Source organism: Vitis vinifera, chromosome 10, assembly GCF_030704535.1.
Source record: "Vitis vinifera cultivar Pinot Noir 40024 chromosome 10, ASM3070453v1".
NCBI classification, from domain to species: Eukaryota; Viridiplantae; Streptophyta; class Magnoliopsida; order Vitales; family Vitaceae; genus Vitis; species Vitis vinifera.
Genome location: NC_081814.1, coordinates 18897801 through 18955058, shown reverse-complemented (window position 1 = coordinate 18955058; position 57258 = coordinate 18897801). Strand labels below are relative to the sequence as shown.

The 57258-nt window shown below is 33.9% G+C and overlaps 2 protein-coding genes across 3 annotated transcripts in view; both read right to left on the bottom strand.

Moving 5' to 3' along the window:
* Positions 1-14896: 14896 nt before the first annotated feature.
* On the bottom strand, positions 14897-43511 carry LOC100251277 (vacuolar sorting protein 3). 2 transcript variants are annotated; one of them, XM_002270688.4, is made up of 14 exons: positions 42035-43511; positions 33510-33785; positions 31731-31927; positions 31355-31496; positions 30392-30664; positions 30219-30291; positions 26064-26112; positions 20205-20493; positions 19910-19965; positions 19234-19302; positions 19002-19113; positions 17838-17927; positions 15824-15994; positions 14897-15461 (listed from the first exon to the last, which is right to left on the bottom strand). In XM_002270688.4, the coding sequence occupies exons 1-14, from the start codon at positions 43178-43180 to the stop codon at positions 15369-15371; spliced, it is 3036 nt and encodes a 1011-aa protein (XP_002270724.1). In that variant the 5' UTR covers positions 43181-43511; the 3' UTR covers positions 14897-15368. The 2 variants fall into 2 exon arrangements, 1 of the variants encoding a protein (XP_002270724.1); XR_002029311.2 differs by lacking the exon at positions 14897-15461 and having other exon boundaries at positions 15953-15994; positions 19256-19302.
* A 12462-nt stretch (positions 43512-55973) lies between these two features.
* Positions 55974-57258, bottom strand: part of LOC100242688 (BRAP2 RING ZnF UBP domain-containing protein 2) — a 24534-nt gene continuing 23249 nt past the window's right edge. Inside the window, exons 11-12 of the mRNA XM_002273003.4 lie at positions 56550-56604; positions 55974-56436 (exon numbers count right to left, since the gene is read on the bottom strand). Of these exons, the coding sequence (XP_002273039.2) occupies positions 56374-56436; positions 56550-56604 (118 nt within the window). The 3' untranslated portion in view covers positions 55974-56373. The remainder of the gene's footprint in view (positions 56437-56549; positions 56605-57258) is intronic.

Sequence of the window (57258 nt, the reverse complement as noted above, 5' to 3'; positions counted from 1 at the left end):
ATTAATAAAAAGATGAAATAATTCTCATATTTATGAATTTAATATTTCTGTGTTTTTATTTTCAGAGTAACTTATTTTTAACATAAATGTCCTTAATTATTTTAAGTATTTATATGTAAATTTTAAAAGAAATTATTATTTTTATAAAAAAAGAATAAAGACATTTTTGTCAAAATATGACCAAAAAAAATTAAGGATTGGATTTCTAAAATTGGGTTTTTAATGGCTCTTTTAATTAAATAGCCCTATTATTTAAATAAAATGGTTAAATTCTTATTTATAGTATTATTTCATAAGTTATAAATGGTTAAAGCTATACAAAAAATTATTTTTATTTTTATTTTAAAAAATGTAATGACTATTTTTTAACTATAATTTATTTCTAAATATAAATATTTAAAAATTTTCTAGATATTTACCTTCTACTAAAAAAATTGGTATCAAATCTTCACCCTAATACTCTCTAGTAAGTTCAAATTTTAATTATAAAAATAAAATTAATTAAAGTGTATTTCATCATGTTCTATTTTTATTATAATTTTTATTTACTTTATCTCATAAGTGAAAATTTTTAAGATAATTTTTATTGACACTTGCCTCCTAACTAGAAGTCATAAAACATTTCTAATTTTATTGTGTAATTAGAAATGATATAGAACAAAATTATCCATTAACTATTCTATAACGGAAGCCATGCAAATAATTAATTTTATTTTATAACCAAAATTTTTACAAAACAAACTTCTCAAATTTTAATTTTGCACAACTTTATTTGAAACCATGGAAAATTTTCTTTTATTATTATAAAATTATTCATTAGGAAAAATAGGGGAAATTAGTAAAAAAAAAAAAAAATAGTGTAAATGTTACTAAAAATTGTATTTCACATGGGAAAATATTGGAATAGGAATCCATGAATAAATGCAATACTCTTTCTCAAAAATTATTTTTTGTCACTTAAAAAATAGGGAGATTAGTGTAAATATTTTAAAATTTGTATTTCACAAGGGAAAAATTTATGGAATATGAATTTAAGGATTTTATATATTATTATAACTAAAAGTTATGTAGAAAAAATAACTATGATATGATTTCTCATGAGTGATATAAAAATGTTAATTTTATAATTTCTCATGTTCATAAGTCATACAAACAATGTTTTTATATAGAAAATTTATAACCTAAGTCGTAAAGTGAAACATACATGCAAGGGAAATATAACTACTAAAACACTACAATCCTTCCCACAGCTCACTATAACTAAAAATATTTTAGAATGACAACTTTTATATGAAAGATCATAGTTTTAGTCAACTAGATCAAAGTCATTCTCGGAAGTAAATGTAATAAATTAGGAATGGTTTCATGGACCAAGATATAATATAATTATATAAATCATCATATAAATAAACTCTTGATTGTATAGCAGTCATCATTTTTATTTTTATTTTTATTTTTATTTAAAAAAAAAAACCACATCTTGCCAAGATAAGTTAAAATGATAAAGAAAGTTCGATTTGCAAAATAAACCCACAAAAAATCGTTAAAAAAAATGATTGTTAAAGGTGTCACATGTAATGACACTTGATGAGTATATATAGTACAATCAAACATTTGTTTGACTTTTATCGAGTGTTATTAAAAGAAAAGGATTGAAGATAGAGAAAGACCTTACCGATAGAGTTGAGATTGACATATCTCACTTAGATGATTCCAATTTTCTTTGAAAATCTTAATGATAAAATTGACTAATTGATCAATAATGTTTATTCTTAAATTATCACCTAGAATATTTACTTTCTTATATTATGTCATTTTATTTAACATAGTATATGTTGTATTTGCTAATATGTATCTTTGTTTTATCTATACATAACATCAATTACTTAATAAGTATATTCTAAGATGTTTGTCTAATAAGTTGTACAAGGTAAAATTTCTTGAAAATTTGTACATATAAGCAAATATCATAAATTGATGTCCTTGAAGGACAATTAACTAACATCAAGATAAAAATGTGTTCGAAGTGTGGTAGAATAGTTATAACAAAAGATAATATCATGATAGGACAAGTAGTTTCTATAATAACAAAGGGTGTTTTGGTTTTGGTAACTATGCAAGGTTGTATAAGAACTTGTGAATATTCTTTTTGGACTAAGTTAATTGATTAATTGAGTTCAATTGGGTTAATAAATCAATTAAGACCCAAGTGGATTAGTTTAAGTGATCTAAGCCCAAGAGGGGTTAAGCTTATTTAAACCCCCTTAGGGGTAAAGGCATCAATCTTACTTCCTATTTATTTTAAAGAGAGAGAAAAAACTCTAACCACCACTATTGTGAGATCTCTACCATCTTTGTGCTTGGATTCAAGAATGAGTCATCGTAGTATAAAATCGTTTGGTCTGTGAGATCTATACCATCTATAGCATTTTTTAATAACTTTTCACTAATAGGATCTAATTTGGAAACATCCATATTCAAGGTAAGCATTTCTCTTCTAGATCCAAAGTTTTTAATATGCATATATGATTTTATTACTAGGATCTAGAGGCTTAAAAAGAATAACATGCACTCTAACTAGTCTAAGGACAAGAATGGAGTAATCAAAATATTCCCTACAGGTGGTAATAAGTATACATAAGATATGCATGATGATATCTTATGGGTTTGAGGTTGTGTCCTATTGTGGGATTCTAAGGACATGTTGTAGGGATACCCGAATATCTTGGTTTCCTGTCTCAAAATCAAGTTAGGTGCATGCAAGACTTCATAGGCTTTTTTAAATCCTATGCATAGAAAAATAGCATTTCTAAAACAATAATAGGATTTAGAATGTGCAATAAAAAACATTACTTTACATTTGGATGTTCCCAAATCTATTTCATGCCGTGAAGATGAAGTTCGAAATTTTCAGAGGTCTCAAGTATCCAAGATCTTCCTTAACCTTAACACACAAGTAGTAGGAAAGGAATGTGGAGACTATGATTTTCTCTCTCTGTAGATGGTGGAAAACAACTCATTTCAAAAAGTGATGGAAACCCTAACCCCTAAGGGGTATTTATTGAATTTGGAAGAGAAATTGAATAATACTTTATTTAAAAAAAAAATGGCTTACATCCAAAACTTATATAAACAAAGCAATCCCTGAATTTAGCAACTAACCAACTTACAAAATATTATATGATATATTCTTTCTAATTCAAACTAGAGATAAAACCAAATTTAAACACATTAAGACTTATCTAAACTAAATAACCTAAAATAACAGGATTCAATCAAACCTTATCTTCTGGTTTTATTTTAAATTCAAACTCCTATAAATCTAGGACTTATCCAAACTAAAAAACCTAGCATAATAAGACTCAATCAAGCCTCATCTTCTAGTTTTATTTTAGATTTAAACTCCTAAAAATCATACGGTTTCAACACACCCTCTTCAAACTGAGGAATAGATATTGATGTTGTCATCTTAGATCTAAGTAATGGAAGCAATAACCATTTTTTTAAAATTGATTTTTTAGGGTTAAAGATCTAACCTTTAGGTTTGGATGTTCTCAAACCTTAAATTCCAATTGTTGAAGATGATTTTCAAGTTGTTGGAAGTCTTGTAGACCCATGATCTTCCGCTCAATGACTCAACCTTGTTCTTAACACACTTTTGGTGAGGAAGAAAGGAGGATGAAGACTATGACTCTCTTTCTCTCTGGATGGTGGAAGAGAAAAGTTATGAAAACCCTAACCCGTAGGGAATATTTATAGAGTTCCTAATTAGACTTAAGTGACTTGAGCCCACATGGGCTTGAGTCATTTAATTTAACCCAAAATGGGTTTTAATTTATTAATTAACCCAATATGGTCTACTAGTTAATCAATTAGCTCAATCCATAGACCTTGTTCACTTACCTCTGTGCAACCTTACATAATTATCAAAGCGCTTTTATGCACATAAGTGAACCTAGAGCTAAATTGACTCTCATAATGCACGCCAACAAGGTATATAAGCTCAAAATGGGGACTATTGGGACCAATAGGAGTATTGACTACCTCATAATCCAATTCTAAAGTTGATTCAACATCCTACTACAGAGAATCAACTAAACTTAGTATCCTATGTAAATAACAATAAGACACTACGTGCTCAGATTCGTGACCTGCTATTCATTGTGTTTATTCTCTTCATGAACTAGTGTCCATAATCTAATAAGGTGAAAGGTATCAGCCTTTCAAGACTACCTTTATTATCCTTGAGTTATAGATCCTCCTATTATATATTCAATTGACATGTCTTAACTCTTAAAAAGCCTATGTTGAGTTCCACTTATGGAACTATTATGACCATAATTTCCATAAATACACCTCCTTAGGATCACCCAAGATGATACAATGTCTCAATCCCATGAGATCATGGTGTCTCTATTGAGAATACCTATTGCTACCGACTGCCATCAATAGTGACCCAATCAATAGGGAATATATGATCAGCTTGCGATCTCACTCGTAGGTTAAAACCACTGCTAACTTTAAGACAAACTCAATATTCTCTCAAGGTTGAGAGACAACACAATAAAGCAGCTTGGTGAGGTCATGACTACTTGACAACCTTAAGTCATGACTCACCATAGGTTCTGTCCAATGTGTAACCATACACACTAGTGCACTCACCATGAGAAACATATCCCGATAGCCAAGACCAATCATCCCTCCAATTAGGAGATAGTACACTACAACCTCTAATGGGTTGCCTAAACCCATGAATTGGTTGTGAACAAGTCATCTATTTGCAAGAAACCCCTGACTTAGATCTTCTATGCAACTCCTAATGCACCTAAGTCACGTACAATGCAAAAGATGTAGACAAAAATGTTTATAAAGTATAATACATGGAATAAGGATGGATAAAAATGAAATTGGAACATCATTAAATAAATAACGAATTCCAAATTTATTACATCATGTTATGCTTTTAAAGGCTCTATCCTAACAATTGATCATTCCCAATTTGTTTATAAAAGATCGAAATGTTGTTTTGGTAAAGCTTTTGTAAGAATGTTTATAGTTTGAAGCTTGGTAGGCATGTACTACAGTAAAAACTCCCAATTCTCAACTTTCTCCTTAATGAAATGTCGATCTATTTCCACATTCTTGGTTCCATAATGATGAACCAAATTATAGGAGATGTTGATGGCTACTTGATTATCACAAATAATTTTCATCAAAAGCTCGGTTGAAATCTTCAACTCCTCCATCACACGTTTTAGCCATGGTCCTTCACATACACCAAGTGCAATAGCCTGGAACATAGCTTCCGCACTACTTCAAGCCACTATGGACTGCTTCTTACTTCTCCAAGTAACCAAATTACCCCATATGTAGGTATAATAGCCTAGGTGGATCTTGTATCATTCATGAAACCTAGCCAATTTGCATCAAAATATACTTTAATTCCTCATCTGATATTTTTGCAAAAAAAAAAAAAAAAAACCCTTTCTCGGTGTCATTTTCAAGTATAAGAGAATTTTGTGAACTACACTAAGATTTTTTCAGTGGGAGCGTGCATGAACTAACTAACCACACTAATAGGAAAGACCACATCTGGCCTACTATGGGATAAATGGATCAGCTTCTCAACAAGTATTTGGTATTGACCTTTGTTAACCGAAGGGTTTTCTTCTTTGTTGCTAAGCTTTCCATTCTACTCCATAAGTGTGTCTGTTGGTCTACATTCGGGCATACTAGTTTTCTCCAGAAGATCGAGGACATATTTCCATTGAGAAACTAATATTCCACTTGATGTTTGAGCCACCTCCATGCCAAGGAAATACCTAAGAGCTCTCTTCCAAGTCCTTGATTTTGAATTCCCGAGATAGAGTGTTTTTTAGATTTATCATTTCCATTTCATCATCAGAATTATGTCATCCACATAAATGATAAGAATATTTATCTTCTCATATAATGAATGTTTGAAAAACATCGTATGATTCGATTATCCTTGATTGTTCCCAACTTTCTTAATAATTGAAGTAAAATGGTCAAACTAGGCCCTAAGTGATTGCTTTAGGTCATACAAAGATTTATGTAACCTACACACTTGGTTTTTTTTTTTTTTCAACATCTTTGAATTCTTATGGAATATCCATGAAGACTTCTTCAATGAGATCACCATTTAGGAATGCATTTTTTATGTCTACCTTATGAAAAGGCTAATCATTGTTGATTGCAATTGAGAGTAGAACTCGAATAGTGTTGAATTTCGCAATTGAGCAAATTTTCCCTGATAATCTACTCCATATGTTTGCATAAATCCCTTAGCCACCAATCTTGCCTTATATCTGTCAATGTTCCCATCAACTTTATACTTCACATTGAAAATCCATTTGCATCTGATAGTAGATTTTCCTAAAGGCAATTCGATTAATTCCCAAGTTCCATTTGTTTCAAGAGCTTTAATCTTCTCATGCACAATTTCCTTCCAATTTGGATGTTGTAATGGCTCATGAATGTCCCTAGGTATATCAACTTTATAAATATTAGCAATAAATGCTCAAAACCATGGAGATAATCTTTAGTATGAAGCAAAATCAACAATGAGATGTGTAATACATGATCTAACCCCTTTTCGAAATGCGATAGGAACATCCAAATCATTTAATACAGTCAAATTAGTATCAGTTACCGTGTTACCAGAATTTTGGTCATGAGTATTTGGATTAGGTTCAGTTATCTAGTCATGAGCCGAGGGCATGAGAATTTGTATATCCCTGACAACTTTTCTTCTGGAATAAACCTGAAGCTTTAAGGTCAAATTTGCTTGAAGATTGCATGTAGAATACGATTTTAGGGTCGAATCTATTGGAAAATTGGGTGAAGAATCTAGTTTTGGGATTGAATATGTTGGAATATTGGGTGTAGAATCTAGTTTGAAGGGAACAACAATGGTTTTAGGGCTAGAATTACATGTTGTTGTAGGGACTATTGAGATGACAGATTTGAAAACTAGGGTTGGGAGAACAATATCAATATTAGCTAGAAGAGTAATATCCCAAAATTGATTTGAGTTGGAATTCCTTGAAATCTTCCTCTATAGTTGAGTTTTAGGAAAATGGGCTTGATGCTCAAGGAATGTTACATCCATGTAAACATAAAACTTTTTTTATGATTGGTGAGTAAAATTTATAAGCTTTTTAGGTTAAAGAATATCCCAAGAAAAGACATTTGAGGGCTCTTGGATCTAGTTTCGTTCTGCTTTGATCATGAGTGTTGACAAAAACGCTACAACAATTTTTTTTTTTTGGTGGAAATGATGACACTAGTCGAATGTTAAGGTAACAATTTTTTAGAACTTCAATGGGAGTTTGGTACTATAATACTCCAGTGGGCATTCGGTTTATCAAGTATGATGCAATGAGAATGACTTCCCCTAAAAAATATTTAAGAACATTTGTCGTGAACATAAGGAATCAAACAATTTCTACCAAATGACAATTTTTTCTTTCAAAAATTCCATTTTGTTGTAGTGTAGCAATGCATGAGCTTTGATGAATGATGTCATGTTCACGAAGATAGGGTCTAGGGATTGAATTAAAGTATTCAGTACCATTGTTAACGCAAAAATTTTGGATTTTGGTTTGAAATTGAGTGTTAATTATGACATTAAATTTTTTAAAATATTTTTTGCTTCAGATTTTTCTTTCAACAAATACACCCAACATATTCGTGTATGATTGTCAATAAATGAAATGGACCACTTAGAGTTTGTTACGTTGCTAATATTGGATGGTCCCCATAAATCACTATTTATGAGCAAAAATGATGAGATTTTTTATAAGGTTGTGAAACATAAGAATTTCAACAATGTTTAGACACTTGAAAAAACTCACGATGAAATGACTCTTAAGTTTTTATTTCTGAATAACGGTGGAAGCAACTTTTTCAAATATGGAAAGCTTGGGTGGCCTAGCCTAAAGTGTCAAACCATTATTTCATGATCAATGGAATTTGCAAGAGATGAAAGAACATTGCAACTTGCTTTTTGAGTGTGTCCTTTTGAAACGTTATTGCCAAAGATATATAAACTCTCATGTTCTAGGCACAACCAATTATCTTCCTTGTCTCAATTTCTTGAAATTCATAATGATTAGGAAAGAATTTAGTAACACAATTAAGATCTTTAGTGACTTTTCTTGTAGAGAGTAAGTTTACACATAAGCTTGGGAACATGAAGAATAAAGAGCAATCTAAAGCTATTCGGAAGAATGACACTCCCTTGATCGGCCACCACTGAGAAAGAGCCATCGACTATTTTAATTTTATAACTCTCAGAACATGGTTGATAAGAGTGAAAGAGAGTTATATCATTGATCATGTGATCGGATGCGCCAAAGTCAATAATCCATGGGTTTGACTTTGAAAAAACATTCAAGGCTCTGGAACATATACTTTTCTGGGCAATGGAACTTGATCCTATAGTGGAGGTACTCAAAGGATCATGTGTGAGGAGTTTCTGAAATAGCTTCATCTATTCTCTGTTGAAAGGTGTTTTGTTGGATGAGTTATTGGACTGTGGTGGTTCATCATTGGTGGCACGATAACCTTAAGGTTCATTTACCTATGTTATGTTACTTTTCCAATTGGGTAGTTTCCCATGAATTTTCCAATAGGTTTCTTGAGTGTGATCAACTCGATTATAGTGATCACACCACGACCTGTTGGATATCCTTGTGAATCAAAGTGTTGAGAATTCGGTCCTTTGGTAGCCAAGGCTGATTCGTTGTTACACGAAAATAAATGTGATGAGGTGTGATCCTTCATCATGACCTTGTTTCGAATCTCTTCTCACCATACTTCAAAACACGCATTTCGGAGTAATGGGAGTGGCTTGGTGCTAAGAATCCTTGCTCAAACTTCATCCTGCCAAGAATGTGAAGATTTTTTTTCCCCATAATTTTATGATATTTGATGTTGTCATTAGCGCAATCCCATTCCAATTCTTCTAACATGTCTAGTTTTTTACCAATATCGGGAGAGAACGCTAAAGTATTGGGTCACGCTGAGGTCCCCTTATCATAATTCTAGAAGTTGGATTTTGAGTTCAAACACCTCTGTTGTATTTTCACTATCTAAAAAAATCTCCTTAGCTATGTCCCCGATATTTTTTTTTGTCTTGTAGAATAGGAACTTCTATCCTACATCCATATCCATGGAATTAGTAAGCCAAGACATAATCGTATTGTTCTCAAAAGACCAGGCTTTGTAAAATGCATTGTTTTTCGTCAGGGTTGTCTTCACACCTACATATGTACATCATTACTTATCAAAACCCTTGGAGATAATTCTTGTCGTTTAATTTGTGGACAGTAATGTGGTGAATGAAAATTTTAGAACCACCATTACCACTAGAATTGACAAGAGAAGAATCGGAGATCACATCCAAAGAGCTTGCTAAACGTTCGCCAGTCATTGTAGGTTTTACCATGTTTAAGTTTAGATCGTGGGCTTTGATACCATATTCAATTTGGAAGAGAAACTAAATAATACTTTATTAAAAAAAAAATGGTTTACATCCAAAACTTAAATAAACGAAGCAATCCCTGAATTTAGCAACTAACCAACCTACAAAAAATTATTCGATATTCTCTCTAATTCAAACCAGAGATAAAACCAAATTTAAACACATTATGACTTATCTAAACTAAACAACCCAGAATAATAGGATTCAGTCAAGCCTTATCTTCTAGTTTTATTTTAAATTCAAACTCTTATAAATCTAAGACTTATCCAAACTAAACAACCCAACATAATAGGACTTAATTAAGCATTGTCTTTTGGTTTTATTTTAAATTCAAACTCCTAAGAACCCTATAATTTCAATAAAAAAAATATTTATATCTCTAACTAGGCTTAAGTGACTTGAGCCCATTAAAAGTTGGAGTCACTTAATGTAGCTTAAAATGAATCCTAATTGATTAATTAACCTCAAAAAACTATTTAATTAATCAATTAACTCAATCTAAAGACTTTATTTACTAACCCCTGTGCAATCTTCTGTAATTACCAAAACACATTTATACAAAAAAAAAATGAACTTAGAGCCAATTCAACTCTTAGAAACCGTGCCAACAAGGTATATGAACTTGAGCAAAGGCCATTGGGACCTGTAAAATAGTATTCGTTCCCTTATAATCCAATTTTAAAGTGGATTCAATATCTTACTATAGATAATCAACCACACTCCAAACCTTATGTAAATAACAATGAGACACTAAGTGCTTGGGTATATGATCTATTATCCATTGTATTCAGTCTCCCCATGAACTAGTGTTCATAACTTACTAAGGTGAAAGTTATTAGTCTTTCAAGATTACCTCTATTATCCTTGAGTTACAAATTCTCCTATTGTGTGTTCAAATAATATATCTTAGCTCTCTAAGATTATATGTCAAGTTCCATTTAAGGAACTACTATGACTATAGTTTATATGAATACACCTTCTTAAGATCACCTATTAGGACACTCTATATCAATCCCATGAGATATTATGGTGCCTCTATTGAGAATATTTATTGCTATCGACTTCCATCAATAATGACCCAATCCAAAGGGAATATATGATCATCTTACAATCTCACATGCATGTCAAAGTCATTTCTAACATTAACATAAGATCAATATTGTTTCAATGTTGAGAGATAACACAATGAAATAGTTGGGTAAAGTTATGATTACTTGATAGTCTTATGTCATGACTCACCATAGGTCTTATCAAATGTGTAACCATACACACTAGTGCACTCACCATGGAAACCTATCTTGATGACCAAGACCAATCATCCCTATAGCCTCTAATAGCCCATGAACCGGTTGTGAACAATTCATCTACTTACAAAAAACTCGTGACTTAGATCTTTCATATAACTCCTAACACACCTAAGTCACATACAATTCAAAAGATGCAACTTAGAATGCTTGCAAAGTATAATGCATGGAATTAGGATAGATAAAAGCAAATTGAAAATTTATTAATAAATAATAAAATTCAAAAGTTTATTATATCATGTCATACTTTTAAGGGTTCTATCCTAGCACATGTGATAATAACATTTGTGGCAATAATAATTCCTTTTACAGAAATTGGCATATGCTCATTGAGAATTAGAGTATGTCAATTGATCACATAATAAGAGAATCTAAAACTCAAGGATTATAGAAATAATCTTAAGAGGTTGATATTAAGATAGAGCCCTTAAAAGCATGACATAATGAACAAAATTTGGAATTCATTATTTAATCATATTCCAATTTCACTTTTAACTATCCATATTAAATGTATTACACTTTATGAGCATTTTTGCCTGCATCTTTTGCATTATATGTGACTTAGGTGTATTAGGAGTTGCATGAAAGATCCAAATCATGGGTTCATTGCAAATAGATGACTTGTTCACAGTCGGTTCATGGGTTTAAGCAACTCATTAGAAGTTGTGATGCACCACCTCCTAATTGGAGGGATGACTGGTCTTGGCTTTCGAGATGAGTTTCTCATGATGAGTGCACTAATGTGTATGGTTACACATTGGACAAGACCTATAGTGAGTCATGACTTAAGGCTATCAAGTAGTCATGACCTCACCAAACTGCTTCATTATGTTGTCTCTCAACTTTAAGAGAATACTAAGGTTGTGCTAAAGTTACTAGTGTCTTTGACCTACAAGTGAGATTGAAAGCTAATTATATATTCCTTATAAATTAAGTCACTGTTGATGGAAGTCAGTAGCAATAGGTATTCTGAATAGAGACAGCCTGATATCTCATGAGATTAAGACAGAGCGTCCCGTTGGGTGATCCTAAGGAGGCGTGTTTATGGAAATTATGATCATAATAGTTCCTTAAATGAAACTTAACGTAGGCTCTTTGAGAGCTAAGACATGTCAATTGAACACACAATATGAAGATTTGTGCTCAATGATAGTAGAGGTAGTTTTGAAAAGTTGATAACTTTCACCTTATTAGACTACAAATACCAATTCATGGGGAAATTAAGTACAATGGAAAGCAAGTCATGGACTCGAACACATAGTGTCTCATTATTATTTACATAAGATAATAGAGTTTAGTTGATTCTTTGAGTGGGATGTTGAATCAACTTCAGAATTAGATTTTGAGGGAGATAGTACTTCTATGGGTCATAGTGGTCCCCGCTTTGAGCTCATATACCTTATTGGCATGAGTTATGAGGGAGGTCAGATTGACCCTAGGTTCACTTTTTTACATAAGGGTCTTTGGTGATTATGCAAGGTTGCACAAGGGTAAGTGAACAAGGTCTTTGAATTGGGCTAATTGATTAATTAATAGCCTTGTTGAGTTAATTAATCAATTAGGACTCAATTTAGGTTAAATTAAGTGACTCAAGAACATGTGGGTTTTTTATACACCTAGATTTATTTGTTATAGCTTCCATTGTGTAGATTTAGAAATCCCTAGGATAGTTTTGCATGCACCCCAATAATCTAGAGAGTAATCCAGATATTCCAATATTGATATCATACAAAATGATGAAAATTTGAACTACAAAATGTAGAAGAATATTTACATAGAAATGATTGACAAAAATAGAAAGAAATAAAACAAGTATATCTAAAGCTCGTTACAATGAGAAATATTTGGACTTGTAGTTCAAATGCTTAAAAATGTAAAGCTTATTATAAATGGACTTAGAGTCTTAACACTTGAAGACATAAAAGTTGTTGGATATTAATGGGTTATTAAGACATACAGATTGTTGGATATTAATGAGTTATTATATAAAAAGTATAATTTTAGATAATAAAAAATTATATCATAAGATTTCCTATTGAGATGTTGTATTAACTCTTATAATGATTTAATTATACAATCAACAGTCTTTGAATGACTTGATTTATATCAACTCTTGTAATGATTTAATTATACAATCAACAGTTTCTAAAGGACTTGGTTTATATGTTAGCTACAAATCTTTATGTGGATCCATAGGTATGTTAAAATCTTTGAAGAATTAAAAATGCATATCAATGATTGAAAATCTCATTTCATATTTTAGATTAAGCAATAATGATAATATACTTAATCAAATTATATCTTTCTATGGATTAAAGTGGGGTTTGTAATTGTTGTAATCTTTTTGGAACTCTTGAATAGCTCATAAGACTAGTTAATTATCTCAAGAAATGATGTGAAAGGAAGATCATGGAAAATAAAATTTTGGCTCATCTTGTAGATCAAGTATTTTTCCAAGTGAGGTGTTAGTCTATTAGATGATATACCTAGAAAAAGTCTTGAAACACTTGCATATCCACAAATCACACCTACTTAGCTTCCCTATGGTTGTTTGTTCACTTGAAGTGAATGGCGATATATTTCATTTCAAGAAAGAAAATAAAGAACTGTGTGGTCCAAAAGTACAAGAACTTAATGTAATTGTCACATTAATTTATCTTGCAAATTGTACATGATTAGACATAACATTCTTTCTCAATTTGCTAGTAAGATATGGTTTTGCCCCAATTTGAAAACATTGGAAAATGATCAAACATATTCTATATATCATGAAAATTTGATTAAGCAAATAATAGTATTCACCTCCTCAAATTAGAATTACTCGCAATTTATGAAGCAGGTCGTAAATGTATATAACTGATTTATGATCCAACATATTCAAGAGTCCATGACTTATCTTCTATCAAAGACAAATAAATAATATTGCATGATGATATTGTTACATGTATTGTTCAAATCAAAGAAGAATAGATTAAGGATAATCAAATCAAACACATTTCATCACAACAAGCTTTGTATAATATAACATTCAAGAAGCTCATACATAATATTGGCATGCAAGGATTCAAGAAATTTCAGACATAATCTTTCAAGTATCTCTATAACTTGCACATTTATTGTAAAAGTATTTATTGTAATCATTATGATTGTAACCATAGGGATTAAAGTTATGAAAAATAGATAGCTTCAAAATTCACTTTTTTAAAATTTATTATCTCAAATTGTATCCCAATGTTCTTTACTTTTACAACAAAAATCACTTTTTATATTTACAAAACATTATTGAAAACAAAAAGGCATGAGTAAAAATTTTGAACACTTGAAAAAAGTCTAAAATCTCCACCCAAAAAAAAAAAAAAATGATTTCAGTTCATAAATGATGCCTTATTTATTTTTAGGCAATGCTGAAGACATTCTACTTCGTTCCTCTATTATATGTACAATACCCAAATTTCTCAAAATTTTTGCTCTCTAAGGTACCACTCTTCCTTCTTTCTAACATCTCAAAGTTTCTTTTTGCATCATCAAAATTTAATATCATACAATCGCATTAAAAAGGAATGAAGTTAAAGTGTACCAATATAATCTCCATCAATTGGCAAAGAAACTTGCTGAGAGCTCAGGGAAAACACTTCGGAGAAAGGAAAGGCCTCACAGAGGACTTTCATAGACACCACCTTTGTTTGGCTTTAAGGAAAATGGAAAGAAAAGATAATAAAGAAGGGAACCCAAAAAAAAAAAAAAAAGGTTAACAAAAAAAATTCACTGAAAATTAATAAATTATTTGTGTTTTTCTAAGCTCATTTAACCTATTTTTCTATTCCATATAAAATTTAAATAATTTTAAAATTCATAAATTTCTAACTAATTTTAATTCAATTTAAAGCCCATTTCACTCCCCTCAAAACTCCTACTCAGGAATGTTTAAGTTTGAAGCCCATTCCACAAAATCTGCCATCCTCCATGAATCATCATCCTCACTACCTGTATGATAAGGGAAGGGGTTGATTTCTATCTCCTTAGGTACCCATCTTATGTTTTACATGTAAAACCAAGCATACATCAAGCTCCTCACCTCAGCATATACTCAGTAGGAACCTTAAACTCCATTTTTTCCCCTCCTTTTTTCAAAACATAATAAACTTGAACAAAAGAGGCCCATTGTGGCCAGATAGTTAGTTACCTATAGATGTTTATACAACAAACCGGCTGTTTCAATCAAGCATGTGTCAGCAAAACAATTGGATCCTTTACAAATTCATAACTGAAAAGAAATAATAGTGGGACCATCAAGATGGCATGCTCTATACATGGATTCTTTTGTTAAATACTCAACCAAGCTTGTACCTGACGATAGGAGCACAGTAGAACCTTGTTGAAAATCAAATTTCCTGGTTTGACATCTCTCTTTAAAAATAAGTTAAGTCACTGTGAGCAATTCTTTGTCAAGATGAAGATGAAATGGTACCCGATCCAGAGCAGGAAGGTAGAGCTGTAAAGAGCAAACACATGGTAGCTTGGTCTTAACTTCCAAAATGGTTCTTCTTCCTCCATAGTTATCGGGTCACAAGCCAACCTGGTTTAAATAAGATATCTCGTTTGAAGTCAACACCTGTGACAGAAGTGGATTCACCTTGACGACGGAAACACTGCAGAAGGAAGAAACTAGGTTTTAGACAATTCGATCTTAACCATGATCAATTAAGATGTATCCTCCCTACTTGTGGATGCCTGCCACTTCATTTTTTTTTTTTTTATAAAAAAAAATAAAAATTCCTTTTTCTGGTATCAGCTGCTCAATGGTGAAGTTAAAGTGGAAACCCTGTTTCTGCTGACCTTAAAATTTGAAAAGAAACTTTTTAGAGGATGAGGTGTGGAGGTGGTGCTCTTAAAGATTTAGAGAATTCCTTGGTCTCTACAGACAAAAGGAGGGACCAACATCACCAACCTTCACAACTCATCTGGATAAATCATGAATAGCTTGGAACAGACAAAAAGATAATTTATCCACCTTGTAACAGACAATACTATCGTCTGGATACATTGCAAATAGCTTTGTTCCAAGGCGAGCATGACAAGAATCACATAAGCTCTCATCATTGATCTGCACATGCCTTGTTCTTTCTTCCAATCTTGCTAATCTTGCATCAACGTCTACAGCACGGGATAGGTTATGCACAATCTGAAAAGGAAATAGAGATGATTCAACATAAAAGGTGCTAAGCCAACAAAAGTGGTTCAATGCTGCAACAATGATTTAATGGTAGATCCAAAGAGTGGCATGGTAAAAATTGGAATTCTTGAAGGCGAACCCAAATAGCTAGAACATGTTGGGTGTTGAAATGGAAATCAATAATCTGATATCATATTTAATTCCATTTGTGCTTTTATCGAGACCTAAAAATAACTGAATATTATTATGTCACATTTCAAATATCATAAGCATTCTAAAGGTAATGTTTGGGTTTCACTATAGCATTCTATCATAATTGTTGTTGAAAGAGGGTGTTTTGCTGTGTACTTGAGGAATTCTCCTCTTAGTATTATCATAAATCGGAGTTACAGTGTGACTTTTATCACCCATGTCCCCTAAGATTGATCCATAGGGTTCAAGGAGTTTAGGCATGGTAGTTGAGTTGCTAGCCTCTATAAGATTCCTAGCAAAGTCTATGTTAAAGCTTCTTCATCAAGTGCCCATGAGACTATCCCATTCTCAGAAAAACTTTATCGAGGGAAGCAAAATTCTTGATCATTCATGGAAAACAGAAACAAGGATGATAAATGGAGATCTAACAGAAGGAGAGGCTTATGATCGCGTGACTTGAGATTTTTTGGATCATGCTCTCCATAGAAAGGGTTTGGTTTATGTAGAGATGGATTTAGGCAAATGTAGCATTGGTGAGCACCTCACATGCTCATTAAAAGGAATAGCGAATGATTAAGGCTTCTAGATGCATCCAACAACATGATGACCCTCTCTTGCTCCTTTTTTTCATTATAGTGACTGATATCCTACGCAGAATGATCTGTAGGGATTAGGATTAATTTCATGTAGGAAGGGATAGGGTGGGTAAGAGTGTCAAACTTGCAATTAGTGAACACAATCACTTTTTATATAGAGTAAGGAAGGAGAGTGTCCACAATCTAGCTAATTCCCCTCCATCAACATATCGATGGACAAGTCCATCCCAGCAGTATCCATCAACTTCTCTTCAAAATCAATATAAGAATCATAACAGGACATACACCTCTGGTCAATTGTTCTGCCATGAAACAAAGAGCTAGATAGTGTTAATTGTGTCATTGATATGCCTATTAAAAAGTGAGATTAGAGAGCAGGAACTGGGTTGTTTCCAGGCGGATTGGAATTCTTTGGTTCTAAAAACAAGTAAAAAACAATGTAAATTATGAAGATAACTACAGAATGACTGTTAAAACTGAAGAAATATCTGGGACGTTCCCAGTGTAATTTTTGTCCCCCTTTTCCATCATAGAATAGATGAGGATGCAGAAATGAATGAACTAATGGCTTAAAAAAAGGAGAAAAAGAATTAGAAATCATTATATTCACAAAAATACCAGAAACGATGGCACGAAGCTGATAAAATAAAGGGGGAAAACAATGAACCCAGCTTCCATCACCCTGGGGAAGATGTGCCTCAATAAGAGTTAAATGTTCTAAGGAAGGGGAAGAAAACTGGAAATGACATGAAAATAAACAATAATTGCCTTACAGGATGCAATAACACATAACAGGATCTATATCATTAACTTCACATGCTAGTAGAGTCGTCGTTAGGTTTGATTAAAATCATGTAAGAGCTTCAAGACTGACTTAGCGACTACTGCAATTATAATTTGGAGGAATGTGGGCACAAAACTTAAAGAATTACATAGGACACAGATATTTATGGAAATACTTAAATCCAAATGACTTATCTATTAATTTTTTATTTTATTTTATTTTATAGGCTTCCTTAGAATCAAAATAATGACAACCAAACAAGGTTCAACAGTAAACATACCTGTCCTTGACGATGATGATGGAGCCGAGCTCTCAACATTCTTAATATAGTATCTGAAGCAAGTTGGAGAGGCATATCTGGAGATAATGTCTGGAACAGAAAACAAAATCAATATAATAAAGGAACAATCAACTTCACTATTCCAGCATAATAAGGTGAGCTTGCCTTGCCACATGATGGGATGGAGTTTCTATCTAATTATAGCAAGATCAAGTATGAACCCAGCAAGTTAATTAAATATTTTCAATTGTTTACTGATTATTGATTATTGAAAAAATAAAGAAGGAAAGAGAAATATTCCTTGTAAAGGAAATTTTCAGCCTGTTTGGGAATGTTTTTTAAGATAGTTCTCAAAAAACAATTTTTGAGAATAATTCTTTAAAACACGTCTTTGATGTTTTTTGAAACAAAAGTTTGTTGGGTAGCTTGTAATGTTCTCAACGTGTTTTATGTATTGCCAAATATTTCTTAAAAATAAGTTTTATCCGTAATGTTTTTTTCCAATCATTCTCTATGTTTGTATAACTATTTTTTAAATATAGCCTGCAGAAAACAAGTGAAAATAATTAAAATATGTTTTCATAAAACACCCGGTTTTCAGAACAAGTTTTAAAAAAAAACTGTTTTCTATCAACAAATTGCCAAATGTGTTTTCTATATAGCAAAGATCAAGTATGAACCCAACAAGGTAATTAAATATTTTCAATTGCTTATTGATTATTGAAAAAATAAGTAGGAAAGGGAAAAGTTCATTGTAAAGGAAATTTTATCTAAAATGTTTTATTTTCAATCATTCTCTATATTTGTATAATTATTTTTTAAGAATAGCCTGTAGAAAACAAGCAAAAACAATTAAAATATGTTTTTAGAAAACACCCTATTTTTAGAACAAATTTTCAAAAGAACTGTTTTCTGTCAACAAATTGTCAAACATGTTTTCAAGACTGGAAAACAGTTCCAAAATAGACCCTTTATAAGCCTTCCTTCCCTCTCTCTCTTTCCCATACCACAAGCCTCCCCCACCCACACACAAAATGCCAGATTGCAAGTTTTCAAATATTCAGATGTCTTATACAATAAAATTCTTAAACTTAGGCAAGGTATGGAAAAAAGGTGGATAAAAAAAGGTGCTTCTAAGTGTGCATGTGAGACAGAGCCTGATACCTCTAAAACCTGCAGGGGGTCCAGTGATTCACCATGATTGTGGAGAAGGCGAACTGCAGCCTTAAACATAGGCTCCTTACCATCTTGGGGATCCAAATACATATCAAGCAACCTGGGATGATCATAGAACAAACAGAACAAAAGGCAAGAACATAATTAAGAATACAACTTCTATCTTCAGGTGGAAAAACAAAGGAACAAAAATTGATGAAAATAAAGAAAAAGAACCAACTGCATATAGGCATCTGGTCTACCAATCTCTGCACAATATTGTTCAGCAGCTTCACTGTCTTCCAGCTTCCTGACAAAGCATTAAATGTTATCATTTTTTTTTATAGGTATTGATAATATTACATAATAATAATATATATATAAACAAGCAGCAAAAAACATCACACCAAGGTACATAGGACTTGTGCAATGAGTGCTAAAGGATGAACAAAAACACGCTCCCTTAGCAAGAACCAAGCCAATAGAAAAAAATCTATTAAAGACAGGACTCTCATCAATGTACATCTTTACCCACAACAAAAAATTACCAACGAACCAGCCTTTTAGAGCATTGACTGATTGTTCCTTGTTTTCAACAGATCTACAATTCCTCTCTTTCAGAACTGTCCAAAAAATGCATAACGGGGCAGCTCTCCAAACCTTTTTTTTCATCCTTTTCCCACAAAATGAGTCATGTCAACTTAAAAGGCTCGCTTTGATTGAGGTAAGTCAAGAAACACCAAACAAGGAGAAGAGCAACTACCACAAAGCCCTTGTCATGGTACAATGAAATAGAATTTACATAGGGTTGTACAGCTGTGTCCCATATATGACAAGGGTCAAGCTTCCTCAGACACAGTTCACACAAAGTGATGACTAATTATTAAGATTTCATCAGTAAGCATTTTGGAACTTACAAGGCCAAAATTTGGAGCACCAATGTTTCCTGCCCTAGTTTCCTGTACAGAATAGCCTGTCAGGAAAAGCCAGAAATTGCATTAGTAATATGTACATGACACCTACCATTTGGAATTTTCTTTTAAAAAAATGACAAAAAAGAAAGAGAAAGAAAAAGAAGAACATAGTCCCATCCTTGCATCTGAAAGCAAGGAAAGGCACAAATAATTAATCCATCTAAGGCCTCAAGAGTGGCCATTTGATCAGTATCTTTTGCTAATTATAATGAAATAAGATAAGTGAGTTTCAACATACCTTTTCCAGCCATAACTCAGATCCTTCAATCAAGTCAAGGACCTCTTCAGGATCATACAAGTCTGAAGACTGTAAAAAGATCTGCAACCTTTCTCTGACAGGACTCTGAAAAATTGAATTCCTTTCAGAACCAGCAGAACACGTCTCCTCTAATCTTCCAGCATCAGGGTTCTGAAAGCTGCTTTCTGTTTCGAAAGCTTCAATAGCTGATTTGGCAAGTGAGAGAGCATATAACGTATGGAACTGTGTGTCATTAGAATCTTGATCTTCAATCAACCACTGGAGATACCTGCACAGATTTGGGAGATCAAGCAAAATTCTTGCTGTAAAGGTTACATACATAAGAAAGAAATTTCAGAGCCAAAGTGAAAATCAACAAGCATGGGAAGGAAAACATTATGATATAACATGAAATATCACCAAATAGCTTGATGAAAAACCAGTGTAAACAGGAACTTTCAAAAGAAAAGTTCATAATATCCCACATAAGTGGTGGTCAGACTGGAAGGAAAACATGTAATTGTGCAGATTGTAAAGCATACTTAGTTTTTGTTGATATATTTTAAGTCAAAAAATTATTTGTAAGCTTGTATTGTTGTAGGGAACATATTATTAAATATAAAGTCTTCTCAAGTGTCAAAAGTTTTGGAAAGGTAGGATCACATTTTGGAAGCCCAAAATGAAGAAACATCACAAATTCATATATGTGCAATCAATCAGAAATAGGTGTGAGTAAACACAAATATAGTTTGATTAAACACAACCGAAGCAGTTTTAAATGGAGCTAAAGAAAAATTTGTTAATGCCAAGTGTCAATAAATGTTTCATTTGGTAGATGCACCAGAAGGATGTTTAAACAGAGTTAGCAACACAAGTGACATTTGAACATAATCTTTAAATGGTTAGTGTATGCGTTTAAACGCTCACTTATTGGGTCTAAACACACAGGAAAGGAATTGACTGCAAGCCTGATTGAAGTGGAAGGCATTTAGAGTCATCTGGGGCACCCTTAAATGCTCCAACTGAATTGTGCAAGTTGAGATTGGGATTCATGGTCTTTGGTTGGAAGCATGTCTAAAAACCATGTTTCACATGCATTTCAATTGATCAAAGTGTTTTGAAGTCTCAATTCAGTGAGAGAGTTCTGAAGGAGGTTCTAGAAGGTTTGGAAAATGATCTTTCAGTAACAGAGCTGCCTGCCAACACGTGCAAATCAATTACAGCCTATGTGAACTCCAATAGAAAATGACGGAAATTGAAAGGAAGAATTGAATTGATTTCTCTGTTATTGTGAGTTCTTGGAGGGAAAACTAAAAACATAGAGATTTAGGTCTTGTTTGGTAACTATTTTTTAAAATAGTTTTCTGTTCTCCAAAAAAAAAAAAAAAAACCAAGAGAACAAGTTTAACAACTAGAAAACAAAAAGCATAATGTTTATAGAGAGCATCTTTTAATTATTTTCAGTTGTTTTCAGAGGCTTGTTTTTTTTTTTTTTTGATAAGTACAAAAAAAAAAAAAGATAAAAAAAAGGCAATATAGATTAAAGAGCCAAAAAATGCTAGACCAAGTACACAAGAAGTTTTTTTTTTTTTTTGATAGGAAACGACAAAGATATCTATTGATAGAAACAAGAAGTAAAAGTACACAAGAAGTATACATGAGCGCTCCAAAGAAAAAACAAGAAATCCCTCCCCTTATTAGCAATCTAACCAATCGATAAAATCAATCATAAAGAAAGACTCTAGCCTTAGACCTCCTTCGGTTAATTCTAAAAAGTTACTTAGAAAAGAGAACTTTAACTCTTGATCTAAAAGCTCAACAATTTTAAAACCCTTCTATTCCTCTCTTTTTGAATAGTCCAAAACAAGCAAAGAGGAGCAACATTCCACGCCTTCGTTCTCCTCTTTCCAATAGGGTGGCTATGCCAACTAAGAAGTGTTGTTTGGACTGAGGTATGCAACACCCAAACCACTCCAAACAAGGAGAAGACCAACTGTTGTAACAAACACAACAATGAAGAAGGATGTGATTGCAAGATTCCTCCTTGCCTTTGCATATAAAACACATGTTCACCAATGTACACCTTCTCCTCTTCAAGATGTCCATAGTTAGAATCCCTTTCCATGTTGCTTCCCAAATGAAAAAACTCACTTTTATTCGAGCCCAAAAACAAATAAGTGTTGTTGGGAAAGATTCTGAACCCCTTTGAACCATCCCATCATAGAAAGATTTAACTGAAAAATTGCCACACTACCTTGTTATAAACCTACTCCCAAGCATCCTTTGAGGTGGCTATAGTGAACTAAGACGGGAAAGAGGTCCATAAACGGGTGTACCCACACCAAAAGCCCTTACAAAATCTTATCCTTCTTCCATTGCCCACAACATAAGAGATGTTGTGGGAAGGGGGGTCTTTTGAAAATAAGCCTCACTTAGTGAGTGGGCTCAAAGTTTGGAAGCCAAAGGTTGATTGAGGGTTGGGCATTTGCAATGTTTCTGTATTGAACAAGGCTCTCTTAGGAAAGCGGAGTTGGAGGTTCACATCAGAATAGGAGCCCTTGTGGAAGAAAGTAATCATTGGTAGGTATAGGGTAGAAGAAGGGGGTTGGTGTTCTTTAGAGGTGAGGGAGGGTTATAACGTAAGGTTGTGGAAGGCTATAAAAAATAGGTTAAAAACATTTATTCCCTAATAGACATTTGTTCTACAAAAGATTAGATAATAGTTTTCAAAAAATGTTTTTCATACTATTTTTGACAACAATTACCCAACAGAACCCTTAAGTAAATCTTTTTTCTTTTTCTTTTTTTTATTAGAAAAACAACAAATGTATTAAATTAAAGGTAAAGAAATACAAAAAAAGGATAAGCAATCCTCTCATAATACAATGAGCTGATAAAAAAGTATGTTAAAGCCTCCAAAGTACTTTTTTGATAGGAAACGACAAAGTAATATATTAATAGAAAAACGAAGTACAAGAGAAGGATGAGGAATCCTCCCACCAAAGACAACTAGTCTACAAGAAACCAAAAATCAGAAATTACACTGTAATAACGAACAACTACTCTAGGCTAAACCAACCCATCGGAACTACACACCGCTAACCAATCAAGTTGTAACACAATAAGGGGGATTCCCTTGAAAACCTTGGAACAAAAAGCCCAAAGAGAAGCAAGGAAAAAAATAGAATCCCAAAGACTCTCTGGATTCCTTGCTTTATCCTAAAAAATCCTAGCATTTCTCTCCCGCCACACAACCCAAATTAACGCTATGCACGCAACTTGCCATAAAACTATCTCTCTCCTCGATAAACCAAAGTCACTGAAAGTGATGGATAGCATGTCGGAAATGCTCCTCGAGGGAACCCAATCCATCTTGGCTAACTGAAATAATCTGTGTCATAACTCCAATGTCAACGAACAATGTAGGAAAAGATGATCTGCTGATTCTCCATGCCTCATGCACAACTTACAAATATCCAGACTAAGGGCTTTGTGAGGTCTTCTCAATTGTAGCAAGTCATTAGTATTTACCTTCTTGTGTGCCACCAACCAAACAAAGGACTTAACCTTGAAAGGGACCTGAGAATTCCAAACGAACTTGGTAGGGAAAACTTAAAAAGAGAATCAGGGCAATAAGATAAGGCAAGAAAGAAAGACTTGACTGTAAAAAGCCCTGAAGAAGAGACCAGGATCTCACATCTGGAACCGAAAATGTCAATTGCAAACGCTCAAGTGATCGCATGAGACCTTCTAAATCTTCTATCTCGGGATCGAATAGGTTGCGACGAAAGTTAAAGTTCCAAGAGAAGGGACGAGTAGATCCGAGAATTGAAGAAATGAGAATATTTTTATCCGTGAACACTCTAAATAGTCTTGGATATTGGGAACTCAAAGATTGATCCCCCCACCACAAGTCTTCCCAGAACCGAATTCTATCCCCATTTCCTACCGCAAACCGAGTAAACTTGGAAAATTCCTGAAAGACTTGTGTAATAGCCTTCCAAGGACAACGATGTGACCATCTTACTATTGTGTTGGCATCCCATCCATTAGAGTGTGATCCGTAAATGCTTGAAATAACCTCGTGTCGTAGAGCTGAACCCTCCCTAGGGTATCTCCACAACCATTTCCCTAAGAGTGCGACATTCCTTAAAAAGCCTCCAAAGTACTAAGTGAACCTATACAACAATAAAGTACCACATGAGATTTAAGTTCATCTTCAATTCTTCATCATGAAATTAGAAGATTGATTCTGATATCTCAAAACCAGAGCTGATTAGTTGAAGATCAAAAGGCTAATTTGATATTAAATTGAATCAGATACTCAATTTGATAATTGATATTGAGTTTGAAGAAATAGAATTGCTGCTGTTTGAGGAAAAGCTCAATTGAGTGCCTTGGTATGACTCCAAGGTAGCATCCATAAGTTCCAGCCAATCTCATTGAGGAACTTAGGAGCTGGGTACCTTGTTAGGATGATAAGGTTGAAAGAGAAGTGGTTCAAGGAGGGAGAACCAAGTATGACTTGAAGCTGGTCAGGAAAGCTTGGTCTGCTAAGACTAGTCTTGTATTCTTTCTTTCAACATGGATTGCTCTATAGCCTTAATCTGGGGCTCCTGATTTCACCTCTATTGAGGTTTTCATGTGTTATTGGTTTCTCTTCCTCTGATAATCATTGTCAGCAACATCACAGCCATTAAGAACTGGAAACCTGAACTGCTTTATTCATAAGATTGGAGTAAGCAAGCGAAGATTAATTTTAAGTAATTTCAGATTTACAAAAGAACTAAACTGTGCAAATTACAAAAAAGCATAAAAGTTCCTTAGTATGCCATTCCAGTTTTTGTTCCAAAAATATTCCTTAGATTTTCTTTGGCAAATGTTGACTAGGGCATTTGGGAAGAGATAATGGGTTGGATGTTTCTACAAGAGCTTGAGGAGTAAATAACAGGAGGAAGCATGGTCTCCACTTCTCTCGAATCATGTGATGAAGGTGTTTAGCTGACTAGTAGTGAGGGCAGTTGAAGGTGATTTTTTGGAGTTTTTACATGGAACAGAGGCTATGGGAGGGAGCTATAATATTATTGTCTAGTTAGTGTAGAAAATTCAAACGGAGTAAGAGGAAGGTGTGGAGAATAGTTCTCCATTGCTTTGCTGGTTGCTTATGGAGAAATCATAGCAGGGGAAAGTTTCTGGGGACTCCATATCCACATATGAAGTTGAACAACTTTTGTTACTGATTTTGCTTGTATAGAAGAAGGGTCACTTATAGAACAGAATGAGCATGAGAGGAGCTCATTCTTTGTAGCTGGACATGATTGTCGTAGGTACAAATCCAAAATCTTGTGGAGATCTATTTGAACTGCCACTACGTGAGCCATTAAAGAGAAATGATAAAAGATAATCTCCAAGGATAAAACCTCCTTTCTTGGTTGAGTCATTGAAAATATGAGAGCCTTGACATGAAATCCACTAAGAACTTCAATGCATGTTACAAGAAAGTGGATTATCCTAGTTAAGAATCTTATAGCAAACGAGAGGGTTGATTCCCCCACAGGGTAGGTTGAAGTTGAAAACTGAAAGGTGTAACTGGGTAAAAAAAAAAAAAGGTAATGCCAATTTGTGGGGACTATGAAGGAACAATTCTGTTTTGTCTCTTATCAAATGGAGGCTGGATGCAATCCTAGCACTTGGGGGTAGTAACAGTTGATAGGAATGCGTTGCCTTTACCATTTTAACATTTTTCTTGTTTTCACCTGCTTGTCTTAACGACCTCCACCCACAACTCACTTCATTCCCCTTTGAAAAGCATTAATTCATACTATTGTGAAGCTTTATGGAAATAAGAAATGGGCATACCTCTGAAGAATTTCAACCTTTTTTGGATCAATTGCAGCAATTACTTCATCTACAGTAAGCACATGGAATATATATATAAGAAATGACTCCAGAAAATAATTTTACAAGGCAATGATAATATTCATATGCAACTATTAACAGTTTATTATCATCAGTTGAACCATGCAACAAGGCAATACAGATAGACAATGCATGATGTTAATGCAAAACTTGAGATTGTTTTGGCATTAGTGTGACTGACACATAGAAGTGGATCACCTTGCTGGAGCCAGGTGTGGAGCATGGACTGGACAGTCTTGGCTTGAAGGTGCCAAGGCAAACTGTCTTCAGTGGTAGCAGCGATGCCATGGAGCTTGAGAACTACCTATGGCCTATGTACTACTAGTTTGAGGTAATAGCGCTCACAAATGAACCAACTAAGGTATGAACCACATAGCTTTTAAATTTTAGTTTCAATAAAAATAATAAATTCTATCTGAAATAAAATGCATTGCAGTTTACTAATTCTCCCATGCTGACTAACTTGGAAATTTCTCCCCCATGGGAACTCCACCACACAAAGCATCATGATAAATTTTAAAAATTTAAGTAAAACAAAATTTTAAATTTACATTAATTATATAAAATAAGAACAAACACAATAATTATTTTTTTGTAAGGGAAAACATCTAATTACTATTTTTCTGATGTTTTAAGAATAAAAAAACACACTTAACACCAAGGCATCAACCGAAACAAACAAATCATTCAAACTCATGCCTTCAACTCTTCAGATTTAAGTTAAATTCAAGTCTATTCAATGTTCATACATATCAAATGTCACGTTACTTTTACCCATCAATTAGAGTCCCAAAAAACACAAAGTTTCATTTAAAAGAGCAAAACTAATCCACCTTCGCCCCACAAGATAGATCATATGATAAATAATATAATACACACACACACATATAAATAAGGTGTTAGAGCGCATACCCTCACCTCCGTCCTTGGAAGCTATGAAAGAAATGGAAAAGGGAATGCCCATTTATAATGATGGAGAAGATAACTAAAAAGATAACACCACTATCCCTTTACCTTCCATCTCCCCAATCCCTGTCCCACTTAAGGAAAACTCAAATGACACTCATTAGCCTTCTTAGGTCTAATTTAAATACAACCTGCAGTTTTTTCAACCTTTTTTTTTTCTTTTGCAATAAAAAAGAAAGATTTATTTATAAGAATTAAGACGTACAATTGAAGAATGAGGAATCCTTCCCAAATCAAAAGAAGAAGAGAAACCTTCTCTAAAATACAGGAAGAATACATCATTTAATTGCCTCTTAGGAGTTGATCTGAACCCTACCAAAATGGACCTGAAACAATGATCCTCCCTTTTAGCCATGTTTGGTTCACCAGATAAAGTATAAGATAGGATAAAAGGGAGGATAATTTATCTTATCCCATGTCTGGTAAGTAATGAGATAGGATAAGTTATCTCGTTGCTTATTATATCCTATGTTCAACCAAACATGGGATAGAATAAGTAATGAGATATATTATTCACCATTTTTTTTTATCCTTCTATATAGGATATGTTAATCCTAAGTTAATACATAGGACATACATATCCCACGTATCAAAAAAATTTTTATCAATTTTTTATTTTTTTATATTAATTATTTTAAAAAATAAAAAATTTTGATTAAAGAATTAAATTTGTGGTTAAAAAAGAAGAACTAAAAATATATTTATAAAATATATTGTAAAACAATACCAATACAGGTATTATTTAATATAAAAACATTTTTATATATTGAATAACATATATATAAACATTTTTTTATTTATAAATTTTCAAATATTTCCATCATGAATATTGTTAATCGTAAGAGAACTATATTTTTTTAATTACAAAATATTAGAATGCAATATAATTTTTGTTTTAAACAAACATAGAACATTGAAAAATAATATATATTCCATTTCATTTTTTTATTCATTTTACAAACTAAATATAAGCAAAGCATAACACATCTTATTGCATACACTACCTTAAAATATCATGTTCATTGGATATAATATCTAAGGATATCATATCCCGTTAGAAATGATATCCTAAAATATACATTTCCTATACAATAGGATATGATGTCCTAGGATATACATATCATATCCTATCTTGCCAACCAAATGTAGCCTTGGTATACTAACCCTTTGGTCTACACATCACTACTCAATTGAGTTGAATAACATTGAGTAGAATGCCTTTGAAAGCTTTGGTTGTAGAGGCCCAAATAGAGGAATAGAGATAAATTAGGTCTCATGTCGTCTCTAATGCCCTTCACTTGTTCTAAAAAAATATTGTGTTTCTTTCCCACTACACTATCAAATCAGTATGATAAAACAAGCAATTTTTCCATAAAACTTTGCCTCTAATAATGGTCCCCAAACCTCTAAAGGAGATGGACATTATATTGCTTATACTTCTAGGAGAAGCCCATCCTAGCCTGGCTAATCTGTGCAGTTTTCCTACTTGTTTGCAAGAAGAACCATTAAGAATTTATCTTCTCCTCACAAAAGCATTTACTAAGAAAACCACATCTCCCACCCAAATGGCTGAAAAGAGAAATCCATCCAACCTAGAACACGGTGGGGGATAAATCACTCCCATCCCCCCTCTTTTCCTTGGACAAGAAAACAAAACTTTGAATTTAAATTATAAATAAATAACATGAGGAAAGATAAGCAATCCTTCAAGCCAAACAAAAGCAAGGAATCACAAGTAGAGGAGACAAAAAACCAGCACGGAAATCAGAGAACCATACAGACACTGGGGGAGGAAGGGAAGCCCAACAAATGCCTCCAGCAAAGAAATATAAATATGATTGCTTCATTTAATGAAATCAGAGCAATCTATTATAGATGATGAGATTCTGAAACAATCTTTTCCTCCTCTAGAAACCTCACCACATAAAGCCTCTTCTCTTTTAGAAAAATGTCAATCTCTCGTAGAACAAAAACAAAAGAAAAAGACAACATGGGAAGACCCTCATTTTTGTGGCATCTGTTGTCATGGGTGTTTCTGGATGATGCCAGAACTGAATAACTTATTTTGTTGGCATGGCAGTTTTATGAGGATGAGGCACTCAAAAGCATGGAGGTTGTCTGGCTTTTTCTTTTTTTGGTGTATTTGGGATGAACATAATTAAAGGATTTCTGCCTATCAAAATAAATAAATAACAACAACAACTAAAGGATTTTTAAAGATGTTTTCTAATTGGATGAGGAATTGAGAAGTAATTCCTCAAAGTGCAGTTTGACCAGTCTACGATTGCTTATAGATAGATAACCTATCTTTCCAGTGGTTTCTCAAGGACAGGTTAGTTAGAACCTCTGTCTTTTGTTGCTGTTCTAACTAAGTTGCAGCTTCTTTTAAGTTTCTACCAAGATATCTCTTGGTTGCCCATTAAATAACAAGGATTATCCCATAGCCATCTTATCAAGATTTTCCAACTTTGTCTTTTGAAGAGTAACCACATCCATGACCCAACTCCATAGTGCCACCTTAACCGCCACTCTCTTATCAAGCCACTTGACCTGTTCATGTTCCCAAATAAAAGATGTGAATCATGGAGATGAGCAACCCCCTCTTTCAACCAGTTCTAGAACTCTAGGCCTTGACCCTTATTCTGTATGAGGGTTGACAAATCCATTATCCACATAAAAAGACATAATTGGTCTTTGTGTAGAACATCCTGTTCCATTTCACAATGAACCCAAATGGTTGTCACAATCAAGAAGAGATGAATTTCAATATTTTTAATTCTTCAAGTAAGCAAAGACCAATTCCTTCAGCCAAACATGAGGATCATGCGGCCGAGATTTTATAGCAAAAAGATGATAACACTTGCACTGCATGAAACAAATTGCAGCACTGTAAAGCATGATTGAGCTTAAAAAAGCTGCATAAATGGACCAAAATTCAGTAGATGTCACAATTTATAAACTGAGCTTAGAGAAAAGGGGATCCACCATTTAATGACTAGAAAACATTTATGTGCTTCTTAGCAAGCCTGTACTAAAAGGGAAGCACTTTAAAAACTATGAAAGAAAATGGATATCAAAATAATCAAAACATGGGAAAACATGAGTTACTTGGAAGCACATGATGCCTACCAGGCGAAAGTTGATCAGCTCTTCTCTCTGATGTTAAAACTCGAACTGCGAGTACCTGGCAGACATCCGCAATCTAAAAGAAACCATAAAGCTCCCAATTAGACATTAGAGTCATGAAGCATAACAACTACAACCTTCTGCACAGTAAAAATTCTAAACACAAAATGGCATACCCATCCAAGATGTTGCAGGACCAAATCTTGATCAGATGACTCTTCAAGGATCTTTGTGGCCTCAATTGCAACAGCCTCCTTGCCAGAGAGAGTACTTGCATTTGTATCCAGAAGCTCACTCTCCACTGCAGGATCTTTCCAGAGGCCAGATGAATAATTTCTGGCTAGAATACGCCAAATAGCAAGAGCCTTTGAGCTCATTCCTTTACTTGCATACAGGAAGGCAAGTGTCCGCAAATGTCCAGATTCATCCAATAAAGTTTCTAACTCCTCCTGCACCGCCCATGCAAGTTGTACGGTCATCCTTCAAGCAGGCTTCGGACAACAGCCTCTCTGTTTTGCAATGCATTGGAATACTAAGATTCCGCTGTTTACCAACATTCGACATAGCGCATTGTCTTGAGGCTTATAAACTACTTTGATTTTGACTCTATAACTAACCCAGGATACAATGTTTTCAAACCCGGAACAAATTGGATGGTTGAAATAGTCCATACCATCAATTAGTCCCCCTTCAAGTTTTTGAAACCCCTACACTATTGTTCATGACTTTTTAGTGAAATTCCTTCAAATTTAGCAGTTAGTCAACATAACAATCACAGTCCCAAGAGAGAGAGCCCAGTTTAAGGCGTATGACATGCAAAGCCCACTTTCAGATTTGACATACCAATGATGTCAAGGTGAGTTAATATTAATTATTTATATTCTTTTAGTAAGGCCCAATTTATCTACTCTTATTATATAACTAAATAGTTTTTTCCTTTTGCCTTTTGGTATTAGGCAAAGTATATTGGGAAATCTTTTTCAAACTTCTCTCTTTTTCAGTTTTTCTTCTGTTTTATTTTTTGTTTATCAACTTATATATGACATAAATAAAGTCATTTCACAGGTTCCTCAATGCTCCGGATTTGAAAATATTGCAAGAATATGAATACCTTAGAGCAAATCTAATTTGGCACATACCACAATACAACTGTTTTCAGAAGATGCCAACTTCTCCATGTCATCCACACTATTTAGGGCTCTATAGAGGTACATCAAAAGTGTATCAACTCCCTCCCTCACTGACAAAGTCAAGTCCCTCCTGCGTGAAACCTGTAGATACCTGTAACAGATGAGACAAAGAGAATTGTATTCAAACTAGCATTAGTCACAAGCCACAACCATGAAACTAAAGTAAATAAAATATTTAAAATGCAAACTTAAAAACATATGGATTATTTTACCCAGATTCTATTAAGAATAATCTATGATTACCCTAATTTGAAACCCAACACAGTAATAATAATGATAAGAACAAAAAAAAATAAAAAGACAAACACAAGAAATGTATATACACCTGATAATGTTTTTGATAGCTGATTCCAATAGATCAGCTCTACTTGGTGGATTCAAAAGAAAATCATCATCTACTGGGGTTTCTACACCTGCTTTTCTAAGAAAAATAGCTCTTTGGATAGCCTTCAATCCATCATCCACAACGTCTTCAAGAGGTGCAGGGGGAGGATGCAAACCCCAATACCGATTCCGGGGAACCTGAATCATAAGTTCAATGATATGATTTTAGATTTTGCAAATACCAACATAAGGAGATCAACACAGATTAATTATATACAAGCAAGAAAAGTAATAATGCTTTCATCTTCAATACCACATATCATCAACAATGTTCCATCCTTTTGCAACATATTAGAATCAATTGCTCAGTTGTACTAGCATAAATACCATGTCATATTTTATTGACCCTTTATTATTTCATTGAGAAGTGTTAGAAAAAACTACTCCCTTAAAAATAGAATCAATAAAAAAAATAGTTTCAGTGAAAAGCTCTAGAAAATATAACGGGTGACGCACCTTGTATTCTCTATCACTAAGTGTATCAAGATTAAGTATCTCATAACTGTCAGAAACAACAATTGTCCAGAACAGTAATAATATTAACATAAGAACATCATTCCAATAGATCGGAGGAAGAGCTTGCAAGTAATATGTGAATTCCTCAATAGTGTTTCACCACTATCGTAGCCAGCAGGAATAGCCCAACAGTAAGGTAGCATCAAGCATCATTAACAGTATTAACATAATAGGACACCTTAATATGAAGCCTTCCTATTGAGATTGCAAGGATAGGTTTGGTCTGGATGGTTTCAAATAGGGGCAACTTCTCAGTTAAATCCTATTATTCTTGGATGGTACAGGGGGGATAGAGCCTTTTTTTGTGGATGTTATTTGGAATCCATGGGTTCCAACAAGAGTAGGCTTTCTGCCTAGGAGATAATTTGGAAAAGAACTTTTTACTATCGATCAATTAAAATGAGAGGATGCACTTTGGTGAATTGATGTTTTATGTATAAAGGTGAGAAAGAATGTGCTGAGCATATCCTCATTTGTGCCAAAGCAAGAATCCTATGGCAGTTTGTCTTCTCCTTGTTTGGAATAGTACGAGTGTGGAGTAAGAACTACCCTTCTAAGTTGGAATGGATACTTTGACAAGAAGAAGCAGAAGAAAACATTGAAAGCTGCACCTCTGTGTTTGTTTTGGACTATTTGGTAGGACAGAAATCAAGTCATTGGACAATGTGGAAGACTCAAATCAAGAGCTTAAAACCTCTTTTTATGTGTAATTTTTTGGAGTAGGTTAGAGGAGATGTCTATTTTTATGGAAGACTTTGTTGATTGATTAGGCTACAAGTAAGCTGAGGGAGTGATTTCTCTGTTTTACTCTTTTGTTCTTTGACTTTTGACACCCTTGTATATGCCATGTATTTTAATGCACCCTTTCACTAGGCAATTTTAATGTAGTTCTTTACTTGTCAATGAAAAAAACATAAGAGCATCCTTCCCCATTTTCAAAGGAGAGAAAATATTAAATGAAATTTTTTGTGGAAATCAACCAAAAAATGCTACTCAAAAGCACATGAAATTGGGATATAAATAAATCCAGGACAGCTCCATAGCAAAGTATGACTAGAAATGAATAATGTTGTTTTGAGCACTGGCCTATGCCAAAGGATCTATCAACATAGTACATCAGCTAATAAAATACCAAATAAAAGAAATGACCATTAAGAAATGCATTGACAGCAAAGACATGGACATGAGTCTGTAAAAGATATACCAAAAGAGACCAGCGGTTTGGGTCTCGCATTATGAATGGAAATATTTCAGAAGGCTGCATTGTTTCTGACTGCAAAAAGTGATCCACTGCTTCCTCAAAATGCAAATCAAAGAGCAAGAGGAACCCCACTTGAGCATGAACAAATGAAAGCATCTCCTTCGTCATTTCACCTTCAGATTCAAGCTCCTCCACTAAGGTGATGGCTTCCTTGAAGTTCTTCTTTCTCAAAAGGTCTTTAATTTGTTCTTCTGAAGGCACTTTACGGTAGCAAATAACCTAAAAAATTATTCACCATGAAACAGGTAAATTTTCAAACAATCTTCCAACTTATGCACACATCTAGGTGTAGCATATGGCCATTATGGGATCACAAAATATGATGCTTGAGCAAATGATGTACTTATGAAACTGTTTGCAGGCAGATCAAAAATAAAGAAATCAATACTCAAACAAATTAGAAGGAAGACAACCATGGCCCCAGCAACTTGGACAGCATGTAGAAATGGTAGCTACAATCCAATCACACATATCTTAAGTAAAATATTTTTGTGATGAGAAGAGTGTTACAACACAGATCATTTTGGACTGTACAGTCATAGTCTACAGATCATGTTATATTCAGATGCAATATTCTTTGCAAGATATACCAAATTGAGTGAAATCTATAGGCACTTTTTCTTTAAAGAATCATTGGTGCATAATTCTATTTTGTAGGAATGGAAGTTGAATTAAAAGAGCAATAGGTACACAAGGAATCAGGGTGAGATATCTTAGGCAGAGAAAACAGAAGCTAATGACAGAAACAAAAAAAAGGGAAAAAAAAATGTAAAAGTTTTAAGGCAAAAGATATTACGGAATCTTTTTTTTTTTATATAAGTAAAGCACAGAAAAATATATATATATATATATATATATATATATATATATATATATTTTGATATGTGAGCGCAAATATATTAAACAAGGCAAAAAGCCCCAAAGCATACAGGACATATACATAGTAGCCAAAACAAAAACCAACACTCACCACCCCTTAAGGAACGGCGAGCCATTCCAAAAATATATATATATGAAGAGAGAAAAGGGTGCCTGAAGGCTAACCCAAAGCAAACAGGGGAGTATACAAGAGGCGCCAAAAGACAAGAACAAAAAAAAAGAGGGGATACAAAAAATTCACCATCCCTCATCTAGAACCCAACCAATCAAAAAAGTTTATTAACGGTAAAGGCCCTTCATCTATAACCAACTTAGTCCAAGACCAAAAATTACATACAAAAGAACTTTTCATCCTATGAATCAAAAGCTCCTCATTTTCAAAAGCAATTTTATTTCTTTCCTTCCAAACCGCTCAAAAAAGACATAAGGGGGCTGACATCCACACCTTACTACACTTCTTGCCCATGAAGGTACCATGTCAACCAAGAAGAGTATCTTTAACCAAATATGGAAGGACCCAAATCACTCCAAAAAGAGCAAACAATAACTCCCATAAAACTCTTGCCTTGATGCAATGAATTAGAATATGATCAATAGACTCTTCTTCCGCATAACAAAGGAAGCATCTATTAGCTAAGGTCCACCCCCTCTTTTTTAGTTGATCCAAAGTTAACACCTTACCCCAAGACGCTTCCCAAGCAAAAAAAAAACCCACTTTAGTAGGAACACAAGGGCTCCAAATGATGCTCTTTGGAAACTGAACAACACTTCTTGAATCTAGAACACTATAAAGAAATTTGATAGAAAAAATCCTGTCCTTAGTCTCTTTCCACAGCACCCTATCTTCCAAAGTAGAATTAAGCCTCCTTCCTTGTATTGTCACAAGTAACCTCTCCACCTCCTAATCATTGAAGGGCCTAGAGAACCTAGGACTCCAACCCCCTTCCTCACTCGTTTAGTCCCACAACTCCACTAACCAAGCCTCTTTAGAAGCCACTAAAGCATACAAAGATGGGAAAGAATCACAAAGAGCATTGTTCCCACACCATTCATCCTTCCAAAATCTCACTCTTCTACCATCCCTCACAGAGAATACAACTTTGTTTTACAATAAAGACCCTTCCTTCCTGGTTTCCTTCCAAAACCCCACACCAAACCCCTCCTTCACTTCCCGGGTATCCCACCCCTCTTCTTCCTCCCCAAACTTCCTACTAATAACTTGCTTCCAAAGAGTCTCCCTTTCAGTCGCAAAACGCCAAGTTCACTCACACAAAAGGACCCTATTGAAAGTAGAAAGACATCTAACTCCCAAACCACCCTTTCTTTTGTCCGAATAGACAGTAGCCCACTTTACAAGATGAAGCTTCCTCTCCATAGCTCCCCACCCCACGAAAAAATTCTTTGAATTTGCTCCAATCTCAATCTAACCACTCTTGGAATACACAATAAAGATATAAAGTAAATGGACATACTAGACAAAGTACTCCAAATCAAAGTGATTCTCCCTTTTTTAGAGATAAATTGCCTCTTCCACATGGCAAGCCTTTACCGAAATCTCTCCTCCACCCCATCCCAAACTACAATGGACTTGTACTGCACACCCAAGGGAAGCCCCAAGTAAGTAGATGGGAGCATCCCCACTTTGCAACCAAACTCGAGAACCAAAGCCTCTAGATTCTCTACTCTCCCTATCGACAAAATTTCACTTTTATCCAAATTGATTCTCAGACCTAAGATGACTTCAAACCACATCAACAACCAGCTTAAATAAGTCATCTGATCATGGGAAGCCTCGCAAAAGACCAGCATATTGTCATCGAACAGCAGATGAGTGACAAGAACCCTATCACCAACTCCTGAGTGCCCCTAGAGTGGAGGTGTCTCTCTTTGTCAAACCAAAACAAATTGTCATATTGAACATGTATAAACATCTATTTTTTGAGCATGCACACAACAAAACCATGGGAAGGAAATCCAGGAGGAATATCTACATGATAAGTTCCTTTCCAAAAAGGACTAGGTTAAAGAAAATGGCTTTGCAAGTAATGACTCATCTTTTGCTTTCCTGTTGGGGATCAGGACTTCCCCTTTTTCTTCTTCTTCTAATTTCAAAGACAAGGGTGCATTGATGGTGATGGCCAATAACTTAGTTTCTTGAAGGAATCAAGATGAAGGATTTTCAATAGAAAGTAAGGGTGGTGGTTGTGGGCCTTTGTGCTGGTTTTCCAATAAGGGTTTGGTTGTGAACTTCCAAAATATTCACTATGCGGCCAAGTCCGCAAACCCTGATTTGTGCAGTGAAAAGATGGTTTTAAGAAAGGATAGCCCTAGTAAGGACATGATGGGTGACAAGAATTTCTCTAACCTGTCATTCAAGAATTTTGTATCCTTTATGGAGTGGTTGGGTTTGCCAGTGAACAATTGTGAGAAGGAAGTAGCGTCCTTGTTGAGAAAGTTGGAAGCCAAAAAGGGTTGTAAAGTGGTGACCTCGAGTACTAAGGGGAGGCCTTTCTCTACATCTTGCGTTGAAAGGGAGCTTTGGAAGTTGTTCAATTAACTACAATCAATCAAGTGGAAAAGGGAGAAGGAGCAAGAAGAGTGGTGGGAATTGGTTTCTAAGTGTCTAGGCCAAAGACACAATAAGGGGACCGGAGTGGAGAAGAGGATGATTACATTCTCTTCAAATCTTGAAAGGGATTCATAGTAGTTTGTTTGCTCGATTTTTTCAAAGGAATAGTAGGTAGCCACGTCAGATACTGGCTTGGGGGAGTGGTATTTGTTGAAGCAAGTAGTTGTTGCTTGTTTTGAGGCGATTTGATGGCCTTTGTCAAGTGGCAGATTTTGATCTTAATTATAGGTCATTTTGGAGCCCTCTATTTCTATAGATCCATAGGTCATTGTTTTTGGTTTGAGCTATGGTTTGTTGTTTCTCTTTTTCCCTTTGTATCCTTTTGATGCTCTTCATATACTCCATGTGTACTTGGTGCACCTTTTCCATGTGCTTTTAATGCATTTGCTTTCTCATCTATAAAAAAAAATGACATAGATTTGATGATGTGACTATGAGATTAGACAATGATTTATGAGGGAAAGGAGATTAACCAAAAAAGGAATGAAGACAACTTCATCTTTGATTGGTTGGAATATTCTAGCCCTCTTCTTTTCGTTTGATGCTCTAAAGAAAATCATATATGCATGTGGCAAAAACCTCCTTCCGTTCTACTCTCAAAATCCCCCACAGTCCCCTTTTTTTTTCCTCCCCGCTTTATCGTGAATCTCTTTTTCCCTTTTCCCCAAAACCCTGGTCTCCCCTCAAATAAGAAATCTTCAACATGTGTTCAAAATTCTAAGATTTCCTCTCTCCCCCCAACCCCCTCCCAACTTTTTACCTTTTTTTATTGACTCAAATCAAATTTGAAGTTTCAATTAGTTTCCTTTTCCCTCTCCAGTCAAAATGCCTCCTTTCTAATATCTTTTTCTTCTTTGCTTTCTCCTATCTTAGACTTTTAATCGTCCTTTTTCAACCCCAAAATCAAGCCAATCATTCCTTTCCATTATCTTTTACTAGGATTTTTTCTCTTAATTATTTTCGAATTTTAAAAAGAAAAAAAAAGGGTTCCTTTTCTTCTCCTAATCAAAGGCCTAATCCCCTTAATCCACTCTCCCTGTCCTCCTTTATAATCTAACCTTCTCTCTCCTCTTTTCCACACAAGAGCCAAAAAAATGCAAATCATAAATTCAAAATAAAGTTCAAAAAATGAAGAAAAAAATAAAGATAAAAGTAGAAATAAACTAGAAACAAGGTCCAAATTAACAATTAATAGCTTGTTGAGGATGTAGAAATTAAAGAAGGCATGGTTAGGGCCTTTCAATCTCTCTTGTCCAAATTGGAAGATTTAAGACCTAACATAAGGGGGATGAGCTTTGTATCTTTGGAGCACAAGGATGCTAGGTCTTTAGAATCCCCCTTCTCCAAGGAGGAAGTTTTTTAGCTTTGTCTAGTCTATGTGGGGAGAAGGCTCAAGGCCTGATGGCTTCACCCTGGTGTTTTAGCAATTTGATTAGGAGTTTGTTAAGTAAGAGGTGATGGATTTTTTTAAAGACTTCCATGATAATGGCTCCTTTGAGAGAAGCTTAAATGCCATTTTTTTTTGTCTTGATTTCAAAGAGGGAGGGAGGCAGCGAGGCAGGGGGGGTGGGGAAGGGAAGGAAAAGGATTTAAAAGATTTTAAGCCAACCAGCCTGGTAGGGGGCTTGTATAAACTTTAAGGGAAAGTCTTGGCCAATAGGCTCAAAAAGGTAGTTGATTAGGTGGTTTCAATCTTTCAGCATGCTTTTGTGAAGGGTAAACAAATTTTGGATGTCATCCTTATCCCAAATGAAGCTATTAATTCACGGATAAAAAATTTTAATAGGGAGGTCATTTGTAAGTTGGATATAGAAAAGGTGTGCAATCACATCACTTGGGACTTCTTGGTCGCAAGCATGGAAAAGATGGGGTTTTGGCCAAAAGTGGGTCAATTCAATCAAATGGTGCATTTCAACAACAAAATTTTTTGTTCTAGTTAACGAGACTCTAGCTGGTTTCTTTTAGAGTTCTAGGGGGTCATGGGGATCCCCTTTCTCCTTTCTTATTCATCTTGACCATGGAGTCACTTAGTTAGATGCTACTAAGAATGAAAGAAGGGGGCTTCTTTCCAAGTTTCAAGGTGGCAGCAGAGGAGGAGAGTGGTTGGAGTTGACTCATCTTCTATTTGTCAATGATACTTTAAGCTTTTATGACAACAACCTTGAGTAGTTGGAATTTTTTAGTTAGACTCTTATGTGATTTTAGGTTATTTCGGGTTTGAAAATACTTCGAGAAAAGCACACTAATCTCTATTGGGGAAGTTGCTAATGTGGTGGAGCTTGTTGTGGTGTTAGGAGTGTAGTGTAAAGTTGGAAGCCTTCCACACATTTGGCATTTCCTTTGGGAGCTCCCCATAAGTCCTTAAGGGTTTAGGATGTGATAAAGGAGAGATTTCAGTTAAGGTTAGCGGTGTGGAAGAGCCAATACCTCTCAAAAAGAGAGAGGTACACTTTAATCAAAAGCAAATTATATAGCCTTCCTATCTTTTTTTTTTTTTTTTTTTGATAAGTAAAAGCAATTGTAAAAAGAAAGCCTGAAGTACACCTGAAATAGCCTTCCTATCTATTTCATGACATGATTTGTATTTCCTAGAAGGGTGAGTTTACAATTGGAGAAAATTCAAAGAGATTTTCTTTGTGATGGAGGGGCCCTAGAAAAAAACCTCATTTCATTAATTGGGCTATTATCCACTTAGATAAAAAGAACTAGGGCCTTGGAATCAAAAATTCAATCTCATCAATAAGGTCCTCATTGGTAAGTGAAAACAAAGATTCAAAAGAGAGAGAGCGAGAGTCCCTTTGAAAATAGGTGATAGTAGGAAAGCTTTGGAAAGAAGAGAGGATGGTGCTCTAGAGATGTGAGGGATGGTTATGGCATGGGCTTATGGAAAGCTATTAAAAGTGGTTGGAAGGATTTTAAAAGCAAATCTTGCCTATAGTTGGCAACAGAGAGAAGGGTTAAGCTTTGGAGGGACAAGCAATGCAAAGACCTTTAATTAGAGGAGTCATTCCTAGATCTACTTTTTGTAGCCTCTACTAAGGACTCCTAGGTAGCAGAGATGTGGGAGCTGGTAGGAGAGGGAAGTAAGTGGACTCCTTGCTTCTCTAGGCAATTCCTTCAAAGATTCTAACCAATATGTACCAAAGGGGAAGCATGGGATAAAAGGAGTTGGAAGGTCTCCAATGGAGGCATTTTCTCTACTAAGTCATTTTATTCCTCCCTAGTTTAGACTAATAGGGAGTCTTTTCCCACAAGCATTGTATAGAATTCATGGGCTCCTACGAAAATGGGCATTTTTCACTAAGGAAGCTACTTAGGATAGGATTTTGACGATTGACTAGCTCAAAAGGAGGGGATAGGTTATACAGAACAAGTGTAACATCTACAAAAAGGATGAAGAATCAACTTATTACATCCTCATTCACTACCTTAAGGCAAACATTTTAAGACAACTAATTTTTGTTGTTGTTTGGAGTGGCTTGGGTGTTGCATGCTTCAATAAGAGGAATCCTTCAACATAGATCCTTCATAGGAAAAAAGTAGAAAAAGGCGTGAAGGGTAGCTCCCTTGTGCGTGTTTTAAATGGTTTGGAAGGAAAGAAATAGGATACCTTTCGAAGATGTATAATAGTTAGACAAAGCATTCAAATTTGTTTTTAAGAGCACTTTGTTAGAATGAGTCAGGGCGCCAACCAATAACTGTTCTTTAACTATGTTAAGACTTTGTTGATTGGCATAGCTCCAAGTGAAGGGTGAAAGTTTTTATGGTTAGCTTTCCCCTTTATTTTGCCTTTTGGTGCATATTGTATACATTGTGTCTACCTTGGTATGCCCTCTTTTTAGGCATTGTTAATCTCTTTCTCTTTACCTATTAAAAAAAATAAAAAATAAAATAAAATAAAATAAAAATTGAAAGATAGATAAGAGGAAAAATAATAAATCACAAATAAAAGTAAAAATAATAAAATTAAATTAAATTAAATAAGATGAAAAAAAACAAGGATAAAGGTAAGAGTACATGAGCAAGGGCAAGAGGGCCTAAATTGTATTAGGCCAGGATGGAATGAGCCCACATCATATTGGTTAGGAATGAGTGAGCTAAATTAGGCCAAGATTGAATGAGCCTACATTATATTGGATCAAGACAAATTTAGGGATCTATAGGTAAGTCACATTCTCTCTCTCTCTCTCTCTCTTAGGCCACATCATATTGGCTAGGAATGAATGAGCTAAATTGGGCCACAATTGAATGAGCCTACATTATATTGGATCAAGACAAATTTAGGGATCTATAGGTAAGTCACATTCTCTCTCTCTGAGTGAGCTAAATTGGGCCAAGATTGAATGAGCCTACATTATATTGGATCAAGACAAATTTAGAGATCTATAAGTAAGTCACATTCTCTCTCTCTCTCTCTCTCTCTCTCTCTCTCTCTCTCTCTCTCTCTCTCTCTCTCTCTCTCTCTCTCTCTATCTATCTATCTATCTATCTATCTATCTATCTATATGTATATGCATGTACTCTCTTTATATACTCCCTTTCTGGAAAGGGTTTTTCTATAATATTCTATTTTCCTATAAAGAAATAATTTGGTTGACATTATCAGTCGAGAGCTTGTTGCTCCCCTAATAGGAAAGCCACTTCATCTCGCCTTGAGATTCTAAACTGTTGTTTTTCCATCACACAAGGTATTTTATGCATTTATCCTTGAATAAAGAGCACCATGATCAAAACCTCGAATACTAAAACCTTCTCTAATTAAAGTGTTCATATTGTGCATGCATTACTTTTACACACAGGCACACAAAAAACAGACAATACAAAGTGATAAACTCTACTGACTCTTATTAAAGTTTAGACTAATGGATAAACTCTGTTCTCATCAATGACACAAATAAATATCGAATCACCCACAACAGAATAATCATAGAATTGAACCAATAAAAAAAGGCTTGCACACCTTGGATGGAGTTGCAACTACAACAAGATTCCCACTTGCATCTTCTGCATCCGCAACAACAGACATACCAGATCCTTCTGCAGCTACTGAAGCCATTTGAATACAAACACCCGACTTCTTGTGATACAATTCCATCTTCCCATCACTAGCAACTACTACATATGAAGATATCTCCCCCACAGAATCCGGAAAATGGCGAAACACCAAGCTCCCACCAACTGGTTGCCCATAAGCATTAACAATTATTCCCACATTGTCAACCAACAGAAGCACTTTATGCTCTTTCCTCAACAATTTAAGGTGAGGCATACTAGTTGGATCCGGAAGCGAGAATAGAACACTGCACTGCCCCGAAACACACGAAATCAAACTGTAACCACTAGAAGTACCTATAATTATCGAATCATCAATCCAAACCATGGTCCTGACCCCATCAACACCCTGAATTTCCTTCAAAATCACAAAAGAAGCACCCCCACCAGCACTATCAATCTCCCTATCACTCCTACCTAATCTATTGACCAAAAGAAGCTCTACCAATACCAATTTCTTAGCAGCAGCTATGGCAAACACGCGATTACCGTCCCGCAAGTGCTCAGATTCCCGAGCTTTCGCACCGTTGGCCCTAATCCCACTACCCAATTTCATCAGAAACCGCTGACTCGCACTCGAAGACTCCACCAAACCCGAAACATTCTCCGAAAAATCTAAACTTTCAGCATCGCCGGTCCGCAACCTCCGGGAAATCACGGCCACCCCCTTGAGAAAACTCAGCCTCTTCACTGGCTGAATCAAAAGCGAATCCATCAAGAACATGAACCCATCAGAAAGCACCAGAACCCTCCCGATGTCGGCCACAACGTGAATGGAATCCACCGGTGAATCACACACCGAAACGCTCCGCAAATGAGAGGGAACATTTTTGGCAGCGTTGGCCGTTGAGGCGTTTGAACTGTGTGAAAGTGAGGGGAAATTGGAGTTGAGAGAGAGGAGGATTAGGGAACCGGACTGGGTTCCGATGTAAACTAGGGTTTCGGAATCGGAGGAAGTGAAGGTGGCGATAGATCGGATTCCAACCGGCTTCGCGGGTTCGAAATCGGCGAGCAGTTCAAGGACTGTCCGGCTTGAAGGGTGAAGCTTGGCCATGGAGAGAGAGAGGAGGTTACGCCATTGATGGCATCGAAGTGAAGGAGAGTGAGAAGACGATGGTATTTTCCTTTCGGAGTTTAACCTACCAGTAAAATGGTCTGGTTTACTGTCAACAACCGACTCCTCTCTGCTTTAAAATTCTTCGAAAAATCATCTCTCCTACTCATTATTTAAAAAATAATAATTCATACTTTGAATATTAGGCCCCTTCATTTCCTCCAAATTATCATTTTTCTCTTATTTCTGACTGATGGCTCTCACGTTTTTCATACCGAACCCAAGTCTCTTCTCTCTAAATTTGCATTCTCTTTCTTTTTCCAGCCTCCTCTCATCTTTCTTTCTACTTCAACATCCTTCACACTTTCTATTTTTCTCTTTAGTTTTTCATTAGAGATATTTTTTTATTCGCTTTTTTTATTGAGATTTCTTACTAATATTTTTTGTTTGGTTTTTTCGTAGTTGTATTTTCTCGGAGATTTTAGCAATTTCGTTTATGTTTTCATAGTGTCTTTTGTCAAGGTTTTTATGATTGCTCGTTATTAAATTCTTTTTAAATGAAACTTAATAATTATACGATTCAAATTACTGTGATTAAGTTATTTGTAGATAAAACAAAAACTTAACTTCAGTTACGTTATTTATAAATAAAATTTAACTATAGTGTAGTTAAATTTACCATTATAATCAAAAAAATAATCCTAATTAAGTGTTTATAAACAAAATTTAACTTCAGTGCAACTTAAGTAATGAGAAATTGACTTTAATTAAATTCATAATAACTAAAATTTAATCTAAATTGAACATCTTTAATCATAATGAGAATGAAAATGAGTTGTCTAAGATATAAGAGATAAGAGAGTTTCAAAAGAGCCAAAAAAAAATGAATAAAAAAGATAAATGGGTTATAGAGAAATAGTGAAATAAATAAAACAAAGATTATGTTTTGGAGGCAAACAAAATATATGTTAATAAAAAAAGTGTTTAAAGAGAATTATTTATGAGCATATGTAATTTTCACAATTTGATTGTTTTTTTAATTCATGTGTACATTTCCATTAGAATAGCAAATGATTTATACACAATGTACGTTTCTGATTATGGGAGAGAAGACATAGACTTGAAACTTTCTTGAGAGGTTACTTTGACAACTAGGCTCATTAATCATTTCCCGTAAGAAGATGGTGAGATCATCTTTATATGTCAATCCAGCTATTGAATTGGTTCTAGTGGGCAAAGGTTGCACCATAATATTTTGATGTGATTGATAACTCAAGAATAAGATTAATTTTGTATACCAATTAAAAGACGGACTAAACTATCAAACACTTTCTACTTTATTTAATTACTTGACATTTTAAACCTATTTAGAATAGAGTTAGACTTTTATGTTTAGTAATGTATAAAATTCTCTAGTGTTTGTAAAAAAAAAATTTCTTTAATGATTTTGTCATCTTAGCAATATCCACTTATATCTTTTAAGTAATTTATAGTCTAAAAATCCTTTCATAGAACAGTAAAAGCATTTAAGTTCACACTCTTTTTTATGTCGGTGATATATTTTCAATTGTCACTGATACTTTTTCAATTCACAGTCTCCTTTATGTCAGTGATATCTTTTCAATTGACACTTACACAAAAAGTTAAGTATTTCACTTCACTTATATAGACTTGTATTCTCAACCTATAAGCACATATTCATCGAGATTTAAAAATAAAAAAATTTCATGCGCTTTGAGTCTCTATTTCCTCGCTTCTTTTTCTCATTATCAAATTTTATTTGATTTTATAAAGTTCATCATTCCCAAATAATGCAAGTTAACATGTTGAAGAGATTGGTGTCCGTCTTCACAATTATGATATTCTCAACGACTACTATAGTGTTGGCCAACTCTAGATCTATGGCTCTCTTTGGTCTTGTAATTGCCCTCTCTCCAGTCTTTTCTCTCCTCAATCTCATAAGGATGTCTTTGGTAACCGTTCTCAAAAATAGCTTTCTATTTTTTAGAATAGAAAACACCCTTTTTTCATAGAAAATACACTTGGCTCCAAAAATTTTTAAAAACTATTTTTAGAAAAATTTTCCTAAAACACGATGTTTTCTGTTTTCCTTTGTTTTTGTTACTATGCAGAGAACCAAAAAACAATTCTATATTTTATCTCCATAGATTTGTAGGGCTTAACATCTTCGAGCCATTATCTCTTAAACTAAGGCATTGTTGGAAACTAGTTATATTTCCTTCAATTTTTAGGAATTTATGCTTTGCTTCATGTGAAGATTTTCACACATTTACCAATTCATCATCTTCAATTTGATTCAGGAACATTTGAATCTAAGGTATGACTTTTGTTAGCACTTTTTGAATCCTTTTAAAATTTAAAAAGACTATTTTTCTATTGTGTATAGGATTTTTAGAGGTCTAAGGTAGTTTGCATGCACCTATTCAATCCAAGGTTCCTAGCACAAAGGTTTAAAGTCCTCATGGTTGGGAAAAATGTTCTTCAACACGGACTCTAGGGATAAGTCCCCCTACTCTGTTGCCAATGTCAACTCTAGCACCGACTCACATTTTGGATCACCAATTAGGATGTCAAATGAGGATGACTCCTTCAACTGTTTTGACTCTTTTACTTCTTTCTTTGTAGTAACTATGTTGGTAATGACAACAAACACTACATCCATAGAAGAACAATTAGCTTAAATGGCTTGTGTCATCACCAAACTCACTAAGACCATCGAGAAGAAAAATCTGTAAGTAACATTTCTTGTGAGCAAGATTGAGGCACATATACAAAATAAGGTTGAGTCAAGTTAAGGACTTACTCTCCAAAGATTGCTTCTCTAGGTGATGCAACGTATGCATCTAAGTCAGTGCAAATTAAGGGGAAAATTGTTGAATCTACCTCAATGATGTCGCTATTTGTCCAACAACTTCAAGAAATGATAACTAACACCATTAAAGGGTAATATGGTGAACCCTCACAAAGTACACTCATGTACTTTAAGTCTTACACCAAGAGGATTGATAACCTAAGTATGTCTATGAGTTATCAACCTCTAAAGTTCTAGTCATTTGATGGGAAGAGAAATCTGAAGCAACACGTTGCCCATTTCATCGAAACTTATAACAATGCAGGGATAAAGGGTGACTTCTTCGTCAAGGTTATGACTAAAAGACACAAGGTTACGTAAGGCTTAGTCAAAATACAACACCATGCAACATCAAGGTTATGACTTACTTACATAAGTGTTAAGTGTAATTTCAATTTTAATTAAGTTTTGAGAAGTTGAACATCACTAAACATCCAACCCAAACCAATTCGCATAAATGAAGACCTTAACACTTATGGTGCATTAAGTATCGAAAGTACAATACCCCACAACATCATAGCCATGACTTGTTTGTATAGGTGTAAAATATAATTCTAGTTTTAATTAAATATTAAAACCTGAACACCACTATGCATTCAAGTTAAGCCAATTTACATGAGTAAGAACTTTAACACTTAAACCGCATTAAGCGCCAAAAGTAAAACACCACATAGTGTTAAAACCATGACTTGATTGCATATGTGTTAAATATAATTTTAGTTTTAATTAAATATTTAAAACTTGAATACCACTATGTATTCAAATTAAGTCAATTCGCATAGGAGAAGACTTCAGCACATAAGTGTCGAAAATACGACACCGCTTCGTGTTAGGGCTATAACTTGATTATATAAGGGTCAAACTTTAAATATTCATTTTTTTATTTAAGTTTCTTAAATATTCCTCCTCAAGTGTTAAGGTGATAATTTTTCTTTTTTTAAAAAAAATGTTACATTAAAGCAAATTCATGTTTACAAGCAATAGAGATCAACACGTGTTCGAAATGTTAAGACTTTTTCTCAAAAAAAAAAAAAAAAAAAAATCAATAGCAAGTTATATATATAGGGATGACAAGTTGGAAGAGGATACAAAGTGAGTACATGTGATGGAGCAGTAACACCGTCAACATTTTCAATTTAATCATTCTCGTTGAAGGACATCTGACTCTGCCTTTTTTGTTTTTTATTTTTCTTTGTTTGTCCATAGGTATGATTTTGTTGTCTTTTGTCTTTTACCACTATCAACAATGTTCATGTCCAAATTTGGGGTTCCCATTTGAGTTTCTGGTTTTCTTCAATTCTTCAAGCTATTTGTGCTGTTTTTTTAAAGTTTTTTTTTCTTTTAAGGTTTTTTTTTTTTTTTTTTTTGGGTGGGGGAGGGGTTTATATGTTTATTTTTCTTCCATTGTTGTGGAAATCACAATATATTGAGGTTCAGAATTAGGGTTTTGGTATTAGGATTTGGATGTCAAAATCACGAGATTTTGGTGTTTGATTAAGGTTAGGTTTTCTATGTTCATGTCTATTTTAGCACATATATGTATGCATGTTTTAGATAATGTCGTCTTTTTATGTATTTTTGTATATATTTTTGTTAAGAAATTATTTTTTATATTGCTATTTCTATCAAAATTTAAGGAAAATAAATTTTCAATTTTACAGTTTTTTCTGTACATTTTTGTTAAGAAATTCTTCTTTTTATTGTGATTCCTATCAAAATTTAAGGAAAATAAATTTCCAATTTTACATTTTTTATGAATAAATACTTGAATTTGGTCAAGTTGAGTGGAAAATTTTCATTATAAATATTTCTACAGGAAAAGAAAGTTCTAAGATTCAAAGTTTTTTATTTGCTTTTATTTTCCCACATTTGTTTGGCAATCAGAATGAGGGTGGAGGTTGGAGTTAGAAGGAATTTTCATTATTGTTAGAATAATTCTACAATTTCTTGTTCACATGGAGTCTATCTATACCATTTTCATTATATCAAAGTTTTCTAAGTTGCCCACATAGCTGGTATATAATTCATATATATATTTTTTATAATCAAATGGTTAGAATTTAGTAGCTCTCAAAAAAGTTATGTTTATTGGCTGATCTTCAACTTGTATTTTTCATTTTTTTTTTTTTGGGTCTTTCTATATTCTCACATGTTAAGCCCTTTTCTCTTTTACTTTACCTAGTAAAGATGAAGACACCTTGAGCACTTTGAGATGGGTGCTTTTACTACTCATTAGTCATTTCCATAAATATAACAATAACCTGATGTCTGTGGTTTTGAATAAGATGTTTAGCTTTCGCATTTGTGAAATGATTAGCAAAGCAAACACATTCGACTCTTATGATTGCTACCTGTGAGTCTATTTATTTAAATAATTACAAATAGGAAGCTTAAGCCTCACAAGACACAGTCCTTTTGTTTCACTAGATGAGAAAACCTTCTTGCTCTATGCAAACCATTTCCTTCACTTTATCATTACGTTGTTTAGGTATTGGAGTGGCCATTTGTCTACTAGCTAGATTCTTCTAAACCTTGAATTTTAAGATCATAGATTTGGCTAATAAAAAGAATCTGCCTTTGGATATGTCATCCATGAATTGATAGAAGTATGTCTTCCATACAAGGAAATAGATGTGTGTGCATATATATTTAGAGATAACAGTCACAATAAATCTTAGGTATATATATGGAGAACTTTTTTAACTTCTGTTGAATTTTTTATGTGGTTGCTTTTGTTTCAGATTAACAATGAGAAAATTTGTGCTTCATGATGCCGGTACTCTTACTAGTATATATGTCCAAGAGTTAAACCTGTGACTTCCAAATCTTACGAAAAAGTACACGTTAAGTTATCAAAGTTCATATATGTTTTCTGTTATTCTCTTAGCATGTTATAATTGTTGCTCCAGTTTTCTTTAAAGACTTACATCCTCTTGCGTTTTGTTAATTATTTGTAATCTTGTTTTGTAAAATTCAATGATATATGATGTATGGCACATTTGAGATTATGTGATCAATATCATTGACCGCTAGGATCACCTCTCTTAAGGTTTAGTTTTTGGCCTCTTCAAGCTTGTTTTCTAATGGTTCATTTTTCTTAGCTCTTTTTTGAAACCTTAAAGTCATTTTTTTTCCCCAGCTAGTTTCATTTGGAAATCTACATCCCCACCTAAAGCAAAATCCTTTTGTATGGTCAGTGGCAAATAAGCAACACCAACAAAAAGCTATAGGTGAGTAGGCTTTATAAAGTTTTATGTTCAAATTGTGTTTTATGTGCTTGTGGCATGGTGAATCAATTGGTTATAACTTTCTTCACTGCCTATTTTCTTTAAGGCTTTGGTTGAAGTTGTTTGCATAGTTGTGATAAGGTAAGCTTCTTAGAATTTTGACAAATAGGATGACTATCTCTTTTAAGGAGTTTGGGAGACTCCCTAAAGGTAGAATTCTTTGGTAATTGGTGAGCCTCACTTTGATTTGGATAATTTGGAAGACAAGGAATGGTAAAATTTTTGGACAAGTAAAAGTCAATAATTTTGTCAAGAATTTGGTTTTTTTTTTTTCTTCTCTATGACTTTATATTTTTGAAGCTTTGAGCGGGTATTCTCTTGAATCGCATTTTGCTATATTGAAAAGAAGCAGTACTAAAATTTTTATAAGAGTGAAGTGAGTTGAGCATGTACATGTTTATATTTAATGGTTTGTTTAGTTGTCTGTTTCACAACAATAAAGACAAGTTTCATCTTGAAGAATACTTGTTGCATGTATTATTGAAAATTCCTAGTACCCTATTTCTTGAATTAAATTGAAGGAAATATTTTTTTTCAAGGCTTGATCAACAGGAAACATGTATCTTTTACCAACTATATGGTGTGGTTGTGAGCAATTAAGATAGGATCCAACTGAGATGGTCCAGTTTTAGTCTAGACAAACCATTTAGGCCCAGGTTTTGCTTTTCAAAAGCCTAGGTTTTGGAAATTGATGTGCCCCTTTCAAATTCTAATTAGCATATTGAACAACTGTGATTGGATTCCTTCTCACAAACAGAGGGGCTCTATTGTATTAGACTCCATTAGGCCAATTAAGACCCCCATAATGGACATTAAAAGAGATGTTTTTATCTTTTTGAATATCATCTCAATATTTTAAGAACCTAAGGTACTAGCTTACTTAACCTTAGATACTAACTTAGTGAACCTTAGGTACTACCTTAGTGAACCTTAGGTACTACTTTAGTGAAACTTGGGTACTACCTATGTAAACTTTCAAAACTTCATTTGTGAATCTTAGTTACTTAATTTGTGAAAAAAGTGTTCAAATTTGCTTCAAAGTTGTAGGAGCATGAGGATTCTCATGACAAGTTTCTTTTATCTATCAATTTCTTTTTATTTATGTATTAAAAATCCTTCTTTCATATCTTCTTAGTGGATAATGTAAATTAACATAATCTAGTTGCATTTTTCTTTAAAATTTGGAAACATATCTACCCCTTAGAATTTTTCCAATTTCTGTTTGCGAACTCTTATGAATGCTCTTCCCATTGCAGCTAAATTGGACTCAGTGGAGACGGTCTATTCATAATTAGGCTATTTTAAGCACTTTAGTAATGAACAATGCCTGAAGGCTCATCTCCAATCTTGTGACCAACACATTATTTGTGAGATATGTGGCACCAAGCAGCTAAAAAGGAACATAAAGAGGCACCTCAGGACACATGAATCAGGATGTTCCCCTAAGAGAGTCAAATGTCACTTCAAGGGTTGTCTCCATTGTTTATAATTGTCATTTGTGTCAGTTAGTTCTTGTTCAATTAACATAGATATTTGAGGGACACTCTTACCATAAGATGCTTGGGACCCAAATTTTGGCATTATGTAAATGTTAGAATGTAGAAACAAGAAAGCAAATAATGATGACATGCTTAAACAAAAACATTGCCCGTTGTCTATTCTCCAAACTAAATATTCTAAGTAAATGTCATTCTAAAGTGAGGATAGGATATTGGAGCTCATGGTTACCATTTGGGAATAGGCTTCTTATAGTCCATATAACTCATTGAAAAAATGTATTGTACAAATGGTTTACAATAAGCAGAGAGAATCTGACTTGATCAAACTTGTTATTATAGTAATTGAATTGAGCCTTGAACCTTATAGTTTGCCACTATAAGGCAATAATGTTTTGAAACCTAAAAAGGCAAAAGACCTTTTGGTTTCTATTTAGGTGGTATAATAGTTGTAAAGTTTTAAGTGTCCTTTCTAGGTTTAAAGATATCAGAGAGATAATGTACCCTATAATAATCCAACAAGAGCATGAACTTTGCAGAGGAAAAATACACTTATATTATCTAATTCAGAACATTAAGTTTCCACCACTTATCTTTGTTAAAAAAAATAACAAATCATAATTTATTTTTTCTTTTTATCCTAAAAAAGAATTGAAAAAAAAAAAAAACTACAATATTCTAATCCCACCTCGATGAACCCATACAAGCTTGATAACCACTCTGTATTTTCTATCTTTTCCTCAAGTTCCCAATATGATTTATGATACCACCCGAGAAATCTGTACAAAGTAATCAAGGAATTTGCAACACTTTTTTCACAACATAGGAAGTTGGTTTCCTATTCTTTTCCTCCATCTCTTTTTCGATTTTGTTTTTTGTTCAAAGATTAGGGGGGCAAACACATGAATTCCTCCTGCTAGCATAAAATTGTTGTTGTTGCGTGAAAGATGTCACAATTTATTTGTTGCAGAATTTGTTCTCGAATCTGGTCAGATTCTGGCGAACTTGTCCCTGTTTTTTTAGTCCAAGCTTTGATTTATGTTTGTCATAAGTTTTTCAAAGCACATAGAAAGATGTTGCCTTTGATCTATAGGCTACATAGTGAGAAACAAAATGAGGGTCATCACTACAAACATTGACATGTATGGGAAAATTAAGAGAATATATGTTAGAAAAAGTGGCTAACAAGGAGTGTATGATCTAAGTCATAGAAAGCACATAAGTTCCATCAAAGCTAAAATAAAAGAAAACTATATGCTAGGCACAATGAATAAAACCAACCCTAAAGCAAATAAGCGTAAAAGGAGAACACTAACATCTCTTAAACATTTGACCTACCTTAATTGCAAAGAAAGAAACCAAGCCACCTCAAATAAAGGGGAAACTAAACTTCATAAATAAAAAAACCAATGATATTGGATTTTTTGGTTATCATTCGATTATTCTTTTTCTTTGCACAAACAACAATAATTGGGTAAGGTTTACACATGTTTTATAAGACGCTCTAATATATGTTGAAAAGAATAACAAAAAAAAAAAAAAAACAGATATAAAAACTTTCTGATTAATCTTAGGGATTACATGAATATTGTATACACTTAATTAAAACAAAAAGAGAAAATAATTTGCCAAAGTAACGTATTCCTAAATCCTAATCCATGCTTTCCTAAACAAATTGTGCTATGGTTGAGGAAGGAGCTACCTATGATCGATAAACTTAGTACCCAAGGTTCATGAACAAACTACCCTAAGGTTCACAATGGTAGTACCTAAGGTGCATTAAGGTAGTACCTAAGGTGCATTAAGGTAGTACCTAAGGTTCACTAAGGTAATACATAAGGTTCACTAAGGTAGTACCTTAAGTACATTAAGGTAGTACCTTAGGTACATTAAGGTAGTACCTTAGGTACATTAAGGTAGTATTTAAGATGTAGTAAGATAGTACCTAAGATGCATTAAGGTAGTACCTAAGATGCATCAAAGTAGTACCTAAAGTGCATTAAGGTAGTACCTAAGGTGCATTAAGATAGTACCTAAGAAGAACCTCCGAATAACCTATTAGAGCATAGTAATCTCATGCTTAATTAAGGAAATCGTGTACTGAGTAGAGAAGCTCGACATTTATCAATTCATCTTTAAACTAAGATGGAAGTGAATGAAATACCTAAGGTTCACAAAGGTAGTACCCAATGTTCACTATGGTAGTACCTAATGAGTATTAAGGTAGTACCTAAGGAGCATTAAGGTAGTACCTAAAGTTCACCAAAGTAGTACCCAAGGTTCACTAAGGTAATACCCAAGGTGCATTAAAGTAGTACTTACGGTTGACTAAGGTAGTACCCAAGGTTCAGTAAGATAGTACCTAAGATTGAAAAAGTTAGTACCTAAGGGTGGCCATCTTAAGAAAGTTAGTTTCAACAAGAATGCATAGTTGAGAAAAATAAATTAAGAACAAAAATTATAGCAGTATATTAAATTCTCATCTTATGAAATAATTTTTTGTCCTTTTCACTTATTGCCTTAATCAATTCAACATTTTTCACCTCAATTAGAATGTAGTCAAGCACAATTTTTTTTTTTTTTTTCATAATCTAGTAATTAAGCAATAATTCCCAATAAAAAAAATGAAAACATATAATGAAATCCCTAAAAATATTTTTTTTAAAATGAATGAAATTCTAGGGTTAACTTGGCAACTTTGTCTGCAAGCTTCCTTTATGGTATAAAGTTGTCAATATTAGTTTCTAAACAAGTGTATAAAGTAATATTATAATTGCTATGGAATTACTAAAGCCACATTCTTCACTTAGTAGAACTATTTCATATATTAATTGAAAGAATACAATTATGTTCAAATGTGAAGTTCTAAAACCAGAGAAATGACCCACTGAGCTATAAATCCCCAAGGCTACATTTCAGGCTTTAAAATAGAGTCTATAAAAGGTAAAGGCCTAGCTGATGGTGTTCTATATTTTTATTTTGTGATTTCTATTTTATTTTACTAGCCTTCAACATTTTTGGTTTCCAAAAACTTAACTGTACCATAATATTTTTCTTTTGTTTTTAGTTTTAAGAACAAAATATGCATTAAAAAACATGCAACTAGAAGGACCTAGCAAGACATGTTGGTAAAGAAGAGCATTGAATAACTCTACTTATTTTCTACAAGTTATAAACTTCATTACCATTATCAAGAATAAGAATTTGGGAAAAGGAACTCAATCCACAATAGAAAAAAACCCCAGTGATTGGAGAAGGCAACTCCATTTGGTCCTTGCTTAAGCAATGACAATCTATTTGCTAACTTGAAAGGTATAAGTGAAAGAAATTTCTCCTTTAGGGGAATGCATTCACAAAATAAGGACCACAATTGCACATGTAATGCTCAATTTTTTGGTAACTACAACATTGATCTATTTCAAATCTTAATTCCATAAAATAAAATAAAAATCCACTCGTATACCTTTCTTATTTAAAATTCAGGAACAACAATTTAGATTAAGAAGCTTTAAAACAAATAATGAGTTTAAGGAACCTAAAATATAAAATAAATTCTTTTTATTTTTATTTTTTTGTATTAGAGTTCCTAAATTTTATATAAAGTGCTATTATTCTATATTTTTAAAAATGAAAAATTGGAAGTGCATCAAACCACACCTTAGTCATGGGAAAAACAAATCTATCAAAAGAATCTTCCTAATTCTTTATTTATTTGCTAAGATACTGAGGAAAAGAATAGAAAAGAAAATAAAATCTAAAACATTCGGTTATATTTGATTGATTAGATAAGTGAAAAGTGTATTTTCCATTGATTCTCATTCACTTGTAGAAAATCATTTCCCTAAAATTTCCTCCTACAAGACAAAGCATCACATAAGACAAAAAAGAAAAAAGATATGTTTTTTTTTTTGTAAAATTTTCCTACAAGCTTAACGTCTGCCGGAAAATAGCTTAATCTCTCATTTAATTAACACAATAACAATTAGCTCAATGATCCCGATCAAAATATTAGTTTAGTGATGTATGGACAACTATTCGGCAAAGATAAACCCAATCATTCACTTTCACCCAACTTAATCCCTAAAAATGTCAAAACTTTATATTTCCTTTCAAGTTCAACAAATTTCTCAACAATTGAACGCATGAAAGCTAAAAATTTCATATAAGCCCAATCAAGTTGAAGCATGTTGGCATGGAAAAAAAGAAAAAAAGAAAAAAGAAAAAAACAAGAATCAATAAGAAAACCCTAGAATTACAATGAATTACGGAATCATTCTCAAGCAATAAAAAATTTAAAAGAAAAATTGTTGATTGAAGCCCTAGATCACTATCGTTCAAATCATATACATATAGAAACAGAGAGTGAGAGCGAGTACCTAGGATGAGAATGATAGAGGTGTAAAGAAAGAGGAAGTCGAGTGAGAGAGGTGAAAATGATGGGATGTGAGGAGATGGTGGTTGGTAGAGGCACCCAAGGATGCGTAGCTTCTGCCAGATCACACACCAAGTTGTTGTGTCTCGATTGTAGACCACACACTAGGAGGAAAAATGAAGAAAATGACTATGGTTTTCCGTTAGGGTTTATACTAGTTAGATGTGTATAAAGGAAGGGGGGAAATAAAGAAGATAAGAAGGAAAAGTGCATTGAGGGTTTACACACAGAAATAAACAAAGAAGGAAGGTTCTTGCTATTAAGTTGTTTTTTATTTTTAGTCTTTTATTTTTTTTAAACATGTGGAGGCTGACTTGACTGAAGGAGAAGGACATTTTGGGAATTAAAAAACAATTCAACCCAAAGTGCATGAGACCCAAAATATTTTTAGGGTTAGCATAGTAAACTTGAAATTGGCAAACCTAGGTTTTGAATATGCTATTAGTGAATATTGCTCAATATGGTCTTTATTTTTTCAGAAGGGCAAAAAGAAAAATGAGGGTAAAAAAGACGAGAAAAATGTAATTATAAATCTCCCCTTGTTAGAACTCCACTAATTATCATAATTTACTTTCAAAATTTTCCAATATTGATATTTTAGCTATATTTTCATATAAATGCCCATACTTTGACTCAGCAAGCCCGCCTTTGGTCCAAATTAACAGCTAAAATGAATAATGCCAATTTTTCCAAACAAAATCACAGATGACCGTAACATTCTGCTTTTCCACCGACTTTTGTATCAACCCTTTTAACCAAGGAAATGATTTTTTAAACTATACTTTCAGAATACAACAATGACTTATGTACACAAAGGATCTGTGGGACATCTCAGTTTTGATCATATGATGCTACAATAACAGTGATAAGCCTCCATAAACCTACCTTTAGAGGGGAAAAGCAGAAAGAAAACGTGGGAAAGCCCCATATAAGACAATATAGGAACCATCCATCCTTAGATTCTTTTCCGGTTGTTAGTCCTTTAGGCCCCTTTCATGCTACTTCTTGGAGACGACTCTCCTGGTATTGCCAGGATGGCACCATCCTTGATTTCATTCGAGGTTTGTAGCTGCAGTTGCTCCACCATTTTAGGCTCATCCTTAATTTCATTGATGGCTGGTAGCTGCTCCTGCCTTTCCTGTTTCTATCAACATCATCAAATCTCCAAGCTGCAAGTACAAGAGCAAAAATGCAGGTCCCAACCATAATCAATGATTTGCAAAAATTTAAATGGTGCAAACAAGATAGACAAATCCAACAAGGTTGACTAAAAACGTTTTACCTGTTCCTCCAACTCCTGTATTTTATCATCCTTAAGTTTTAAAACCTTCCTCTCCCTGGAAAAAGTTCAAAGTTCACTAGATGTCAATGCCAAGTAGCAAATAAAGAGACTTAATACTTCTCTTGTTTCCCTTCAACAGAAAATGGAGAGATTACATTCGAGGTTCAGATGGGGATTGAGTAGTAGGTTTCCTTAATGGTGGAACTAACCATTAAGTGTTGGCCCTTTCCAGAAGCTGGCACTGCTCCTACTCTAGTTTCATTGATTATCAACAGAATATGCAGCCAACTAACAAGTTATGGTAATTCAGTAACACTCATTCTAAGGAAACAAAAAATCTCCTACATAGTCGGTTGCATCAATAGCTCCCATCTCATTTTGCAGCACTCTTTTGAGTGATGGATTATTATCTAAAATGCCAAGCAATGTAAAAAGCAATTTGGATACTCAAATCCGATCAGGCTTGGTCCATAAATGAGAGGTAAGGGTTATTCCACAACCATCTCATGTTCTCTTGTAGTTACAAGATCTTATTATGGTCTCATCATCGAATTTTGCTCAATTCAATAGGAATATTCTAAGACTCTCTGTTCAGGCTTAATTTCATGTATTGAAATGAAGGGTATTATTGAAAAAGTATTCCAGAATTTGACCCCAATTCCTGAAAGAAGTCTTAACAATGGAATGGGAATAGATATTGTTTCTTGGC

What these genes read in the sequence shown, in the direction of transcription:
- LOC100251277 (XM_002270688.4), bottom strand. Translation starts at nt 43,180, where the DNA reads ATGGCCAAGCTTCACCCTTCAAGCCGGACAGTCCTTGAACTGCTCGCC. An exon ending in AAGGTTGAAATTCTTCAGAG is followed by an intron (nt 20,494 to 26,063) that starts GTATGCCCATTT and finishes AAATCTGTGCAG; the next exon opens with GTATCTCCAGTGGTTGATTG. An exon ending in ACCCCCTGCAGGTTTTAGAG is followed by an intron (nt 17,928 to 19,001) that starts GTATCAGGCTCT and finishes TTTCTGTTCCAG; the next exon opens with ACATTATCTCCAGATATGCC.